General features: G+C 42.1%; 2 protein-coding genes across 2 annotated transcripts in view; one reads left to right on the forward strand and one right to left on the reverse strand.

Moving 5' to 3' along the window:
• Nucleotides 1-8,745, forward strand: part of MXI1 (MAX interactor 1, dimerization protein) — a 46,938-nt gene extending 38,193 nt beyond the window's left edge. Inside the window, exons 4-6 of the mRNA XM_027648048.1 lie at nt 4,242-4,356; nt 5,531-5,702; nt 6,866-8,745. Coding sequence (XP_027503849.1) covers nt 4,242-4,356; nt 5,531-5,702; nt 6,866-7,029 — 451 coding nt within the window. The 3' untranslated portion in view covers nt 7,030-8,745. The remainder of the gene's footprint in view (nt 1-4,241; nt 4,357-5,530; nt 5,703-6,865) is intronic.
• Nucleotides 8,746-14,940: 6,195 nt separating this feature from the next.
• On the reverse strand, nt 14,941-24,960 carry SMNDC1 (survival motor neuron domain containing 1). Its single transcript, XM_027648116.1, has 6 exons — nt 24,846-24,960; nt 24,158-24,277; nt 20,738-20,880; nt 18,736-18,897; nt 17,423-17,576; nt 14,941-16,673 (listed from the first exon to the last, which is right to left on the reverse strand). The coding sequence occupies exons 2-6, from the start codon at nt 24,275-24,277 to the stop codon at nt 16,536-16,538; spliced, it is 717 nt and encodes a 238-aa protein (XP_027503917.1). The 5' UTR covers nt 24,846-24,960; the 3' UTR covers nt 14,941-16,535.
• Between the last annotated feature and the right edge of the window lie 46,947 nt (nt 24,961-71,907).

Here is a 71,907-nt window from a genome sequence, read left to right on the forward strand (position 1 = left end):
ATCCAGCACCTGCAATGTGCTTAGGATGCTGCTCTGAGAGCCTATTTCTGAGAGCAGAAAGGGCTCCAGCTTCTCCCATGGAGATCCCTGCAGCTACCATGCAAGGGCTTCAGCCTCCACTGAAGCTGGAATTCTCCTTCTGTCATCCTCTGTCTTCCTCAGGATCAAGGCAGTGAGAGGCAGCAGCCCTTTGCACCAAACCCACGTTGTTTCTCTGTTATATAACAATATGGGCATTTAGACTTGTTTTTCCAGATATTGGCAGATGCGTCAAATATTGGCATAATCCAGTGGTTTACATGGAAGGCCGTCTGGCTCTGTCTGGAGCCTGCACAATGCTGGTATTTTCTTTGAATACAAGAGTCTGCAGCGTTGTCAAAGCCATGTTGCAACAGAGTCCAGGTAAACAAGGGGAAAAGACCCTCATATCGTGGCCTGACCAGTAGAATTGTAGCTGCCCAGGTACAACTCCAGGACTTGATAAGAAAGCTGATGGATTTGCAGTTGCTTTCTCTCTGAAATGGTCTTTTAGCTAAGTCTTCTGTGATGGTTTTCACAGAATCACAAAATCATTTAGGTTGGAAAAGACCTTCAAGATCATTGAGTTCAGCTTTTGACCAATCAGCACCTTGTCAACCAGACCATATCCCTCAGTGCCATGTCCAGTTGTTTCTTGAATACCTGCAGGGACAGTGACTCCATCACCTCCCTGGGCTCTGGAGTTTTATTTCTGATGCACCCATCAGTGCATCAGGCCTGCCAGTTTGTGCTCTGTGGTTTAAGAACCCATCCTGGTCCACTGGGGCTGTTGGAAGTTGAGACAGGCCAGGGACTGTGATGAGGTTAGATTTTAAAAATAAAAGGTTAAGGAAGGTATTGAACAGTTTGGGAGGGGAGAGAGCTGGGGAAGCTGTTCAATTTGGTCTCTAAAGGAAAGCAACACGCTCGTGTGCCAGCACAGTTTGCAGGCTTGGTTGCTCTTCCCTATCCCAGCTACACCAGGCCAGGCAGCTCCTGGGTAGCTCCACCAGTGTCATTCCCAGCAGTGAGAGGTGGCTGCTGGGGCTGCAGGGCCTGGCAGTCCCTGCCTGGCCTGCTGCTCTATGGCAGTAGAAAGGCCTGCACATTGCCCTCTGTTAGGCTGGGGTTAGAGACATGAATGCACTCACATTTGCAGTGGTGTCACAACTCAGTGTGGCTCAACTCTGAGTGCACAACAGGGAAAATCCAGCACAGAAGTAATTGCTTTGGTCAAACCTCTTACAAAACTTCCTCGACTCGGCCAGCACCACCTGCCCCTGCAGTGTGCTTGCAGCCCAAGCTGTGCTGTGTGCCATCATGAGCTTATCAGCTCACGCCACTCCCAGTGTCGCAGGCAGGTGTCCCCTCCCGATGCCTGGTGTGCCGGCAGAGGCCATCACCACTGCTGCAGGCCACACAGCCTTTGACAACTGGCCAGCAGAGCCACTGTCAGGAGTGGCTTCTCTGAAAACCATCTGTGTGAGCCTGGGCCAATCTTCTGGGTGCTGCAGAAGGGTCCAGGACTGGAGGAATGTCCCCTTTGGGGCCACAAGTGCTGGGGAAGTAACCCTGCCAGCTTTTCTAGTGTCCTCATGAGAAAGACCCTCTTACTGCTTTGCCCTCTCTCTGGCCTTGTCAGGGCCTTGTCAGAGAGCTGTAACTGTCTTCAATCCACCATGGTCCTGGGGCACAATGGGAAATGTTTCAAGTGTCCAGGGTTTTATTTCATGGCTGGACCTTTGCATATAACTTTCATGTGCTTAACATGGTTGATCTTGTTGAGTCTGCACTTAACCCAGCTCTGACATGGCAGATCAGTGCCATACTTTTAATCACTCTCTCAGCAATCCAGCCAGCTTGCTCCTGCCCAAAGCTGATCACGGGTTCCAGGAATTGCAGTTCCTGGTGCAACACCTTCCTCATTCCTGGTAAAACCTCCAATGCTGAGACTCTGCCCAAAGCTCATGCTATAGATGTGTTGTCCATTTCTCTGTGAATTCAGGAGTGGACTGTGGTACCTTTGCCACTGGTTAGATTTTGATTCCCCAAGCTGTTAGTTTTCTGTTACACAAATAATTCGCTTTTCACCATGGAGCTGCCCTTGCCCAGTAGGGCAGGAGGTGTCTGTCTGTGGTCCCTACCTGTAGCAAGTGCTGTGTAGCAGTCCCTTCTTAGGTAGAGCCCCCCAATCTGTGCACACATTTTGAGTTCTGTTTGAGCTGTGTTTTTGACTTGGGCCGATCCAGAGGTGGAGTGTGTGGCTGGAGCTCATACTTGTGCAGTGAAGAGACACGTGCTGCTCTGTGCTGCAGCTTGGTGGCTGTGCTCTGACAGCTCTGACTCCGTGACTGTGGACGTTCAGGAAGTCTGTGTCATATCCAAAAATGGGTTCAAAACCCAGAATGTCTTTGACCACAAGATCCTGCTCCCCTTCCTTTCTCTAGTTGCAAGAAGTCAGTGTCCAGGGATGACATGAGCTATAGTGCCAGTGTGAACCAGCAATGCTTTTTCATTGCTTGCCCTGTGGTCATCATGGGACACAGAGCAAACACCTGTAGCGGGTGCACACAACTCCTTATCAAGCTCTACCTTGAAAATCAGCTTCCAGGTAGAAAAAAATCCCCCCATGTCAGTCATATGGGTTTAATGACAGTGGGGTTTGCCCTAGAGCAAACTGAGAAGTAAAAGATGAGACTGAGGTGATTACTGGTTTTTCAGTTTGATTTTTTGGATTATGATTTCCTTTTCCCCACCCCTCCATTTGTTAATGTTTAATGGAAAACACGTGTTCTTCAAGGCACTTGCTGGTCATATGCAGTCCTGTGACTGTTATTGAGACAGAATGATAGACCCTTCCTAAAGAGATTTATAGTAGAAACCGTGAGGAGCTCACATCTACAGCACGGCCAGTGAACACTCCCCTGCACTGACAGTTCATCAGTAAAACCCCTGACCCTTCCACCTTTAATCATCCTTGCTTGTCACTGACATAATTGCCTGATTAGGACTCCTCTCCCCCACCCCTTTCAAACTGGGCGCAATAGTGCATTTGAAAAACAAATGGAAATGAACTGTCCATGCTCTTTTTCTTCTTTCTTTTTTTTTCCCCTTCCCCTGCATTGAGATGGATCAGGCTAAGATTCGGTTTCTTTGTGCATGAGCAGGCGCTGGGATAGGCTTTCAGGACTCTTTTGCACTGGTGTTTCTTGCATGTGAATGGTAAAGCTGATGTCATTGTGTTATTGATTGGGATGACAACTTTGGACATAAATCATTAATGTCTGGGAAAGAGAGAGAGAGGGGAAAAAAACAACACACACTCGATAGTTTTCCATAAATCTGCTGTTCATTCCTGCATACGTTATACAGAAGAGGAGACAGGAACAGTTTTCCTGTGCAGCCCATGGATGATGTGCTTTGCCACTGCTTCCTGAACCGTTTTCCCTAGAACGTGTTGCTGTTTCTTCAGGCAGTGGCTCATATCACCAGTGACACTGTCATGCTGGAACCTGTCTTTGTAGACGTGAGTCAAGGTCGGAAGACTGCCCAGAGCAAGGTCTTGGGTTCTCTCATTCCCACCAACATTGCACCCCTAGCAGCATTTCAGTTCTGGGCCCAGGAAGGAGTAAGAGTGCAGTTCTTGGGAAGTACCGTCTCTCTAGCTCCTTTAAATGCCAGCAGGGATTGTTTCAGTGTTTTGAGCTGGTCATTTTTCTCACTGATGATCTTAATTTTATGCAAAAAACCAGTGTTTAGATGAGTTTGGATCAGTGTTGAGATTAGCATATGTCCCCAAGCCAGCAACGAACAAGTGTGCAGGGGGTAGCAGTCATTCAAAAACCACTTTCGCAGAAGTTCTTCTCAGCAAAACTGACAGCAGATTGCTCAGAGAGAGGAAACCCATGAGGTACTTGCACTGGTTGCCTGTGTGCCTTTGCCCTGCACAAAGTTCATCCAGATGAGTCAGATTATCAGTCCAGACAGCAAGAAAATAAACAGTGTCTGTCAGAGGTGAGCAATAATGCAAGTAATGATGAGCAGCTGGTGTTTGAAGTGTAAATAGTTTAGTGGCAGTCTGTCCTGGTGGCTGTGGGGTGGGGAATCTTGTGATGTGTGGAAAGAGGAAAATGTAAAAACTGCCTTACAGTGGGGCAGTAGAGAAGGAGATGGCATTCCCTTGCTGGAGGCATGGCTCTGACCCTGCTCTTGTCCCCTTGCAGCCGAGCTCACCTCCGCCTGTGTCTAGAACGCTTGAAAGTTCTGATACCACTCGGACCAGACTGCACCAGGCACACCACGCTTGGGCTGCTCAACAAAGCCAAAGCACATATCAAGGTAAGAGCTGCTTTTCCCAGCTGCTTTCAGCGTGGGCTCTTGGGAAGTGCAATTCAGTTGCTCACCCTTGCTGCCTCTGTTGAAGGGAGACTAACACCTTTTAAAAATAAATTAAAAAAAAAAAAGAGCAAGCAAGCCTTGCCCTCTTAGTTAATTGCTTATCATAGCTACAATTCCACATTGTTGGAAGAGTCCATAATGAACTCCGTTAACTACGGAAATGATAGATTTGTAGAGCAGGAGTGTCGTTCTGTATTGTAATCATTTGTTGACAGCTTCATCTCTTTAAAGAAAAACATACCTATTATTAAATGACTGCATTTTTAATGGGAAATGGAGCTTTTTTCCTGGTGTGCTACTGAGTTTCCACTGCCGAAGCATTAGCACAAACCACAAGAGTGTGAGACAGGGTTGGCTTGCTGGAGCTTCTTGTGTGAACCTGACAGCCAGCCCAGTGCTCTTCTGCCTTCACTTTTGGCAAAGTGAAATGTGAAAAGAAAATGGAGCATTGTCGGTATCTGGGAGAGGCTGAAATACTTGGTTGCAGGTCAGGATATTGGGAGGGAAGATTGGTGATGAAGGAGCAAAAGCGCTGCCAAAGGGACAGTTACCCTGAAATGACTCCTTATGCAATGTGCTTGTCGTAGGAAACAAAGAACAGTGCCCTGGTAGATTTCCCAGCTGTGATCAAAGAAATCTGTAGTAGGTTATGTAAATCACTTACTGAATAGAAAACTGTCTCTGAGAAATCCTACTAAACCATGCAGTAAGGAACAGAGAGCTCCCAGGGCACGTTTTTATGTTGGAGCAGATCATAACAAACCCTGGAGTCGTTTGGTTCAGGGAGTTGAGGCCCCTTCGTGGGCAGATGCGGTAATGCAGGTGTCTGATCCCGTGTGGAATGACCCACAAACTGCTGCAATTCACATCGTTTCCCCTGGAGAGGCTAGTCCTCCGAGTCTCTTTGTACTAATGGCTATGATTTATCAGGACTTGAGAGGTGGGAAGATGTGGGGAGATGTCATTGTGCTTGGAGACTGCGAGGCAGTTGGATTCAGCTTAAATCCTTCTGGGACCTGGGAAGGTCTAAGCAAGGCAGGTGGAAGGGCAGTGATGGTGGGAGGGAGGGGGAAGAGGATGAAACTAATTATTCAGTCATATTTGATCATGTCAGAAACTTGAAGAGGCTGAGAGGAGAAGCCAACACCAGCTTGAGAACCTGGAACGAGAACAAAGATTCCTAAAGAGAAGACTGGAACAACTACAGGGTCCTCAGGAGATAGAGCGAATACGAATGGACAGCATTGGATCTACCATTTCCTCGGATCACTCGGACTCGGAGCGAGGTGGGTGTTGGCTGAACTGGCATGGAATCCCCAGGACTCTATGGAGTGAGAGCATGAGATTCATCCATTTCTGGTCTCTCAGCTACCCCCTTCTTATGGCATTTGATATTTAGGTTGCTCACACACATGCACACATACACACACACGTGTATATGGAGAGTTTAGTATTTTTGCATGAGTTCTAAGTCTGGAGGAATTGTTGCTGTCAACTTGAGCTGATTTCTGTGGCATCGAAAATGATGGTTAAGTTGAAACACTCATTGTGTTTTTTGGTCTACTGAATCTCTTGGCAACACAAAAAGGAAAATGTAAGAAGGTATTAATGGCACTGGAATGGATGCTTTACACACCTTCCCGCTTACCTTTTTTCCCCCCAAGCTTCTCATAGAGTTCATCTCCTCAGATAAAACTGGCTAGAGATGATCTGAATGGCTAAATAAATTGTGATAACTGTCTTTTTTAAAATATCTCTTCTGTGGAGAGAACATTAGGGAGAGTAGATGGTTGGATATTTACTGACAGACCCAAAGATGCTGTATAGTTTGGGTGTGAGTCTGTAGCTTAAAAAAAATGCTTTGGAAAATTCCAAAACAATATGGGAACCAAGATACCTGGTTAACTAGATCTTTGTTTTTCAAGTCATTCTTAGAAACAAGGTTCCAAAGTCCGCTCAGCATTTATGAGAGTAACCCAGATTCCCGTGGTAATGCATTGCAGTACCCTATAGGAGTGGTCCTGGCTTTGGCAATATAATGTCAAGCAAGTAGCATGTTTGGGGGTAACTTCATGCTCCATTTTCTCTGTTGCCTTAGACTTTATCTATTTCTTCTTGTTTCCAGTACTGGGGTCGTAGAGGTACAAAGAAAGAGGTAGTGGAACAAGTTCAGTGTGGGGAGTGGCTCACGTACCGCTCATAGTGTTGCCTGCATGTGGAGGAGTCAAACCCCTTTGCCAAATCCCTGTGAAAGCTCCAGTCTGGTATCAAGTCTTTTTATAAATCACGTCCACAGCCCATTTCATTCCAGGGAGAACACTGAAAGTCTTTTTGCCAGATGGCTGCTTCATTCCGTGTGCTGGGGGAGTCCCTGCAGCTCTCTGGCTGGAAGGGAGCAGTGGGGTGTGTGGTGCTCACCTGTGTGTATTTCTCTCATTTTCCTTTCCAGAAGAGATTGAAGTGGACGTTGAAAGCACAGAGTTCTCCCATGGAGAAGTGGACAATATCAGCACAACCAGCATCAGTGACATTGATGATCACAGCAGCTTGCAGAGTATTGGGAGTGACGAGGGTTACTCCAGCGCCAGTGTCAAGCTCTCGTTTGCTTCCTAGAACCAAGTGAGACAACAGTGCAGGGCAAATGATTTCACTGGGGTGATCTGACTGGGTCGGAGATGCCAGTATCCTCTTTCAGAAATGACATATTGACAGCTAGTCCTGGAGAGACCTGTATATAAAGCTTTTTTGGTAAAGGAAGCCTCCCCAGAAACCCATATTTGTTCATTTGGTCATGTTACCAATCCCAATTTGTGCTGGCAAAAAGTTAGACCAAACACTAGTCCCTTTGAAGTCAATGAAATACATTTGTTTCTGTGGGACCTGGATCTAGACCTTAGTGATGAAACACTTTGCTTTGAATTTATTTGAAAGAGGATACTAGAGACTCATCCCTCTCTTTCTGTCATGAGATCTGAGAAATGTCAAAATTTCTTACATTGCATTCAGGTTGAACAACCTAATTTAGGCCCTTCTGAGGAGCTTTTGTGGTCCTAAAAGGACTGTATCCTACAGTTTATCACAATCTAATGCTGTCATAATGTACTAGGAAATCTAAGAAGGCTTAGCCTAGGAATAACAGTGAAGATGATGATTAAGGTCTCATTCTGTGCCCAGGGGGAGAGGGGCAGTAAAGAGAGATGTTCAGGGGAGAAGACCATTCAACTCAGCTTTCTGTTGGACATCATTTAAAAAGTGAGTACCTCTGATGCGTGGCTAAAGCAGGAGGTGCACACTTGTAATCTACCAGCACACAGTGGGCTGTGGTGCCTCGGGCTGTGGCACCGACAGCAGGTCTCCCGGTAGATGTGTGTTCATACACAGCCAGCTGAGGGCAGAGCGAAACCAGCACACACGAGAGGTGACACACCAGAAAGTCATGCCCAGATACTGAGCCACTATGACCTTTTTATTTGAAGCGATTTTTTGATAAACATTTGTAAATGTGTTGGGAGGGAAAACACCCCAAGTCTGATGCGTCTTTTTAGAGCTTGTCCATATGAAACCTTAGATGTCTTTTATATGAATTTATGCCATGAAAAGATCTCTGTTTTGATGAAGCACTTGACCCAATGAAATGCAAAGATGCTTTTTTTGCCATGCACACAATGGATGAAGGCTGTGCTAGCTGGAAGAGGCCAGGTTTGGTGGGGGTTTCTTCAGTTTTCTTTTTAGAATCATTCCCTTTGCTGACTTTTGAAGTTCCAGTCCAGTAGTTAACCTAGTTAAGCTCAGCACGTCTCTCATGTTAATGTAACGTTTTGACTGCACGTCCTGTTCCCAAGGGCCTTGCCATCCTATCTGTGCAGGTGCTGTTAAGAGCTGTTATAGCGAATGTTTTCTAATTTTCTCCGAGACAAGCATTCTAACCTGCACTTTGAGGGCTTTGCTTTTTTATTTTTTGTCTTTTTAATGGCCAGGATTATTTTGTTTTCCAAGTTTTAAAAACCTTAATAGAGTCTTCACCTATGGCATTGTTTGAAACTTTGTATATCCTTAAGTAATTTAACTACCCCTCATTACTAAGAAAAAAAAAAGAGGAAAAAATGCTTTATAAAATTCATAACTTATTGCTGATTTGAATGGGTTGTTAATTTCAGTCCTTTAGATTTTATTTTATTGTTTTAGGTAGGGTTGGGCAAAAAGAAGTAAAATAAAATAAAAAATAAAGACAACCATATTTAGCAGTGCAGTGGAATTGTGTTTAAATGTTAGCATATGGTCCCCATTAAAGTAGCACTTTAACGCCATTAAACATTTCTGTATCTGAAATGAGTTGTGTTCTTCCATCTTGGTCATTCGTATCCCTTTAGCCGAGTGTTTGTTCTTCTTGTGCCCTTCGATCCTGCAGTGAGAAGATCCTGAGTGAGTCTGCTGTAGACTTTTGCACTGTGATAAGTTGCCTGTGTTTAAATATTCTGATGTTTCCCCCACTCTCCTCCAAAATTTGTCATCCCCCGTAAGAGGTACAACACACGTGCTTGAGTAGAGAAATAACCTTTCCATGAATGTAGTGAATGATTTCTGTTCTGTTTGGGGTTTTTTGAATTAATTTGCTTACCAAGTCTATGTCAGGTTGCAGTTGTTAAATGTGTTTTCACTTGTGTGTAGGTAATCCAGTGGCTCGGTCCATATGTTGTTCTTCTGGGAGATTACCTGTCAGGAGCAGGAGTCTGCCACAGAGAGAATTGAGCTCTGGGTTAACAAATGGATCCCGAGGGCTTTCAAAGAAGAAATGCTGCTTGGATTTATGTTTGGGGTTCATATAATGTCTGGATGACACAAGATTTGGGACAGTGATGAAAAGTGGGAAACTTTAGCTCTAGCAAGGCCTTATTGATTTATTCATTATTATTCTCCTTGGTAGTGTTGCCCACTGGCAGCCCTGGTGCTGAGCATTTGAATACCAGTGGGATTTATTTATTGACGAACCTTTTTCTGTAGCTGTCCCAGCGCCTCCTCCTTCCTGTTATTCCTATTTGTTTTAAATGCCCCTTTGGGAAAGAGGCTGAGAAATACTGAAGTTCAAGGGGTGGAGAATGGGCATGTTCTCCTTGTTGGTATAAAACAGTGACGTGTCTGTGGTTGGAATAAATGTGTTTGAAATGTTTGCTTGAATGCTTCAGGGCCAATTTGGTATCTTCTACCTTTTCTAGTGTTGTGGGCTTAAAAGGGTCTTGATAGCAAGTACAAGTGGGGAAAATGTCACAGGAGATGAGCTTCCATCACCAGCCAGTGGCAGTGATCCAGACAGGAGGCTTAAAAATGCTCTGGAGTCATCCCTGATGTGGCAAGTCAAAGTAGTCTTGTGTGCCAGATCTGGTTTAAGAACCCATCACTTTTCAAAGTGCCATCAAAGCTTCTACCACTCACCCTGAAATCTTGGATAACAGAGTATCGAGAAGTGCAGATCCAAACCCTTGAGGGTCAAGTCTGTCTTACCCTTTGGAAGTGAGATGGTCTCTCACATTACTGACCTCGTGAGAGAGATTCAGTAGAGCAAGTCTTTCCCCAGAAAAGTGCTCTCAGCAGCTTACTGCTTTGCCCAAACTCTGTCCTTGAGTTTTTTTCATTCACCTCAAAAGACAGACACTGAAAGCTTGTTGCCATTTGGGTTCCCAGCTTTAGTACTGTTTAATGCAGAGCTCTGTGGGATTTGTGCTGCTTCCGAGGCCTCATTTTACTCCTTTGCAAAGAAGTAAGGAGAAGGCAAACCCTTCACTCCCAGTCTTCTGAGTGGCCCTAGGTTCTGCCCACCACATTAATTCTAGTGTCATCCAGAATAGCACTCATTCACCACATCATATTTGGACATGAAATCACATTTTCCTTTTATCTTTGCAAAATTCTGTGAGGGCCTTTTATGGTTTACTTTGTGGCTGCTGTTGTTTTTCTGATTTAGTTTTGTGTTTGTATGATAACAGAAACCCTAAATCTATTCTTTGTTTAATTTTGCAGTAATATGGGGATTTTTCCTGTAAAAAGCAGAATTGGATGCCCTTTCCTGAGGCAACTTCCCCACGCAGCAGGCACACATGCAGGCGCACGCACAGCTCCCTCGCAAGCTCATTCTGTCAAGTCTTCCCTCTGTAAATTAGATCCCCGGTGGGTCCCTGTGCTACAGACAAACCCATTAAAAAGACCATCCAGCATTTTCCTTCTTTTGACACAAGTGTATTACGGAATGTCATCTCGTGTCTGCAGACAAGGTGGAGATGACTATCTGGCTGCATTTGTCACGGTTCTCCTGTGGTGAGTTGTCACTTGAAGGTCATTTTAATGTCCATTCCATTAGTGGCATGTCAGTGACGAAGGTGGTCTCAGATCTGGCTGTCTCAAGAAATCTGTAGGTCAATAGAAAGGGGGTTAACTACACAGACTTATCATTTTCCAGGTTTTGTGATTGTGTTTTCCTTTTGTCAGTTTGTTTGCTACCATCTGTTTTTGGCCTGTGAGCTCCAGCCTCCTGCTTTTCTGCTCTTTGTTCTCTTTTGCTTGCTGTTCCCTGTTCGTTGTCTGCGTTGCCCTGTTGAAGTGGATGAAACATTTGGCTTCAATGGAAGTGGGATCTGTTGTGTTTACTAAATGGAGATAGTAGTTCTTTTTTCCCCCCCCAGTATCATAAGCTTTTCTTGTGGCATATTTTCTGATACCAACCATACATCATTGGAAAGAGAAATTGGAGTGACTTCCTGTAAGAGAATGTTAAAAGCCAGGACTTCATTCTGAGGTTAGGGAGGTGATAATAATGAAAAAGCCTGCAATACCAGAATAAAGTCTGATTTTTTTTTGCTGGAACTTTGTCCCTGGGACAGATTCTCTGGTGAATGATAAATTCTGTGACCTGATAGTGACCAAAACTCCTCTGCATCAGCAGTGCAATCTCTGAATTGTCCTGTGGGACCCTCAGGGAAGAGGAGCATGTCCTTCTGCCTCTCTGTTCCCCAGTCTGCACAAAATACCTCGAAAATACTGACGCGCTGTCAAATTTGCTTGAAATGTACCAGCAGATCTGAGTGATGTTTGGGAGGATGAACACGAGAGCAGTGTTTGCACAAAATGTTTTCCTTTGGGGTGGCCTGTTATAGAAAGGCGAGTTACTCAGTTGGGGATACATCAGCACTGGCCCCTGCTTCTCTGCTTGTTTCCTCCTGCAAACAGGACTGATCCTTTTCATAGTTAGGCACAGAAAGGAATAGGGAGTCTATGGGCGTTGGTACTATGGCTGTGCTACTAAATGTGTACCATAGAGGGGTTCTTTTTTGGGTTGTTGCTAAAACTAAAGTTGTCTCACAAGGAGAGATGCCTGTGTTGAGGTCCCTTCAAAAATGGCATAGACTGGAAGTTGCTGAGCAGCACAGAGAGGATGGATGTGTCTTACGAGGTGTGACATGAGTTAGAATCACTCTGTGCCACTGGCCTGGCTGGTGCAGGTCAAGGGTGTGAAATGCCACATCTAGAAAGATCTTCAACATTAACCATGCTGTAAGAGCCATGGGTAATAATTTTTTTTTTATCACACTGGAAAAAACACAGCCCTTTAGTTTGTACTATCCCAGTGAGGCCCAGAGCAAGCTGGTGGGGTGAGCTGGGTGGTTTGGCCTTTAACAGGTCATTCATCATCTTGGCTTGCAGTCTGCTGTGCTGCAGACACTTGATGAAGCTTTATTTTAATACAGCAAGGATACAGCTTCAGCAAGGATTAATTTTGATCTTGAGGGATGTTGCAGCAAAGTAAAATAAGCCATGAAGGAATTTAAAGCATTTTATGGTGGTTTTAACATGGTGGTTGCTGGTCAGAATGTCATACTAGCCCACGACTTGGACTGCCAGTACACTCGCTAGTGCTCAGTTCAGCTAAGGGTAGGAAATTCTTTCCATTTAATCCCCTTTCAAAAATACATCTCAATTAATTGGTTTGGATCTCCTGGAAGGCTTGATGGGGAAATACAAAAGCTCTTTCCTATCCCGGAGTGCTGGACTACTGTACAAAATAGCATTCACGGCCCAGGAAATACCAGGTTCAGCAGGTCAGTCAGACAGGTAAGGTGTAAAATGTAGCATTGCTCATATTCCTCATGGAGAATGTCTCTTGGGGAGCAACATCACCTTTCAGTCTAAGTGAGACCCAGACACTTTCAGTCAGCACCCACTGTGGCAGTCACTGCAAGGTGAGTTCGAGTAGAAAGGTAATTGCTTTCAAAAAAGAAACAATGTGAGTGCTTTCGTAATTGCTTTCAAAAAAGAAACAATGTGAGTGCTTTCGTGTAGCAGAGCATTCAGCTCAAGACCTGACTCAGGTTGCAGATTAACAGGTGCTGGCTCAGGTATGTGGTGTGGATGTTCACCATCATCCCAATGTAAATGTCCCTCCTTATTTTGCCACCTAAGTGAAGCTTTTCAGAGCACAGATAAAGATTAGACAAATTACAGTGCAAAGAGCAGCACCAGCTGCCAGGCAGTGATCCTTCTCCTGGGCCTGGCCCAGGAATGCGTTCTATAACCTCACACACTGTGTAACTGTTGCAGTGCAGTGGTTGTGTGGTGGTGGTTTCCCAAGACCCTGCCCCAGAGCTGATGCAGGCGAGTGGAAAGTCAAGGGGAAGCAGAGAAGTTTGTATCGGTTTCGCCTTGTGAACATCTCCAGTACTGAATTGCAGTGTTCTCAATTAAAGTGCTCCTCTGAATTTATAAACCTCCGAGACCAAGCATCCACATAAATAAGTGACACAATGCTCACTGATGTCAGGGAAGGCAAAAGATAAGTGGATTGCCAGGACCACGAGAATTTCAAGTTGCTATTCTTAAGATTTCTAAATACCAAAACTGACTGGAGACATCCCAGATCAGTGAATCAGGTTTATACTGGTTTCATTTCCTGGTTTCAATTGCACAGGATTGAGGTGTACTAGTTAAACCATTTCCTGTAGGAACTTAAGAGAGGAAACGTAGCCCAGATTGTCATTTTGCACAGTACCCTTATCTGAAAGGCTCAGTCTGTGTTCTCTGACAAGGATCTTTTCCATGTCTATGCACTCTTTACTCTTGCTTTCCCTCTGTCATTTCAGTGTTTCCAAGTACTGTCTGCTTGTAGTAGGATTTGCTGGCACTGGGGTAGGTACTTCATGTGCAGAGGCCCAGAAATCAACAAAGAGCATGAGTTCTGAAAAGTCAGGCTTCTTACTGAGTAGACCAGTTAATAAAACTGGGAAATAAATTGTAAAAAAACCCCAAACCAAAACACGAGAAGCCACACATTCTGGGTCACTTCAGCATTCATAATATAAGCAACTCTGTGTTTTGGCAGTTACCAGCATTGCCATTCAATTTTTTTCTACGTGAATTTCTCAAGCCACTTTACTAAAACTGTTCCAAAACCAGTCTTCACACAAACTGGCCCCATCCTACAGATGAGGCAAGAGCATCAAAAAAACTGAAGTGGTATAAGGAACAGCTGTGTGACCAATGCAGCAGTTTTGGTGGTGCTTTTTTATTTGTACAAGTTGTTTTCAAGCTGTTCTTTCTTCATATAGAGCACAGCAGCCACAGTAGTGGTCTCCCTGTGTCCCTTATTCCAGGTAAGGTGTTCCAGTAAAAAGTATCAAAACCTTTCTTTCAGCACTTCTTTGCAGTGCCCAACAGAAGAGTTACAGCAAAGTTCAGGAGGCAAAGCAGTTTGTAAGAGAGGTGACAGTTACTCAAAGCAAAGGTATAAGTTGCACTAAATTTTTTGAAAGGTTCAGTTAAAACCAAGTCCATGAGAGCAGCTAGTCCTAACTAAGGCTGGACTGTTCCTTACCATAAGGAAGGTTCACACACCTATTGCATTCTGTTGACTCACTGTATTTCTCTTCAGGACTCGTGAGGAAATAAATAGTCCTGGGATGGTCTATTTATTGTATCTATTACATTAGAAGATAAGCAGATGTAGTACATGTCAGGTATGGATTAAGCCTGTTTTTCCAAAGACTACTTTCTAGTGAACGAACAGGTGGAGTTAAGGTTCAAGATTGCTTCCTGAAAGCTCCAGTTCTGCCTACTTTGGCATGTTTCAGTTCTAACTCCAAGATGCTCCTGTTGGATAAGTGAAAGGGATGCTGTATCACAGCTATCTGTGAAAGACAACAGGTGACCTTCCTCAACAGTGAGCTTGTCAGAGTGGCACAACTGTCACCTATTTAATGCCACTGCTGGGACATGTCTCTGTAGCTGCAGCACAGACTCCATTTATAAAAAGCAGAAGTAAGGTTATTTCACTCTTCAGAGGTTTTCTTATGCAAAAGAAAATTTAACCCCCCTGCTACCAGTGAAGATGAGGAATTAAGCAATATCTGCTTAATCCTGCAGTGAGTGTGCAGTACTTGTGACCCACTTCTGAGTATTACATTCTGCCCAGCAGATTCTACCCCGTCCTGATGATTTGTTGTCATCATCCCCCCCATGTATACTTCCACTACATCAAATATATCCAGCAGATTTTAAACACTTTATTTAATAAAAGTTAAACATACAAAACTGAAATTAACACACTTTGTATTCATAAAAATCACCCTCTCCCATTATAGGGAGAGCCTTTTTCTATGTATGGATTCTAAACTACCAGTTGTAGAGTTTAGCTTGAGTTGTGACTCAGGTAACTGATGGACATTTCCACCAATCAGTGCATCAACAATTGCTGACGTGACCTGATCTAGTTAACAAATTACAAAATGAGCTACATTAACATAATATACAGGGAAATAATGGTCCGAATCAATGGACAAGACACACCTTGTATTTAATGGGGGAAATAGCTGATGTACTCTTGTCCGTTAACTCAGCCCTAGATTTTACAAAAATAATATCTACATTGTATACAGGGCTACCCATTAAGTTCTTTAAACACGTTACAGGTTCAGAGGTGGCACCACTACCGTAAGTGCAAGACAAGTAACAGAGGAAAGCAAATCACAGAGAGAATACAAGAAAGCAAGAGCTTTTACACGTGGATTCCTGGATAAGATTGAAGGGGCTCAGCAGCACTGTAATACAGCTGAAGTTACAATGGACACTAGGGCCAGTCAGTTATTTAAGGACAGAAACTCCAGACTAACCTTTACTCACTCACAACTAATTAAGTGGGATCTAGGCATTCCTATCTGCTGTGCCACAGGTCTCCTCGACTGCATGGAAGAGGCCCAGGCCCAGGCTGTCACTGTTATGTCCCAGGTCTGTGACTGTACCATCAAACCTACAAGATCTACAGGAGGGGAGAGGACAGCTCCTTTCCAAGCACAGCTGGTTCCACTCTCCAACTCCGATCCTTGGAGAGGGGGAGGATTTTTAAGTACATTTCCTTGTCCTATGGTTTTCTGGTTACATTTCACTAACTTCCTATTAAAATTTGATGAGTATTTAAAAAATGAACAAAAAACCCCCCCAACCAACAAGAAACAGCATCTCCTCTGCTCTACTTCAAGCACAGGAAATTCAGACTGGAATTAAATTAAATTGTTTCTAGCACTTAAGTCATCATTAGTAATAAAGATCCTATCAGCCCTGTTCTGCCCTCATTTACAGCGGTACAAATCGATCTTCAGTGGATTTGTAAGGGAGGTATTTGAACTTCCTTAGCAATTCCATGTGACATACAAGCTCTCTCCCAGAGCTGCTGCAGCTCTGTAAATGCTGAGCGTGTCACAGACAGCACCATGACTACAGAGACCAGGGAGGCTGTTAAGGTGCCATTGTTATACCATCACTTTTCTTACAGGGGGAAAAAAAAAATCCTTCACTACTGGTATGAATGAAAGATTCCAGAGATCAAAGCTGCAGACAAATACTGCTTTGAGAGTAACAGGCAAGAGCAGTTAATGAAAGTGTTTACCTGCTACAAAAGGTTTAATGGTTGGGGGGGTCAAATCAATAGCTGGAGATTTAAGGCTCATAAGCTGAAGCCAAAGTGATGGTGACAGAATGGACTACTCACTATGTGCCAACAAATAATTTACTTTTAGAAAAATATAATGATAAAAAGATAAGTGTAAAGCCCTGCAGAGATGAAGTTCCACCTTTTTCACCTGTTACTGAGGCATCAAATGCCTGACATTATATTTAGAGGTATCTTGATACTGTGTCATGGGTTTGTCTGCAATTCCACATGTTCCAACTCCAACTTTGCCAGTTACACTCTCAGGGGAAGCAAAAATACTCCTCTTTACCTGCAAATAAAACAGAAAACACCATTTTTGAATAACAATTAGGTGGATTTTACAAGAAACAGGCAATCATTACCATTGGAAGTTCTACATTCTCAAGTTCCTCCCCTACAGACAGGCACAGTTTCTAAAGGCTGGCTCATCCCTGACACACCAGCATGTGAGGCAACAGAGCTGGGAATCTCCTGGCACCCTTTAAGTACTGGATGTGATTGCAGTACTCAGGACCTTGGGTCAATAAATAAAATGAATAAAACTGACGTCTCATAGGGTGATTTCTAATAATGGTTCATAAAGAAGACTAAAGTTTTACCACTGTGTCTGGCAGCTCTTGGTCAAGCCATGAGAGAAACAGAGTAAGACCTGAAAACATCCTCACTGTCTTTTCTGCACCTGCTGTACCAGGGCAGCTCCTTAGCCCTGTGTCTGCTGGGTCAAACAGAGCAAGAAGCCAGGCTTGGAGGTGAAGGGGAGCCCTCAGGTTCTAAGCTCCAACAAACACCACCTGGCAGCAGACAGTGAGCCCAGCTCTCTAAGTGCAAGCTCAGTCTCTTAGGCACAGCACTCCTCCAAAATCATCCAGTAAAAAGCCAGGCCTTTTAAGTGTACAAAATACCGAACTGCACACCTCAGAATCCCAAAGACAAACCCCACTTTACATCCCTTTATAAACCATTTCCTCCTTTCTCCCAAAGTACTGCACAGAAGTCTATGCCCTGTTTTTATTCACATACTGACAAAAGCAAACCAACCTGGCCTTTTTTGTTTTTAGAATAGGCTCTGTTGTTAAACTGTTGCCACTTGACTTTCTGGTCCTCCCGTTCCTGTTCAAGTTCTTTAATTCTTTGAGCTTTTTTCAAAGCTTTCTTCTTTTTATACTCTCGTTGCTGGGCTATCATCTCTTTTCTGAAGAAAAGGAAAAAAAAAAAGCAAACCCACATTTCAAGTGTGTTCCTTTTCCTGTAATAAACTAAACCCCCTGTAAAACAGACATACACAACAGTTTTTCAGAAGTAAATGACATAAAACAAAGGTTGTAAATATTCTCCACTTCTGGAAGAAAAAAAAAAACCAAACCAAAACCCCCAACCAAATCTTCCCATGGATAAGCATTACTTTGCTTATTTATATATTTGGCATAAGAACCATCACCACCACCTGATAAGCCCATGTCAAATGCAGCAGCCAATAGGATCGGGTGCAATTGATTTCTGAAACTGAAAAGGGACCTATCAACACTCCTTCATTTCAGAAGAATTTTGGGTTTGGAAAATTTAAATAGCCCACTGGAGTGGAAAGCCCAAAATTTTCTGGAGATCTGCAAGACTCCCATGCTACTAAGTATTGGACAGGGCTGGAAGGGAAAGAACAAAGATTAGGTTACTTCAGTGAAGATAAGGAAGTTAAGGAGTCAATCTGTGCCACAATGCAGTGTCCCTCTGAAAAACCATTTAGGGAAGGGATCATTGGATATAACAAACTCTGAAATTGTACCATCTTTTCTTGTCCAACATAAAAATACTAAAAAATGTTCTCAGCCCTTAAAATTACCTTTCTGTGTAAGACACAGAGGGATACCAAGTAACATCCCCAGTGATGGGGAGAACACAGCTATCCTAACACAGGGATGGGGCAGAAGTCCTTCTTACTGCTAAGCTTATTTGTTAGTCAAACCATAGCTCTGGGAACAGCCTGCACTGGATCTGGGCTGAAATTCTCCATTTTCAATTAAAAAGTACTAACTTTTTTTTTTTTAAATCTACAACTCACAAACCCGGTAACTTCAGATATCATAATCTGAGTACAAACAAAGTCTGTCATGTTATCTTGCCAGGACAGATAACATCTGATACCAGCCACATTAACCTACCAAACATTACATTCTAAATTAATTTAAGCTCCTTTTTCAAGCAAAAGGTATTCAAGAGATGTAAATTAAAAAAGGAAAAAAAACCCAACTTCTATTTCATTAACGGATTTTTATAGTTGAGGAGGAAAAATACCCAAAACCCAACAAAAATGACGCAAAAAGCAACATTCAGACTTCTATTTGTGTATTACTTACTTGGACATGGGTTTGTTGCCACTGTCCTCTTTTGCTTTTCTTCCCTCTTCCACAGGCTTGAGGTTGAACAGAGGTGTAACTTCAGCATTGCCATATCCAGCAAATGTGACTGCAGCTGTTCCATTCTCCTCATCTATTTCTTCAATCTCAGCTTCATAACACCTGTAAAGATATCATGGCTGTAAGCATGTGAGTAAAGCTTTAATACTCAGCCCTTCAACACCTACACTGTCAGCCAGCTAATGCCCCTAAACTGAAAAACTTGCAGATACCAGCCTTGATTTTCAGGGACACTACACAAACCAAACCAAGAGTTGTTTCCTTAAGGACAAAGGGGCAGAAGAGCAAAGACTGGAATCTGCTGTATTTGACCTTTAGTTTTAAGGAGCAATGGCCTCACTGTTATCAAGACCAATGATTAATGCTGGGGCCAATCTAATCAGATATCCTGACTTGGTTTTAGTTCTGGCAGGTCATGGAATAAAAAAAAAAAAAAAAAAGGTGCATTCACAGAACACAGTTTTCATGGAATTCACTGAGGAGTTTTAGAAAATGTCAGCTCACAAGCACAAAGCTTTGGTTCCATTTTTCTCCATATGAAAAAGAATTAAGAAAAACTGAAGCTTTCAAAACATTCAACACTTCAAACCCCAAACTTTTTCTTATTGATTTAAAATAGCAATTTTGAAATTTTTACAGAAATTAGTCCATTTCATATTTGTGTATGAAAGACTTTGCTCAAACTGACCTCAAAATGGGAAAAGATGAAAAAAAAGTGACATTTCCGAAAACAGATGTCTAAATTTAGAGGAAAAAGGATGCATCAAGAGCAAACAGAGGAATAAAATGAAATATTTCATAAACATTATTCCAATTAACATTTACAAATTTCTTGGGTGTTTTCAGTGGGACAATGTCTTGAGTTGAGCCAGGTGAAAATACATGAAAACCCAGAGTCTGGTTAGCTCTTCATGAAACACTGTTCCCTTACGAAATGCTGCAACAGAAGCAGCACTTTTTCAAAAAGGCAATACAATTAATTCCAATAAGATTCACTTCAGTGGACACTGGCACATTCTTCCCCAACCTCTGATTCTCTAACCTGGTGATGAGAGCAAGAAGAATAACCCAATGCTGACCTAAGACTACAAGATTCAATTTTTAAGTCCTAACACAAAAACATTTTACTCAATAATCTGTGACAGAAGAACTGTTCACTTTTAGGTTAGTTTCCTACCTAAGATTTCAACAGCTATACCAAAATCTCTATGTGGTTACTACATTGTTAATAGAACCACATTTGTTGAACAATAGAGCTTCTCTCTAAGTGGTAATGATTGCAATGTTGCTCCTGCATAAATAGTAATTTAAAAAAAGCTGCAACAGTTAAACATTTTGCAGTATGGAAAGTAATTTCAGACTGTTTATTTCAAAAATTATGGAGTCAGAATGGTCTGCTTGGGTTCCCAGAACTTCACAGGCTAATATAACAGGAGACCAAATCCAAAAGGTTGATAAATGCTACAGTTACATTACACAGCTAGTAATTTCATCATCAAACCCAGCATTTACAATTAAAATTAATTTCCAGTTAGAGGCACAAACTGAGATATAGCAAGGATTTTACTTCATAGCCATCAGTGACATACACGTGAATGCAATGATGAATTATGAACTACATATCCCGAAACATTTACAAAAGACTGCCCTGACAGATAAATTCATTAAATTTGTCTTTATTACATTAGCGAATGGTAATTTACCAAAGCTACCCTACTTTTATAAGGTTAGTGACAAACAGGGCATTTCTAGATGCATTCACCACATCTCTTTGCTATCTATCTAAAACACTGACCTTTAATAAAGACAGTACAAGAATATCTAATGCCATATTTATTTCTTTCTTTTTGCTTTTAGTCACCCTAGGGTCAGTTCAAACTGAATGAAAATCTCTTACCATTGAACTATTTCATGTAACTGTTAGAGAAGTTTCTACACTTACTGTCCATCCTCACTCCATATGGCCATACACCTATCCCCAACCTTCCATGAGTGGCTGGGCAGGGCAGAAGCAGAACTGTCAGAACTTGCAAGAGTTTCCGAAGGTTGTGTTGAAAGGAGATCTTTGGTTAACTCTATGACTTCCTAGAAAAGACAAAAAAACCCCCACAAAGAATAATTTTTCCAACTCCTTTTACCACACTTATTTTTACCCCAAGCTTACTGGTTTAGGATTGGGATTTTTTTACATTACTGTACTAAATTCACAGCTTACATAAAGTGGACTAGTTTTGTTTTTTAATAGTTTAATTAAAATCATTCATTGCAAGTGTAGATAAAAAGATTATGGCCCTCACTGTATTGCAGTAAAGCTGCCTAGGCCCTCCTCAAATTTTCAAAAGGTAGCCCATTATTTTTATAGCATTTCTTTCCTTGGCTGAACTGCAGCACCAGGAGCCAGGGTGGCAGAGCACCTTCCAAGACTGCCACACAGTAAAGCCTCTCATTCAGAAAGCATTCAAATTACTCATTCAAAGGCAGGAGCATTCAAAAGCCCCTCCCAACTTCCTGCCAATATTACATTCAGGAGAAAGTAATCACAACCTCTCTCACTACTGTTAAAAGTCAAAGGAGCCAGCATCTAAGAGGCCATTTAAACTTCAAGTGTAAAGCAAAGAAACTCTGCAGGCCTTAAATAAGGAAACTTTAGTTCTTTGAGTACCTCAGCATGAACCATTGTCACTCTGCTAACAAACAATAAATATTTTAATCAGGGGAGGGTTACAAATAAACAGGGCTCAAACTGAAAGCCTGAACTTTTCCTCTCAGTTTCACACCTTAGTTCAGCTATGTGGTACTAAGACTAGCTAAGGAAAATGCAGTAAAGCTGTTTTTCATTCCTTCAGAACCTAAAGAATCGTAAGCACGTCCCAAATAAGTTAATACAATACAAACTTACATGCATTTTTATCTGATAAACCATACAAGTAGCATGAATGGTCTATCAGTTCGTTTCTGTGGCAGCTGTTAATGTCCTGATTTCCAACAACTTTCTAACAAAAATTTTGCTCTTTGCTTTAGAGGAGCTGCTAATTCATGACTGCACCAGTGAGCACAATCAGTAGCAACTGAGAGCACAGAATCACACAATTACTTCTACTACCGTGGTCTCAATTTTCCATAACACTACAGCTGAAGAGCAATAGATTTTGATTGCCAAGTTACCCAATTTGAGAACATAAAGCATTAGAGTAATTTTTCTTCCCAGGTGCAAATTCCCAAACTATCCTCAACATGACAGCTGTATTCTGCAAATCCAAGAGGTGCTATGCTTTGAGACAGGTATCTATCTCAGCAGGTCAAATACATCACATCAGGCACAAGCTACACCTGAAAGCTACTGCAACTACCAGTTAACACCAAACTGTTGACTTATTCTTGCCACACTCAGAGATGGCTTATTGTAGAACTTGGATATGAATAGTTTCGGACAAGTCTACCAAGGATCCTTTGAATTCAATAAAGTCGCTTGCACACCAGCCTATAAAATACCAAACTTTAGGTAAAAATCTTCATCCCATACCCATGTATCATAATGCTCAGCTCACAAGACACAGACTAATTTTATTGCAAGCCATGAGACGTTTCTAAAGTCTTTAAGAGACCAGATCATTCCAAGAAAATTTCTGAGCAGGACTTGGACTACCACAGCAGCTCAGTACAGCCAAACGGGTTGAACAACCTGGCTTGGTGCCACGTCCCCATGACATGAAGGTCTGACCCACAGAAAACACCAGGTACAGTCTGCCAAGATTCTTCCTGACCAACTGGTCTTTACAAAGCCAGAGAAAGCTCTACACTGCAGCACACAGCACCCACAGATCTCATCTTCAGTTACAGAAGAAGACAGCTGCCATCAACCCTACTTGATACAAAAGGTTAAGTTTGGTTCTTGGGTGCATAGACAGCGTCCTAGAAACGCTTCAACAAAACAAAAAGTGAAAACCTAGGTACTTATAACAACTTCTTCTAATATTTAATCTTGTTACTCAATAATAAGCTAAGTATACAAGATGCATTACTATTCGTAATAGAAAAGAAGTTTCAATTACATAGTAATCATCTTTTCAAACAGACAAAAAGCTGTTTAGTTGGGACACTGAAGCATTGAATCATTCTTACAATTGTTTGTTTAGTTGGCACATATCAAGTCTGCAAAACATTATGTCATTTTCAAGGTGGAACATATGGATAGCAAACCTTTTGGGGACGAAAGTGTAAAGATCTTCCCCATTCTGTGCAGAAAGCTTTTATTAAAAAGTTTGCAAGTTGTCCTTTCACATCAATGATCTCTGCATATCAAAGCCGAGGTCGTGTTGGTATCGGAAATATCATCCCATATGGGTTTTGCTGTGCATTTTAAAAATATAAAAATATACACATGCTTTTAACAGTGTACAACAGAGCACATTCAGATGATCTATCAAGTGCCTTGTGGGCACAAAGCCTTTGCAATTTAAAAGGAATTCTAAAGATCACTGATTTGAGGCACTACTTGTGTTTTTGGCTGAAGCACCGTTTTTACTGCTGTTATTTCCATACAGAGCAGTGGTCACTGGATCTTGCACTGAGTAGTTTTATATATTTTTACACCTAATGGCTAAAGCAATCCACAACAGAAATGAAGCAGCATCTTGCACTCTCAGGATGAATTTTAACAGCACTGCTAGGATTCTTCATGTCAATGTGTCTTTATATGCACAAGCATCTAAAAGACCACATGATATTAGGCTGCTGGCCTTCCTGTCACCAAACAATACCCCAAGGTCCTGAAATGGTTTTTAGCTGTTAAGAACATGCTATGGTCTCGTGGCAAATGACAAACACAACTCTTTTCCTTTCTTATATAAAAACCTTTACACAATCGAGGCTCAGATGCACAAGAAATACAGAACTACTCTCCAAAGCTTTTAATGTTGCAAATGCATTTAACAAGTAAGCAGGTTCTGGATCAAGTTTTTTGAGAAGTCAAAAATAAATAGAAAGGCATCATGTGAAGCCCAACCATCAGCCTTCAGCATTAGCAAAAGCAACAAAAAATAATGACTTTGACAAATGCTTCAGGAAAAAAAATTTTAAACCAAGACACAGCACTGGCATATCTTTCACCACTCTGGCTAAAGGTTTTAGTAGAAGAGTTTGCTGTACAAATGAGTACTTTTTTTTAACTCATCCAAAAGGACAAGTTTAAAATAGGCCACGCTTTACGGTTTTTCAAACCAACCTACCATTACTGTATCAAATTATGTGAAGAGAAAGTAACAAACCCACCGAGTACATATTTTTGTAACAGTACCAATACTTAGGAAAGATGAAACAACTGCTAAAGACCCTCAAATTTCACCTACCCTCGGGTTCTCACCTGTAAGTCCTTCTTCAGTTTCAGCAAATCCTCATTGTCGGCATTCCCAGATAAGGCAGCCTCGACTTGCTGGAGCTGAGCTTTGTAGCTGGCCAACTGCTTGGCAAGGTCTTCCGACATCTGCAAGGAACACACAAACACACACACACACACAAAACCCTCATCAGAACAATATCCGTACTGCTTTTTAGACACGGCGTGTGCGGTGAGCGAGGCGAAAACAACAAACACCGTGAAAAGGTGCTACTAAAATATTAAATAATAAAATAAACGGCTGTTCCTGAGCGACTTCTGATAAAGCCAACGCTCCAACACGTGCGTGTGCGGGGCACACGCGAAGGTTACAGCGGGTGAGCTGCGGGGGCTTCACCGAACCTCAACCCCCCGGGCCCTTGGAACACGAATGCGGGTCTCCGGCAGAGCCCCGCGCATGGCCCGTGTCCCCTCGGCTGCCGCACGCCGAGAGCTTCGGCGTCGAAACCCTCTGCGGCAGCAGGGACCGGCCCCTCCCGGCCCCTCGCGGGACGGAGCGGCCGCTCGGGGCGGGAGCGGAGCCGGGCCTAGGGAGGCCCCGCGCCGGCGGGTAGGCCCAGGACAGGCGCAGGCCGGGCCCGGCCGGGCCCAGTCTCGCTCAGAGCGGGCAGGGCCGCGCTGGGCGGTGCCGGCGGTCTCAGCCGGGCGGTCTCACCTCGGCGGTGCGAGGGTTCCCCGGGCCGGGGGCGCCGCTCCGGGTCCCGTCGGGCCGTGGCCGCTTCGCTGCGGCTCCTTCCGCCGGGGCCGAGGGGGGGCGGGGCCTCGCGCCGGCGCGCGCCGGCGCTCGCGAGAGCGGCCCCGCAGGTCACGTGGGGCCGCCGGCCGCGCCAGAGCGTCACGCGGAGCGCGGGGTCACGTGGCGAGGCGGCCCCACCCACCACCGCGTGACGGGGCGGGGCCGCGCCTGAGGGGGCGGGGCTGGGAGCGGGGTCGGGATCGGGATCGGAGTTGGAGTCACACGGATACCCGGGCCCGGCCAGCCCCGTGTGAGAACGGGGCGGCGGCGGCGGCGGCGGTAGCAGAAGCAGTAGTAGCTCCTGCTCCTCCTCAGGCAAATGGCGCCGCTGCGGCTCCGCGGGACGGGGTCAGAGCTGCACTGAGGCGGCTGTGCCCTGGCAGGACTGACGGCAGCAGCGTCACGGAATCACGGAATCGGGTTGGAAAAGACTTCTGGGGTTATCGAGTCCAGTCTGTGGCCGAATACCACCTTGGCACCACGTGCCGCGTCCAGTCTTTCCTTAAACACCTCCAGGGACGGTGACTCCACCGCCTCCCTGGGCAGCCCATTCCAATGCCTAATCACCCTTTCTGTAAAGAAATACCTCCTAATGTCCGATCTAGACCTCCCCTGGCACAGCTTCAAACTTCTCGGGGGCAAGGCACGGTTCTCTTCAAGTGTCCAAGGCCAGGCTGGTCGGGGATCTGACCAACCTGGTCTAATGGCAGGTGTGTCTGTCCATGGCAAGGAGTTGGAATGAGAAGATTTTTGAAGTTCCCATCCAAACTGTTCGGTGACTCTTTGCTCACAGAGGAACCATGTTAGATTTGTTCTGTCTGAGCACATGCTGCTGGAGGGGACCGTAGGTCCCTGAGCCTGCCTGCACCCCATGGGTTCACTTGCTCACATCTTCATTTGTGTCGGTATCAAACACAGCAACATTCTCTGTCTGCTTACACGATAGTTAGAACCATGCAAAGCTTCATACCAAACCATTTAGGAGAGAGTAAGTCTCGGTATTTGGTCCTACAACAGGAGAGGAAAGGGGAGGGAAAGCTCAGTGGCTTCTTCAAGCCTGTCACAGGAAGAAAAGTGTATTTCTGGTGGAAATCCAGTAATCGACTTGGCTGTGAGTCCATGAGCCAGAGGAATTAGGCAGGTACCCAGAAAGTGTCTTAGTATTATTAGCAAGAGGATCTGTGTCTCCTGCAAACATCCCATCTCTCATGGTCACAGTGCTGCACAGGAAGGTGACTACACTTGGACTCATTGGGTTTGTTTACATACTATGGGGGAAATACATCTACTGTGTCCTCAGAGGATATCCTGACCTGGAATAAAACACACTTTTGTATCTTGGTATATGATTTGGTAATTAAAATACAGAAACTACTGGACACTGTTCAGAGACTGATTGATGAGATCAAGCGTAACAATGAAAATAGCAACATGTTTTTAGTATTTTCATTAGTATATCATAATAAACTAGAAATAGGTTAGAAAACATTTTCTGATAAGACTTTGTGGACAGATCAGCGACTGTAGAAATACATACAAATTTATTGATACAGAGCAATCCTAATGACTTTGAGTGTACATAGTGAGTTAGTAGAGCCAATTTCAACTTCACATTTCAGAACATGAAATCCAGGCTATATCTGCAGGATTGAAGTGACAGAGAGGGACTGAGGAGACATATAGTGTCTGGGTATCTCCAAAGGGAGATACTTACCTGGAGCAAAAGGGAGAACCCTTCTGTGGTTGTACCAACAGGAGCATAATACGATATTTTACTTCAATAAAAGCTCTGGCGAGAGTTAATATTGAAACAATATATGTGGGTCTACAGTCTGGAGTTTCATGGGGTCTGGAGACTTCTAAAAAGAGCAACCAACATTATTTGGTGGTTGGAGAGAACATTCTTCACTTAATAGCTGAGATGCTCAATCTGTTTAGCTCATAAAGGAAGACCAGGAGCTGATTTGACTTCATCATATATCTAATTGGAAAGAAAAACGGTATGAAGCACTCAGAAAAAAAAAAATATTGCAACACCTAGCTGACTAAAAGCTGCAGATATAATTACCTTTAAGACTTTTTATTTTTATTTTTTTTAATTATCCTCCTGGTTTCTACAGCTCAGGATAGTGTCTCTTTGGACACTGTTTCAACACATGCTGTCATTCAAATTCATGCTGTAATGCAAACTCATGCTGCTATGTATAGGAAGACAAGCCAGATCTTAAAACCACTGATCTTTAACTCTTATAAACTGAAAATTCCCATTAGTTACATCCTTAAAACTGGATTTATCTTCACCCAAAAGTAGAGGGGTTTTTTTCTAAATTTGACTAGACAAGTTCTTTTATACTATATTGAGGGAAAACAGTGTAGGCAGGATGTCTTCCTGCTATCTTACAGATTAGACTTTCTAAAAAATAAGTTTTACAGTTCATTAAATGGTTGGTGCTTGGAGGGATACATTCATAGTAGCACACTGGCACTATTTAAAAAAAATACATGTCCAGTTGTTGTCAAGATTTTGTTCTTTCTGTGTTTGTTATGTGATCAAAACAAGTCCAGGTATGTTTGTGTCGTATCTGAATGTTTCTAACTGCATCCAGTACTTTCATCTTATCCAGAAGCAGCAGAGTAGCCACCAGAACTGCATCTCTTCAAAAATCATTACTTTTTATGAGATGTTTATGCATTGTAGTGTAGTATTACAGAGTATTCATTAAATTGAGCCACATTATTTACAGGCTATAAAGTCATAATGCAGTAATATAATTATTAAAAGTGATTGATGCCATGTTACTGGAATGTTTATCTCACATTTTATCATACATGATACAGAGACCTTTGGTGTAGTTTATTGCCAAATGAAGGCATGTCAATTTAAGACAGTAATTAATCACAAATGCTGCAGAATTTGTTTCCCTAATTTAGCAACAGAAAGAAAAGGCAACTGAATTGGCTTTTACCATTAACATTGAGCATTAACATTGAGGCTTTCAGCTGTGATTCCTAGTGGGAAGCTGTCTGGTTGAGCAAGCACGTCACTGTACTTACGGAACAACCGGAGGAACTGGTGTAACCGGAGAATTTCTGGCCCTGCTGGTGCTGTAGGGTAGCAGATAGCGTGATCTGCGATAGTAGTGAACGGACAGCTGGTTGGGAAGGGGAGGTTTCCAGTAACTGGGATAGTTGGGCAAGCCTTGGCTTTCAGAAAGGGGTTGCCTGAGTTTAAGGCAAACTTCCACAGTTGGATGAGACCCTGGCGCATCCTGCAGCCGCGCTTGGCTTGAGCAGGAGGTGGCAGTGGTGCTGCACAAGACGTCTGCATCGCCAGCCGTGTTTAACTCGCTACTCGAGATACTGAACTCTGCTGTAGGTCCACAATTATGTCTCTTTTTTTACAGTCTGCTGCGTGATTCTTATAGCTAGAGCTAATGGAAACACTTATAGGAAGTTATTCTTGAAGAGTCTTTTGAAACAAGTATGTGCTATGGTGAATAAGTACACTTAAACCCGCAATATCTGCATTCCTTAATGTCAAATCCTGAAGCAGCTCAGGGTCAAAGATCGGAGTGCTCAGCAGCAACGAACGCTGTGAAGACGTTATTATATCCAAATGGTTTTTAAAGTCCTGATTTTCAACCTTGTATTTATGGATTGTTGTGCTCAGCACAGGGACCTAGTAACTAGCAAAAAAATGGGCTTCTGCAAACAAACCAGTCTGTCCTCAGGACAGAAATTGCGATCCTAGTCTAGTCCAGAAAGGAGACACTGGATCTTTCTAGGCATTTCTGGTAGGCTGCCTGCCCAGCAGGCACTGCCCTGTCAGTGGGGCAGTATCTCAGGCTTGACAGATATTGGTGTATTAATTTGGATCAAACCATGAAGAAAACAGTGCATTAATATTTCAGTTTTTAGGGTTGTTTTCCTGAAAATATAGGGATTTTTTTTGTTCAGTTGTCCTGTGCCTCTAAGCAAAATTTGCTTTATTTTAATTAATCTTTCTTTTTTTACCATTTGTCATTATAAGCAGAGCAATCCATAGGTTACATAGATGTTCCACTTGTTACATAGATACTACAATTGTGCAGTATTTCCCATTATGAGGCATTTTGTTACTGTTGTCCCTGCAAAATTTATTTCCATAGGCTGACCTTTTTTTTTCTGCACTGGCTGTTTGGCACTTATAAAATCAAGTTATAGAAAGAAATGTTGCTTGGCAAGGCCCTTGATGAAAGTATACAGCTATGCTGTTGAGAGTTTCAAGTGCCATTTGTTTTAAAGCACAAGCTCAAAACTTCTTATGGAAGTTCTGCATGTTTCAAGGCTTCGCTTTTTGCTGTTCTACTCTCCTGAAGTTGGGCCTAATTGTAAGGTTTTGCAATACCTGCTTACACAGAAGTTTCTGTGAAAGTGAAGTCAGTTAGGTGAGCATGTGTGCGTTCCTGAACATAATTTGACCGTCTAAGCCCTGAAAGTCATCACAGATTGTGGTGCTGAGCAAAGAAAGCAACAGCTCAAACATCATCTGTGCTCTGAGTGACTGCAGGAATTACAGCCCATCGGTGAAAAAGGCATGGTGACTAAAACTGAGGAGGAAAAGTGACTCAGGACTGATGAGGAATAAGAGCCAGGGTGGGGCAGCATGGGGATAAGGAGAAAATGTCAGGAGTAAGAAGAATGGACTGAAAGCCTGTGTCCTTTAGGACATCATCCACTTCAGAAGCGTCTGAGGCTCTCGGATTTCCATTCCCCTACAACTGACAGCTTGTGAGAATGCCAGTTTTTGTGAGAAATGACAACCTGCCAGTGTGATCCTTTACTGGCACAAGCAGCAGGTCTGTGTGATGGGTCTTGATCAGACCTACACAACCATCTGACACAGCCTGTCAGATGGCGTTTTCAGCTTAACGTGAGCCTCTGGTTGGGAGCAATGTTCCAAATCAAGGTGCGACTTCTTCCTCCAAGGTGTTCTGCCATTGGCATCAGGGAGCGTGTCAGCACTGGGGCCTGAGGACTGCACAAGAAGGCAACTGGAGATACTGGTCCTTCTTGGGGTGCCAGGAAGTGTGCTGCTGAGACTTCTTATGTCCAGAAGGGATTTGAATGACAGGAAAGCTGAGAAGATGAGGGAAGTTGGGAAAGTAGGGAGCAAGGGCCATTGCAGTGGGTGAGGAGCCTGGGAGGATTAGGAGAGGAGCTGAAGCAGCAAGCCAGCAGTGTGGGAGGTTTGGGAAGCAGGAACCTGAGGTTAATATGGGAACAGTGTGGGGGTATTTTGTGTTTGTGTGTGGGAAGGAACATGGGAAGTAAGGAAAAAGGCTGTGATGGATTGTGGGGTTGCTGTGGGGGTGAGGAGACCTAAGTCCTGTGTAGTGATAGTAGACAGAAGGAAGAGTATTGTATGAGCATGGAGAGGGAAGCTCAGAATGAGCACATGAAAGGAGAGGGAAGGGGATATTAGGTGCAGGCAGTGCACAGTGATGACTGTGTATGTTTTCCTCAGGACAGGGTTTCTGCCAGCCCTGTGCCACACACTGGCTGGGGTTGTGGCAGCTGCTCAGCCACCCACAGAGAGCTGGGTGGCCACTCAATGCTGTGGAGCTGCTCTGCTGTGTCCCACAGCTGCAGCTCAGTGCTGGCAGTCAGCCTTTGGTGGTCCACCCCCACGGGAGCTGCACTCTCCTGGTCTAAGCACTGTCCAGAACAGGGGATTTACAGTAACCAAGGATGGGTAGCTAAAAATAGGCTGTTGTTTGTGGGTCCTGTGTTGCTGTTTGCTGAATTTTAAGGAAAAGTGAGCTGAAAGGAGAAGAAAGTTTTGCAAGAGGGGTACTGAATAGCCCTGTAAAGATCTAGGTTTATTCTTCTGTGTAGAATCATCTACGTAGTGTGAGTGATGTAGATCTGTGTATGGAAAAAAAGAAAGCTCAGAGTGTAAACTCAAGAGCTAATTGCCCCATGGGACTTGTAGCTGAAAGCTGACCACAAAAAGCTCTGATTCAGCTGGAGGTAATTTTGCAGCCACAGGGGCATGGTTAGATTGCCTTTAGGAACTGTCATACATTCCTAGGTTTTGAAAGTTCAGGGCATCTTGGCTTGAGACAGCTACCACTCCTCACCAGTGTTACTTAGGCCATATGAGTAATTTTTGAGGGTGGTCAAAAATAGGAAGAAAATATTTCAGACAATGTTGCTTATTTATAAAGTGGGTTTGATTATTTGCTGCCTCTTCTGAATTTAACAACATCAAAGCTTTAATTGGTTACTCAGACACCCTTGGACCTTAGTATCTCCGTTTCTTTGCCCTCCCACAGAGTAAGGGATAATAAAGCTACCTTATGTTGTAGAAATAAATACTTAAAAAATAGTGCCACATAGTACTGATGAAGATCAAATGAAAACCAGTAAGAAAATGAAGAATCCTCTCTCTAAAATAGAATTTTAGGAACCCATGGCAAATAGTGAGTTCTGCTGGCATACTGGAGATTGTGAACAACTGGCGTCAGAGCAATATCAAGGACTATTGAAGTCTGACTTTGTTATGCCACATTCCACTTCCATCTTGTGAATATAGAAGTGGCCCACAGTTACCATTTTTATTTCTGAACTATGATAAATTTATTTTTGCTAACTACATGTACCTTTTAAAAGGTTAACTATGCTATAGTAGCTGCAGAGTTCATATACATCAATGTACTCACTTTACCAATAGAAACAATGTGTATAATTTGCATAAAATGCAAAATATACACATCACTGTTCCAAACCTTTCCATCCTTCCTTCTACTGACAGACTTCAGACACATTTTCCTGAAGCGAGATAATTTCTGGAGTATGCATGTAGCAGTGAGAGATGGCATTCACCCCTCCTGTTGCATGAACAGACTTGTTAAACGTTCCTTCTACATCATGTTAGTCACCACTTGAGCAGTGAGACTGCTTTCATGTGGTTTTGCATCCTGTTCCTGGCAATCAGAGTGTTTTGTAATCACAGAATGTTGTCTTATGTCCTACAGCTGATCCACTGCTTCGGGAAACTGGAAGTCCTTCTACAGATGTTTCCTCTGAAAATGAAACTGAAATGTCTCTTACAGAAATTGTCTTGCATGTCATTGCAGCCATCTCCAGATGAAGTCAGATTGGATCCTTGGCCAGCAAATGGCACTTTGCAGAGGCTACTAATAAAAGAAGAGTATATTAGATAGGCACTTAAAACTATCTTTATCAATGTTTCTATTTCTATGTCACTTGAAGGAAAGAACTGTGGAGCTATATTTCTTTAAATGCTAAGTTTCATGAAAAAATGTTGAGGTATCCATCTTAACAGGAAACCAGGATAATGGGTTGCCAAGGGCACAGTAAGATATTAGAGAACTGAAAAAATAAAAATATTTGGATTCTTGATCACACAGAGATATCAACACCATGTTTGGACTCTGGCATAATTTTTACTCAATGTGTATCACCTAAAAACCTATGGGAGGTTTTTGGTTGGGTTTTGGGTTTTTTTTCAGTTTTTCCTTTAAATTTTTTAGCACTTCTGTCTTGCACTGCCTAAGTGCAGTGCTATCGACACCCTTTGCTTACAAAGGAGAAAAGCTTTAATTGATATGTTATGCTGTTTCAGATGCTGGATTTTTTTCCCACAAGGATTTTGATTACCTGTGCTATGCTTCCTATATAAGAAGGTTTCAGTTCTTCAGTGTAGTTATAGATCCAAAGTTTTAGATCTGCAGGAGCATTTAGCACTTAACTTAGTACTCTGTTGACTCAGGGATAGGTGATGGAATCACCTGCAATTATAGGGATGTTTGTCCTCATCTTGGTCAATCCTATTCACGTAATTTGGTGAGAGAGTGAAATAGGCTGTTCAATAATATTCGAGCTTGTACTGTTACCAGCAGAGAAAGCTTAAAACAAAAAGTGACCAATGTCAGTGGGAACAAGGTGATATTTTTTGTCATTGACCATTATAATGGGTATTATTTATACTATTGCAGTATCTTTTGAATGAGGCAACAAACCTGTAATAACACAAATTATTGAGATGCAGGGTGCTTTTCTCTGAGATTTTAGTTTCATGACAAGTCAGTAATGTACTGAACTTTCCCAGGAGAGGTGCAGGCAACACCATGTGTAGACAAACACCCGTTCTTTCTGTGTTCAGCAAAAGGATTTGATTTAGTGGAGTTTTTAATTGAATGTGGAAAGGGTGGACAGCTACCCAGTAAAGTGCAGTTGAGGGCTGAGCCTTCAGTTTGAAGGCCTGGTGGGTTTTCATATTTGCTTTTTGTTTTTAGCATTGGTTGCAAAATTCTCTTGGGATTTGTCAGTCAAGCAAATAAACATGAAAGCCTAAATGTAGATCCAAGCTACTGCAAGGAGTGTTGATCAGTGGATTTTTTCTAGACCCAGATGTCTTATGTATCTGACCTTTTTTCCTTTTTCTGTCTTTCCTCCCACACCTGATGAAACTATTTAGCTTTGAAATGTTGGAAGGCCACATACCTGAGGTGGCAGTGGGCTTGTCTAAACATCATTTTCTGGTATTAGTTTTATAGATCCAGATATGACTAATAAGGAAGTTTCTTCATTCAATGTTCATGGATGACCAATTTTTGCTAGTGTGAGGAACAAAGCTGGTATGAGGAGGTCATGTTGCCCAGGGAGCAATTCAAATCTCCGGAGTGAGTCATGACACTGATGTCTTCAGCCACAGGAAGGAAAACATGGTAGCAAAACTCACACATAGGGTTTTTTTCTTCTGCCTTTTTTCTGAGATATTTCCAAGCAGGCTTATTTCACCAACATTCATGATGTTAATATATCCAGATTTAGGGCGTTCATTTGGGCTCTCCACCTCCCTTTTATTGTAATAGAATGAAGATGGTTACTGCCTGGTAAATCAGAATAGTGAGCATAGGAAATACCCTCTGCATATCTCCAGAGGAGCTTTTGTAGTACACTTCTCCTTTTTTTTAGTTGCTTTGGGAATTTGATTATACATTGCAGCAGCAGAGAAAATAGAGGGGTTTGTGGTGTTGAATTATGTTTTTCTTCCAATCCTTGTGTTTCCTTTGGATGTAGAGAGGAGGGACAACATAGCACAATTACCATATCAAATTATTGCACATCTTAAAATCATATTGATAACATTAATGGGTCTAAAGGCAGTAAATGCACCCCGAGATGTGATGTACATCAACAGGCCTGCTCTGTATCAGAAAATTCTCTGCAGCAGAGTTGCTATGTACGTGGAGCACTCCACACTCTCCTTCCCAGGATCACTGCTGAAATTGGAAGGGCAGGATATTTGCAATTGACAAAGCTTTTAGTGGCATCTTCAATTAAGTCAGTAGATCTCTCCTAATTCCATTTCCTGCTGCACTAAAAACTCCCTAACAGTAGACGATGATGCTTTTCAAACTATGAAACCGTATCAAAAATTTAATCTAGATAATATGTAAAACCAATAACAGAATCAAAGTTCAATAAAATCTAGACATGGTTTCAGACTAATGTAAAACAAGGCAAAATTAGGCTGTGATGTAATTTTAAGGCTAACCTTGAGAGAGCTCTTGTCAGGAACTGTGGTGCAGAGTGGTTGAAATATTAGATCAGCTATGTTAATATTTTTTTTTTTCAGTGAAACCAATTGGGAAATAATCTTTCTTTTCTTTTTGGCATCTGTATAGATTTGAGCAGGGAAACACTACTGGTTTTGAAACTCTAAATTACTATGGACTACTGCTGTCATTGGTTGTATTATTAATACAAGTGATTTTAGTACAGAGTGTTTGATAGGTATTGATTCACTTCTTTTTTGGAACTAGTCAAGCTTTCAGGTAATGTATTTACATTTACATGATATTAAAGAACTCTGTATTAAAGACCACTTAAGAAGCTTCTACAACAATTTGTTGATTAGAGAAATTGTTGAAAGTGAGGAGGAAAATTTTGCCGTAAGTAGATGTCAGTATCCTTAGCATAGAAACAGGAAGAGAGGAAGGAGAATACAGAATAATAGAAGGAAGGAAACTAGGCATGCTTTAACCTACAGGTGAGAGTTAACAATTTGTGTTCTGCTGCAGGAAGAAATGCAAAACTGAGTCAATGTATAGCACATACCACATGGACATGCTAAACTAAATAAAATATATATTCACCTCAAGAGATAGAATAGTCTTGGGAAGCTGGTTATTTTCATTAGACAAATTGACCTCTGTGTTTGTCTTCAAAGCTGTAAACAATGTAAGCCAGCATAGAGCAGCTTCACCATGATTTGCTTTTGTGATTGTAAGTCTGTTTAGGGGCTGTTCCTGTAATAACATAGCTTTTAAGTGCAGTTTTAATAATTTTTACTTACAATTTTCTCTTTCTCATTAAGATAGACTTTCTTAATAAACCGAAGAGGAAAATTCTAGTGTGTCTGTAGTTCACTTGGCTGGGGACAGGTCTTTGAGATGTTACAAGGTGTAGACATCCCTTGGACAGAATGTGAACAGCCTGTTGGGAAAGCAGCACTGTTCAGACAGGTAGCATGAGGATGTGGGCACCAGTGGAAGGGCACTCCATGTCCAAATAGTGCCATGTTTAACATGTATAAAAGCTGGATGTAAGGTGTGGAAATGCTGGGTGCTTTAAGGTTTCAAAGGCTGGCTATGCTTTTAAGCCGTTTAGGAATCCTACGTTTCTTGTTTCACACAGTTGCTCAAGTGAGCAGGTTTGATCTTTTGCTTCATGTGATCCTCTCAAAACAGAGGACATGCAGCTAACTCATGCATGCACCCATGTTCAGACTTTGCTCAAGCTTGGGAGGAAAGGCAACTGAGATAAGATACCTCGTGTTTGTTTGGTGAATCCATTGTGGGCAGTTATTTACAACTCTCATGGAAGAGCCACGCTTTGCTAGATCAGATATTTCAGGCAGAGGATTTTTAGGGATTACATGGAGAGGGTGACTTAAAACCTGTAGGCCTGTGGTATCAATAGGGGTTTTATTCTGCCAGGGATTTGCAGTTTAACCCTGGGCAATGTTATTTACCTCTTGTCCTTGCTCCCCATCTGCAGAGTGGGAATACCACGGGTAGAAGTGAACACGCACAGAAGTACCACCAGTCGCTCATGCTGCTCTGCTGGAGCATGTGATGAAAGGAGGGTGTTTGGTCGCTCATCTAAGTCACTGAGTTTACCCATTGTCACTTAAAATAGCGTCAAGCCGGCGTGACGCATGCTGTGCTCTGGTGAGGCCCACATAACATATGTTGGTGCACAGGCTGTGAGCCCTCCGTTCCTCCTCCCGAGCACGGCCGGCACACATCGCCTTCCTTCTTGCGTGCTCTCAGTCTGACCCTCGTGTTCGAGGGTGTGGTGACGTGGAGGAGATGACGGAGCCAAGAGCTTCCAAAGCGCACAACTTCAGAGAGCTTCGGCTCACAGGAGAAATGAATATACATCAGGTATATCTGCAGCTGCAAATGAAACCTTGGGACACTTCCTCAGCCGTGACTAATCCTGCGCGCACTGTGACTCAGCTACTGAAGCATTTATCAGGAGAGCTCCCAGAGCACTCAGTTATAAACCAATAAATAAAAATATCTTGTTTTCTGTAACAAACACAGTCACTGAGTCTAATTGCATTGCCTGTTCTTACCTCTTCAAAAATAAGGCACCCAAATGTTTACAGCCATGCAAGAGATGAAACATCATTTATAGTAAATACACCATTTGTGTTAAAATTGTGTTTATCTCTTGATTTCCAAGTTCAAAATCTTAAAACTCTGAAACCTTATTGACTCAAAATTACTTTGTAAAAATGTGCTTTTGGTCTGCTTTGTGGTTTATGAGCTGCATGATGACGAAAGCAGATGTAATTCACCAGGTTTGCATCATCGGTAAGCTGTGTATATTGGCTGAAGACAGTTAAAAGAGACTGAACTTAAAGTAGATACATTATTCATAGTTTGTTTACCCCACAGTAAAAAAACGTGAAACATTCCAGGCTGAATCCAAACTTGATATCTTATTTATTTTAAAACAGGAACCAAGGCATGCAGAGCCTATCACAAATTTCTGCAAAGCTGTTAGACTTATTTTGCTTTTCCATATTTCATTGTGGTTTTGTTGGCTTTTTGCCTGAGTCAACATCTCAAATAACAAGTGCAAATTTTATTTCTCCCTCCTTTCAACTCAGGTTGTGGCATTTACTGCAAATTAGTATTTAAGGCTACATCTTGTACTTTGGGATTGTTTTGTGTCTATAAACTTCAGCAGTCCCAAGATCTTTGTGAACAAAATGTAGCAACCTCTGCTCCAGATGGACATACAGGGTATATTGCTATTGGTGCAGGGGCTCTGATCTAAAAGAGGATGGTTTTTTACAACTCTTAAACTACTAAGATGTGGCATTGTCACCTCTCTTGTCAACCGATGTTGCCAAACAGGTTTTCTGTTTAACTTTGTATCCCACTTGAGTCCAGAATAATTTCTTCATATTCATTCTTTCATGAGAAACTTTTCTTCTTTAAATACAATCAATGTCTTCAGAAATTGAGCATTTCCAATAATTTACTTATATGGTTGGTTCACTATCCTATGGCTGGCTTTGAAGAGTCTGTTTAAGAGAACCTTAAAAGTAAATATGCCCCAAATATCCCATTTTCTTGCTATTTGAAATCAGGAATAGACAGTCAGCTGAGTACAAAGGTTATGTTTGACCTTTGATTGCTGCTCTAAAAACAGTATTTCACATATTCTGCATTTTTCCTGATTCTTTAGTTATGAGCAGTGTGACTGGATAGAAACAACTTCATTTTATACAGGAATAAAATTGGTTGCTGTGAAAATATAATTACTTATAAAAGTCTCAGTTGTGCTTCTCACTTTTGTTGGAGACACTGAATCAAGCTATTGGGCACAGTGAGATTAGCTGATCCTGGAAAACAAAACACCTCAGGGTGTCTGTTCATCATTTAGAATACATAACTTTAGGTCACATGGATGATTCCAGCTGGAATATGCAGTAGGTAAAATCTTACAGTGAGAGGCTTTTGCTAAGTGTGAAATGGGCAAATCCCAGCCCGCATCTCAGTGGGCAGAAATGTGTGTGCAAAAACTGCATCAGTTTTGACAGATCACGTTATGGACAACAATAGTTCAGGGACCAAAGCACTGGCAGATTGAGTTACACCAAGGCTGTTCCTATGGCATAATAGGTGCATAGGTATAATAAACCTCTCTGTGTTTCCTTAAATTAGCCTAATTCTGTCTAGCAAAAGTACTCAGTTTCATAGCTGAGATGATGCAGACTTGTTCTTGATGTAGATTTGTGTCATCAGTTAAGTACCTACATGCTTGGCACAAGAATGACCTGACAAATTAGAAATACACCTGCCAATGCATTTTAACGGCATTGAAACATCTCACTGTACAAAGCTGACACACATTCAGTCAATTTAGTGTGTTTCAAAGCCAACAAAATGCAATTGCAGGTTCTGTCTTCTTTTCCTGCCAAGGAACCCAGCTGGGTGGGTTTTGGAAGATGGTACTTTGGCGCCTCAGGGTCCTATCTAGAGTCTGCCAATCATGCAGTCACCTTACTTGTCGATTCTTGTACCCCCATCCCTCGACAGCAGTTACAGTATTCACAGCTCCCCACTTTTCAGCTGTAGTTTGTTACAGGATAGATAAGGTGGCAGATTTAACTCAAAGTAAAATTCCTTTCTATAGTAAAGAGATTAGCAGACACTTGAAAATTAACACTTTTATTAGCATGAGAGAAATAAAAATGCCCTCTTTTTTTCCTTTAGAACATCATGCTATACTTGCTGTTTGCTTTTTGAATAGTGTATCATACACTAATGGCACCTGCCAAATACTAAGCAGGCGTTTTGAGTTATTTGTGTCATCATTCCCAATGGAAAAAATGGAAGAGGCTTGGGTGAGAGCATACAAGGCAATCTTCATAGAGCAGCCTGTCCCTTTGCAAAGCAGCTGTGAGTTTAATGGGAATATAAATGAAAAGTGGCTGATAATTAGGCTGCTGGATGTTTTAGCATTATTATTGTTAATTTCTAAAAATCAATTAGGTAATCAAGAGACTTCTATGGAGAAGCATGTATTTTTGGGTTTTAATATCTTAAGCAGGGTTCCAGCTGGGTGAAATGATAAGTTACAGCTCCTGGTAGGAACTTGGTATCAGAAGGGCTTTAAGGGTCCCAGAGAGCTGAAAGGAAAGAAACCGTGATGGGCAAGATGAATTTTCCCTTTGCTCCCTCCACTCCCCAAATCCAATCGTGCAATACTTACATGATTTATTATGGATGTGATTTATATACTTTTTATAGTGGGCATGAGAGTAGGTATGAAACTTGATTTCTGTCCTGATTCAGTCTTATTTGTGCTTGGAGACAGGCTGTGGCACAGTGCTAGTTTCTCTTGGCCTTCCCCATTTATCCAGGCAGCCTGTGCTGTCTTTCCCCGACTACTCTCTAGACTGCAGAACAGCATTCCAGATCATGCTTTGCTTCCCATAACCTCCCTCCAAATCCCTTAGCCTTTTCTAGTGTTCACAATTAAACCCTAACAAAGAGTTGCCTGGGAAAACAGTTGTGTGTTACAGCTGAGTGCTGTGCCAGGTCAGCAAGTTTGTGCGTGGCTGCCTGCGTCTCCTTCCTGTGCCAGCACAACAGGCGTTCTCTTTTCCTCGACTGTGAAATACAGAGGTGGCCGAGTGTGCTTAGCACTGTGGGGTTTCGATTAGGGCAGGGAGATGGCATTTTGCTGCAGCAAAATTGAGAGTGTTTGAGGGCAACAGAAGGGATCTGCCTCTCACGGTGTGCTTGGGAGGAGCAGTACCTCAGTAACTTTGGTGGGGTTTTTTTGCTCTTTGGGATGCAGCAATAGCATCTTGGAGTGCTAGATCAGGGAAACTGCTTCTACAGCGTTGCCTGAGATGAAAGACAGTGTGTAAAACCAGACTGATTCTTTGAGATTTGCCCTGCTTCAGCTGTGAATGTGGCTCATGCGCACAGGAATCTCCCTAATGATAGATCTGACTTGGCATGTGAATTTGGCACTGAGTGACAGCTCTATATCAAGCACTTCCCAGATGGTGAGCTCTTGTAAAGCTTTGCTCTTGTTCCTCTCAAACCTAGTTATTAGGATCTTTTGTATCCTCACAGGATCAGGCGTGAGAGCAAGTGCTGACTGACAGCAAGGTGAAGGGCAGAAGCAGCAGGATGGCTTCACAAGTGGAGGAAAAGCAGGCTGATTCTTACTGTCTTTCTCGGATATGTGCCAGTACTTGCCATCAAAAGCAGGATCCTGGTGTGGTTGGTCACAGTTTGTTGTGGCTGAAGCAGAGATGCTGACACGAAGAGAGTCATCCTCATGAGTGGGAGAGAGGGAGAGAGTGGTGTGGTGGCAGAGTAGATCATGATGAAAAGTGGAAGAAAGAGAAGCTGGGGGAGTCATTAGTGGAGTAACAGAGAGGTTAGGAAAAAAATGAAGGGACACCAAGGCCAAAGATGTGACAAATCTACCTAAAGCTTGATCTGTCAGCAGCCTGTTATGGTCGGACAGTAGCAGCACATCCATTTGAAGCTGAATATTGCCTCAGTCATTATTTTCATAACCCTCTTTCTACTCTAATACTGCAAATTATGCAAATATACCAGGTGCATGCTGGGTGCAGGATACTGCTCAGAATCCCTTATGAGCATGCAAGGCTAATAGGCAGCTTTTGTCCGAAGCGCGGCTCTTCTGTGTGACTCAGAGTGCTGGCTGCTGTTGGAAAATCCAGCAGAGTCTGGGACCTGCCAAGCTGTTTTGTTTCTCTGACACACTACCTAAGAGCTAATGTAATGTAGTGGGTTCTTCACACTCTGGAAGTGATATAGAAATGTTCCCAGGTGAATAGCTAATCACCTTCTAGATCTCATGCTGCCTGCCTTGATGTGGCAGAGAAGAGTGTTGGTGCAAGGATGGTGATCCGGGAGATAACACCTTAGCTCTGCCACAGATTCTCTTTGGCAAGCCATGACAACTTGTTCAACCAGTTGTACAATGGGATCATTCTTTACTGCAGTGGTTTTCTCTCCATCGATGGTTAATTATTATCCCTAAGAGCATAACAAAACCATAACACCTCAGATGTTACTTGCTGGTGGCACGGCAGATGCTGTTACTGATGTGGTAATTGGCATGACATGTAGGGGTGGTGCTAGGTCACTAAAATTAGAAAGAACTGACTGCTCAGCCTAAAGTACAAACATAGCTATTACGTGACTTGCTTGATTTTAGCTTTTAACTAACAGTTGTCCCATCAGAGTAAGTGAGGATAATGCACAGCAGATGAAGAGCAGTGATTTTAGTGAACTCTCAGCGCAGGTGACTCGTGTTGTTTTATTTGCTTTTTTCTTAGTTTAATTTATTGCAGAAGACCAGCTGCTATCCCAAAACATATGCCAGGGAAAGAAACATGAAAGTGCAATGGTACAAAAGTCTTCCTTTCGGATTGTTTCAAAAAGTTTGCCCACAAACAGGAATTCCTGCTGCTTTAGTTTAAAGAGTTGACTTTTCCTCTACCTTCAAACTGATTCACTCTCACTGCTGATGAGAGGCATTCAGTATTCAGCTCCTCCATTTTTTCTGTTTCTCTGTTCTCAGTGAGTAACTCCAGTGTTTCTTTGGTTAATTAAAGTTTACTGCAGGAGGAGCAGGAGTGGGTTGAGAACACTGATGAAGAGATGACTAACAAAGTAATCGGCATGTGATTAAAGTGTGGGCTGACAGGCATAGATTAGCCCTCCCTGGACTCTGCTTTTATCTTAGCTCCATGTTTTGAAATAATTCTGTGTAATAATGTATAGAATTTCTATCCCATCTAGCTTATCGCATTAGAGCAAACTAGACAAAATGACTCAATTTCAAAAGGCTCTGATTCAGCTTGGGCTGCAGCCACTCATTGCAAATGTGAAGTTAAGGTGACTGACTCCTCTTTTATTTCTTTCAAATTCTTTCCCTGTAGGAAGTATAAGGAGGAGAGAGTTGGTCAGAGTGGAAAGTTGAGGTGGCATTATAAAGCCTCATGAGATGCATTGGTGACAATCATCTCAAAACACTTCATGAAAATCTTGTCACAAAACACTTTGTGAAAATCACATCACAAAACACCTTGTGAACTGGCAGCAGCTGAAGACTGGGGTAGATGTGGAGGTTTGAGGTTTGAGTTGTGGATAAATCACAAAGAGAAAAGTGAAACTTCTCCCAGAGAGAGACATGTCACATGCATTTGCAGAGAAATTTGTTTGCTCCCTGTGGTGACTTTTACAGATTTTTTAGCAAAAAACCCCCATGGTTTTAATTTTTTTTTTTCTTTTTTAAATGAGAAGTCTTGTTGGATTACTGACAGCTACCTGATGCAAGAGGACAGAAAGACTTGCTTTAAACACACTTCCTCTTGCTACTCATATCCTTTTCAACCTCTCTAATTCTAGTATCCCGTGAGTCTAGCACTGAGGCATTGCCTTTGCTGCTGTGCAGGTAACCAAATAGTTATTTGAGAGAGGCACTGACATGCAGAGAGAATAGTTCCTCCTCCCCGAATTCCTCCATCTGCTCTTCTGGCCACAGTGAGGGCTCTTTGGACACTAGAAGAGTCAGCATACAAGCTGAAGGTAGTAGAGGATATGGCAGGGAAAGGAAAGAGAAATCCTGTGAAGAAGTGATGTCCATGGCACACCAGCGACACAGAGGCTTCTTCAGCAGTGGCTGCCATGAAATGCAGGGCTGAGGGACTCATCCCATTGGAGAGCACAAACAGCACCATCTAAGTCACCTGAGCAGCTGCTGCTGGCAGCACTCTCCAGGAATTATAGTAGTCATGTCCAAGAAAAGGAATTTATATCACCGAATAAGTTATTAATGGATGATTCGTGGAATCTTAGACTAAGGAAAGAGAAAGAAGGTGAAAAAAAACAAAACAAAAAAAAAACAAAAAAGAAAAACGAGGAAAACCCAGGTTCCTGGAGAGTTCACTAAAGTTTTAGTGTGTCGTTTTTCTCTGCACATAGTTCACAGTAGCCCAGCACTGCCTGTGCCCAGGAGCTTTCTTTGAGAAGGTTCAAAGTTACCACTTACAGCTGCTGGGGATGTCGGGGAACCAGCAGGAGACTGTCAGTGCACTGCCATCATATGCACAGCTCTTGTCAAGGAATGGATAGTACATCCGAATAACTCATTCCTGATCATTGCTTAAGACAGCTGTGACAATCTGCATTTATTTGCCTAATTGAGTGTGTATCAAACTAGTCTTAACAAATTGGTAATTTTTTCTTCTTCTTGCAGGGTGGAATTGGTTTACCTCTTTGATTTTAAAATGTTCTTTTGAAGGCATTCATTTGTCATCTACTTAAAGCTGTCAAATGAATGTTTGTTTTAGAAGAACTTGCAAGTTAAAATAGTGTCTTAATCAGGTTTCTTGGCACAGCATTTAAGGATACTCTCTTTAAAGGCAAACCAAAAAACCCAGGGATGCATTCTTTACACTGTAAACTGAAAAAATTAGATGTTATATGCCATAATGAAGCTTGGGTAAGCTTGCACATTACCTGAACAATGTCTACAATTTCCTAAGTTAGCTGTTGTCTCTATACAGAAAAACAAAGTGAGTCCCAAAATCACAAGGTCTACAAGTCATTCTTGAGATAGAAATGATTCTTCAGGTTCACAAGGCAGCTAACAATAATTTTATGAGTGTTGTGTTCAATTCAGTGTGAAGCTCTTGAAAGTGGTGCGACTGCCACCCCAGCTTCCCGTTTCTTCTGTTTCAATTCTTATTCATTTAAAGATGAGACTTAAGGGAAACAACTAGAAAAACCAGTTGTTAAGCACTATGTTGCTCTTCTAGAATAGAACAGTTCAAGTAGAAAGGGACCTTTCAAGGACATCTAGTCCAACCCCTATATTTCTTTATCTTGATAGAAATTGGAGCCTGAATGTGAGCAACAGACTAGTGTGGGAGGGTATTTGGACTGGCTCCATTCACCCTTTTCCTTGACCAGGCACGGGGAGTAAGCAAGTCTTAAAGGTTTAAAGTAAGGGGGTGTTATGTGCTGTTGATTGTAAGTTTGAATGAATCTCTCTAAATGACTGTGGAATTGGTTAGACTGTTTGAATTGATTTGTTGATGGAGGGTTTTTTCCCCTAAGCTGATTTCAAGACCATTAGTGGCACTCTTATTTTGATCTGGAAGCCGGATAAGTGTTTAAAAAAACAAAAGATGGTGAGATAGGAAACACTTCCTAAAGCAGAGTTTGAATTACAGCTTTAAAGATTTCGAAAATTACCTTTAAAAAAATAAAATAATCAAACAACTTCCTAGACAAAACAGATCATTTAGTTGTGGTTTTGCTTTTTACAGCAATGTTGCTGAAGTCATGTTGACCAGCTTTCATGCCAGGTTCCCCATGATGCTAGCACAGCAAAAAATACCTTTTTTTTTTTTTTAGTCTGGATGAAAAAACATCCAGTACATCCAGTCTGCTTGACAGTGTGGGTGTCCAAACAGTTATGCCAGCTCTAGTGGGAATGATGTAGGATCTGGACTACTACTAAGGAAATTCTTGGGGAACCACATTCACATTTCGAACCAGTAACTCTCCACTGTAATGGTCCTGGGTCTGGCCATCCTGATGAGTGACTAATTGGCCTTCTTGGAACAAGGAAGAGAAGCAGCTCCTGGCATGTGGTTACCAATTGGCAACTTGAGATAGACAGGTGATGTGAGTTCCCTATCTGTCTAGGTTTTTGTATGGCATCAGAGCACAAAACCACCAACTAAAGGTTTCTGACCTGCCAGGAGATTTCTGTGGTCTCTGGAAATTGCAAGATGACTGGGGGCTTAGCAAGTAGCTAGATTGAGTTTTATTTGTTAGTCTAGCAGCTTAATGCTCAGTTGTAATATCTTGTATTTCTTCAGTCCTGGCTCTATGGTCAGTGTTGTTTTGCTTAATGGCAGTAAACACAAAATAACTGTTGGTCTCTGCATGTTACACTACACTGTGGTAAAATCCGTTGAGAGAGAACTGTGGCTATCACCAATGATATCACCAAGGGAGACTATGAAACTGCTCATAAGGACAAACAAAGAGCTGAAACTTGTTTTCAAACTTCCCCTTTACTTGTCCTGAGTGAGGGGATGGGGGAGGAAGGACCTGCTTTTTGCAGATGGTAGAATGATTCACCAGTTAATGGGATCTTAGTGCCTGGCAAGAAAAGATGTCATTAGCTGTGCTGGATGTCTGTGTGATACGCACATTTGGTCCAACGTATAGCACTTCTGTGAGCTCGCTCAGCCTGCTGCTCTCCCGGCGAGTTCCTCTCCTACTCCTCTGCTTACGCACATCAAACGTTGCTTTTGATAAATTCTGATTTATGGGAAATTAACTTCTTAATGGAATGGTGCTCTCATCTGCTAGGATGACAAAATGCTACTCTTTGCTTATTAATAGTGGCTGAAGAAGAAAAGTGCTGGTTAGTCAGTGATGAGATACACAATTGGGTTGCATTTTTTAGTTTAAATCCTCTTCATTTTAAATACATGATAATGTGAGACATTATTATGGCAACTATTGTGGTCAGAATTTCTTGAAGTGAGTTAGAAAATGCTGGTTTTGTTAGTAGCTTCAATATTCATTAGCCTTTCACAACTAACTAACTTTCAGGCTTCAAGAGTTCCAGGAATACTTGCGCAATGGGGATTATTTCTAAATCTTTCACACTAAAACCAATGTGCAGTTGTCAGACATTATAGTATTCAACAGTGGCTTTTCCCATGATCACAGTTCATGGCATAGGCTTCCACCTTACTCATGGGAAGTTACACAAAGGGGTAAAATAGGTTTTAACCTTTGAATGAACCAGGCTGTCACAGAAGGTAGGTTTTGTTTTCAGGTTGCAGCTTGGTTACTGCCAAAGAAGATAATTTAGTTTTTCTATTACAACACATAGACTACACAATTTTAAAATTCTTGATATTTTTAAGAGGAGCAATATGGTTAAAAAAAAAAAAAGAAGGAAAAAAAGAAAGGCTGTTCTGTTTTTAATAGGGAAAGGCTTAAGTTCTTCAGCTGGAGAGCTCGGTTTGTCTGCGTCAGTGAGCTGATGACTCTGTGTTGTGATACTAATGTAGGTCTGACTCTGGATTGGAAGCCTAAATTTATATAACTGAAAAACTGGGTATAGTTATGTTGAGAGAAGTGAGTAATTTTTGTTTTCTTATGCATAGCCAAATTTAAAAGCTTTTCTCCTTCTGCATTATATTTCCTCCCTCTTCTGCTCTTGCATATTTGTTTTGACATGCTACCTCAGAAATAACTGATCCTCTCTTTTTCATAGTAAAGAGTTGTGGTTTTTTCTGAAAATCTGAGGATTTATCTGCACAATATTCTGTGATAATTTGATGTTTTAATATTTAATATTAATTTATTATTTTAGAAAAATAGTACCTCCTTCTGTTTAACTTCTTTTACTTGAGAGGCAAATATTTGAAAAAAGTAAATCACAGCAGTCCTGCCTTTGTTCTTAGTTAATAATTGTTCAAAAATTACTATTGTCTTTAAAACTTGTCTATCCTAATCTAAATAAACTTTCAGTGGCATGTAGATCCTTTCTTCGGAATTGTTTTAAATGATAAGAGCAAGGATATGACTAATTACCTTCATAGTGGAATTATACAGAGGTAAGATTTGCTTTCTGTGGCCAGCCAACTTACCGGCTTTGGGTGTGCATTATTCCAGGGAAAGCAGTGTGATTCATAATGGAGGAGAAAACAAAGTGGTGGAAATTATAACAGGTGTTGAACAATAGCCGTTTGTAAGGTGCCACTGTCATATCTCAAAGGTTTTTAAAGCTGGTGTTTGAATTCCAGCTGTCTGCTACCAGTGATAACGTATTTGAAGATCATATTATGTATCCCATAGGGAAAAATTTGCTGAGAAGGTCTCCCTGTAGTGAATGCTGAGATTTGGATGTGCCACTCTACTGTATGTGCTCTTTTGCAGTTGGTGTACAGCAGGCAACACTGTGCTGGCAAGGGACGTGTTTTCTTGCAAAAGAGGTATTCTGTACTAAAAAACCAACCCTGCTACATTCCAGACTCTCATGCTGCAGTGTGCAGCCAGTACAGCCTCTGAAAACCTCTCCACCTGATGCCAAAGACATCCACAGTTCCCAGCTGTCTAGCACAGATAAAGCTAGACAGAGATTTCACTGACACTGCCATTCAATGGTCTGGAGTAAATATTTCTTTAATTCTGTTCTGGAGAATGTTTACACAGAAGTGGAAGGAAGGTAAGCTTTTGGGTTAAACAAAAATGGGTCTAGTAAATTATCTTCCAAGAAAGCACCTCTATGCTGTCTAGGCTATGAGGCTGACAGTGATAGCATGGCATAACTGATAAGATGGCATAATAAATAACTTTGCCTCATAGGAGAGTGCCTTATTAGGGAAAAACATTGTATTTCTTTAGCTGAATTGTACTGGCAAGATTACAAAAAGAATGTATCAACAAATAAGTGACTTTGTAAAAAGCTTTTTTTTGCTATAAAGTACTAAAGAATAGTGTACAAGCACCATCAAATTCTTGCAGGACTATAGAGATACAACATCACTTTACACACAGTTTAATGGACTGAAACAGGGAGTAATGGGTTTGAGGTAGATGGAAGTGGAAAGGGGGGCTCTAGGTCTTGGTTGTCTTTTGGAATTAGCTGCCTCTACCAGCAGTGTGCCTGGAATGTGCCTGGGACTGTCCTGGCTTGCCTGCACAGGTTTTTTTTTGACTCACTTTATCCTCTGACAACAAGTGAAAGGGACAGATACACGAATGCTAGCTTAGCAAAGTGGGGAGCAGTTAGCACATGCCCAGAGGAGCCATCAGCCCAGGATATCAGCTTGGAGGCTCTGGCCAGAGATGAGAGAAATGTCCACCTGAATTCAGACTTCAGTTCTTTTCCCACCCTGGTTTTGCCTGAGATAACTGGTCACCATAACTGGTACCTTCTGAGACCAGCTATGCAAAGCTTGGCACAAACTGTGGCCAGATCCTCCTGAAGCACAGCATCCTGTCATTTATTTGCTCCTGACTTTCTCAGTTACGTTTCTACATCAGGTGTTTTGTGGGGTGGGGGAAAAACTGTGAATTTGCTGCAGTGCTGTGTAATATATGTTGTATATTTGTTATACACAATAAAAAAAAAAAAAAGAAAAAAAAAAGAAAAAGAAAAACCAGAAAAGAAAAGAAAAGGAAAAAAAGAAAATCAACTCACCCAACATTGGAATGTGAACAATTCTCTCCTATTACACAGAAGCAGTCACCTCAGGAGCTGGTTATGTGTAATGCACCAGTCATAAAGCAGTGGGAGTATGTTAAAAATCAAGAAATGGAGAGGAAGGGGGGCTGGGAGGTAGTCTTGGAAATGAGTAGTTCTCTCCCACTCAGCAAGACAGTTCCATTATCTGAATCAGTATAAAAATACCCACCCACCCCAAGGAATGCACTAAGTCACTCCCTCCATGCCAGATATCTCTGATTGAGAGTAACCGCTTGCTTTTGAGAGCCTGGAGTGGATCTCTGTGGAGTGCTTGAGTAGGAGGTGAAAAATCAGTAGCTAATGTGATGGCTTCTGGTTTTGTTTTATTTATTCTGAAACTGTTTTTCAAGCCCAAACAGCAGCGTGCCAGGGAAGGTGTCTCTGCTTGGAATTCATTATAGTTATTATCAGTAGCAACATGCCTTTGGCTAATTACGCTTGGTTTGTGAGTGACAGCCTTTGATTGGACAGTATTGCTCTCCCCTCCTGGGGAGGGAGATACTTTTCAGGTCATAGATTAAGTCATTGCTAGATGAAAATTTCATGGTATGTTATGGCAGTACATGCTTGAACTAAAGACTGCCACTGCTTAACTCTCTCTAGCTGGTTTTTTCACAAGTCTGTTGGAAATGGGAGACAGGGCACAGATCCTGCATCTCAATTATTGCCAGTTTATAGCAGCATAAATTTGGCACTTCAAGCTCTAATAGGACTTGGATATAGAGTTCAATCACTAGAGTTCAGTGACTTCTCTGGACAATCTGTGGACATTTGGGTACAATTTCAAGACATTTACGAGCTCTTAAGAAAAGGGTGGCTGTCGATACTAATTAAAACATCCCCTTTTGTCATGCAGTCTGCTGGACAATGTTTCTGACAAGTGTTGCTGCAGACCCTACCCACCTTTGACACTGAGTGTGGAGCATCATTCAAAGACCCAGCTGCTCATTCATTAGCAGCTTTTGGTCCCCTGGTCTTTGCTGAGGCGAGTGCTTTGGAAATGACTTGAGGAATGTGCAATTCCCGTAGTGTTTTGTGTTTGCTATTTGAACTGAGGTGCTTAACGAATGCACGCAGCATTTTGCTGACGGGCTTTAAATACCATCTGCAGCCCTTAATGAGCACAATGTCCCTCTGCTTGCCCTGACGTTTTTTGTATCTCTCAGTTTGCATTACTGCTGATGTGGAACAATGATGCAGATAGCCTGCTATCAGTATTACTCTCTATATTAACAATGAAGCTCACCCTTGGCTCTGCGGAATGGCGGGACTCTCCCTACTCGTTGCAACACATGACATGAAAGCATTTTTTATGAATCTGATTTGAAATGCAGCAGCTCTTGTTCTAATCTGAAATTATTGCTTCCCTTTGCCAAGGGGAAACCTAGTGCTGCTTAAATAACTAAAAAATGACACATTTCTAATGAAGTAAGAAGATACTGCTTGTTTAGAAACAACTCTAAGATCTCTACCTAAAATCATAGCCCCCTGAGTGTAAGGATCACAGCAGTTGTCAGTGGTGTAATGATCAAAACAGCAGTGACTGGATTGTCCCTGCATTCCTCAAATGAAACAGAGAGTGGGATCTGAGCAATGATGAGAAGTATTAGCAATAGACATCCCACAAACAGAGATGTCCCTGAATTGCTGTGGGGAAATGTCTCAACTCTGGCATTTAGAAAAGGCTGGGTTTCTCCAATAGAGGGGAGGTGATGCCCTGAGGTCAGTTGTGTCTCTTCAGCAGCTCAATCACTCTTAAACTTCCTCTTCTGGGCATCTCATTTGTTAGAGACAAACCAGCTGTTCTGAAAAGTCAAAGGAGAGACAAATCTTTCTTCCTGGAGGGTATATGAGTTACACAGAGGCGAGAGAGGAAGGAAGGCTAGGGAAACAACTGGTCTCTTCATTGCTTTTCTTTATTTCTGTTTTCAATAGGGTTATAAATGTCACTTCCCTCCTAATGTATCTGGAGGTTGAAGTGCTTCTGCTAATTGAAAGGTTCACGTGGTTCTAGCAAACTGTAGGTTTTCTTTGTGCAGTTTTCCATTTCCCTTCTTGAAGGAATCATCTAAAGGTAGGATAGGTAGGTGTGTGTATCCTTTCCTTATTAGAATGCTTGGTTTTGAACGCCTCCTGGTTTGGTTTTGTTGTTGTTGTTGTTTGTTTGTTTGTTTTGGGTTTTATAAAGATAATTTAAAATAATCCAGTGACCTTTATGGTGCCTGTAACAAGCAGGGGTCTGCTTCATATAGAGTTTTTATTTTCCTTCTCCCTCCCTAATTATATCTCACTAGCTGGTAGTTCTAGGACAAAAAATTAATGAATGGATGCATTCTTTCCTGCCTTTCGTAGAAGGTTCCTCGAGTTGACGTGTACTGCGTAGGAGTAAATTGGCTTTGTGTTTGCCCTTGGACTGTTTTGTAAGTAAACCAGGGAATTCAGCTCATAGAGATGTCAGTCAGTTTTTGGTTTCTTTTGCTTGCACAAAATTCACTTAACTTACTTTACAGAAATATTTATGAAGCTTTAATTACTATTTTCTTGTGTAGCTTGAAGTATTCCAGTGAGCAGAGCCCTGTATGCAAAGGTTTAAACAGCTGAGGCAAATGATACTACACGTGCTTTTAGAAAAGCATTTGCAAAATGCTTTGTGAAACTATGAACTTTGCTTCCTACACACACCTACATGTGATGCATCATGCACTGTCTGCCTAATGAACTCTGAGGTGGACTGGAGCAGAGCTGTTTCTTTAGAGATGTGCTACAGAAATAGGGGCAGTAAAAGTGGAGTTTTCTGTCTCTGTCAGGTGCTGGCTTACATGAATGCTTTGTCTACCTCATTCTATTTGCTGTAGGAGAATCTTTTGTTTAGTTTCAACTTCAGCATGGTAGACAGCAGAGTTTGCCACCAGCTCATGTACACGATATAAGTGGGTAAATAGATGAGGGAGAGGAAACTGAAACATCTGTAGGCAATACAGGTAAAAATACATCTGAAGCAACATCAACCTCACAGCCTCTCGCCTCCTGTGTTTGCAGTGTACATTGTTGGCCACAGATAATCATGCCTTGTCTGCTAGGCTGGTATCTCCATTTGAGTAACATTTTTATTAAAAAGTGAAGTCCTGTATGAGGGCCACACGAAGCCTTTGGAACTGGCTAAGGCAGAACAGTACAGTCCATGTTGTGTCCCCTTTTATGCATTGACCATGCCTTTGCAGCAACACACCTGAATATGGAGAGTGGCTGACACTGGGTATAGATTTCACACCCAAATTCAGTGGTAGTTATACTTCCAAAACGTGCAGACAGTTTGCACATGGAGACTTTGTCACATGCTAATGCTCTCGTATCCGGGCATGCTTGCACGTGCTGATGAATGAAATTCCTCTACAGTCTCTCTTTTATCAGAGGCATGATTTATAGTTTCTAGCCACCCACGGTCATAGAGGAAGCTGGGAACAGAGTCTGACTCTCAGTTGACTTAACCACAGAACCATCCGTCCATGTGTTGAGTGGGTTTGGAAAAGCGCAGAAGGGTTGACCTGCTGTTTCTCCTGAAGATCAGTATTTCTTTTCTCACCCAAAAGTCAGAGGTGGGGAAAAGAATTCAAAAATATAACTGAAATCTACCAATCCAAAAATTGTGAAGTCAGTTTTCCAAGGCTGATTTACTCTCTCGATACTAATCTGCTTTACAAATGACACAGTTTCAGGCTTTTGGTAGAATTTTTCTGTTTATCTCATCTGCATATAATCTGTTGCTTCTTGTAGAGGAAATACACACAGTTATATCATTCTGATATGGGTCAGATTTTTCTGTCCTGTCAGACTGCAGTTTCTTTTACACTGAAACTTTTTGTGGTTCATTACCCCTGCAAAATTACTAATTTATACGTACATTTAGTGTCTTAAGTTAATTGATAATTATGCTCGTGTTCAGTGTCAACCATGTTTTCCAGCTGTCTCTGCTAGATCAACAGCTTTGTAAAAACAACTGGGCTACTTCAGCGGGGTCAGAGTAGTTGAGTAATACTTGCTATATCCTATTAATCCCTATCATTTCATCAATGCTTTATAATCTCCCTCATGATGAAATGAAAGAATTTTGCTAACAGCACTAATAAGTTAATAGGACTTGGACTATGGCCCATTTTTAAGAATTTTAACCAATCATTTGGTGAAATTAAGGTATAATTTAGGTTACAGAATGACTTTTAATGTGCTCAGCTGTGATTTCTGATTTTTAAAATGGTTCTTGTGCAAATAATCGTTTCTTTTAATTTCTTTGAAAATTGGGGATAAACTGATTAATATTCTGAAAGCATAGGAGAAAAAAGAAAAAGAGAGTTCAGCTGAACCATTTGGAAGGTGGCATGGCTCTGTACCTTGGTTTGCCAGACATGAGTTGTTTTGGGTCTTTGGGCAAATTATCTGATCCCTCAGCTGAACCCCATGGTTCAGTCGGCTCTGTGGTGGGGATGATGTGATGGCTTCCTACCTCAACAGTTTTGTGGTAATAAATACCTTAAGGATTGCGAGGTGGCAGAGCTGGGTTAGTGTTGCATGAGTACTCTTAAAAGTAGAAATGAGGGCACAGTGGTAGCGTTGAGTTTTTAGCAGTAGGATTTTTTTCTCTCTTCGCCACTGTTCCAACTTCACCTCAGCACAAACAGAGGTGGAAAAACTTAAGTGCTAGCTGAGTGTCAGGAACTGAGCAGCAGACAGGCTAGTGGGATATCAGTCACATCAACCTCTCTAGGTAAATTATATAAGTGATATTATTAAGGACAGGTTTTTTTCCTTTGTTCCCCTCCTCTCCTTCCCCCTTTGCCCCCCTCAGTGTAGTCTCAGTTTTCAATTGTGACCTACAGTGCAAATTAAAAGTAAGCCTATTCCTTTTCCCTTTATTCTTTCCCACTTGTGCAGGAAAATCCTGGAAATATTGAATCTGATGGAGCTTTTCTGTCCAGTGAATATTTACAGGGAGATCAGAGACCTAGTTCTACATTGATCACTGGTCTCTTGAATATCTGTGCCAATGCTTGGTGTAATGGGCAAGCTGTTTCTGCAGAGAGCCTTTGGTTCCAGCCCTGGTGGAATAATTCCCTTTTTTCTCTGTCCTTCTTTCTAAATCTTTACAAACACAATGCCAGTTGTCATTACTGGAGACCAGTGAAAAGGACTCTTGTGTTTCCGGCTCTGCAGAAGAGCCCTGGGCACCCCATGTTGCCAAATTTTAATAGATGCAGACCAGAGGCCACAATCAGTAGCAGAAACTCCCATGAGGTGAATCAAGCAGCAATTTGAACTTGTGTTGTTGCATGGCTCCTGCAGCTACCTGGAAGATGGATGTACTCTGTAGCCTGCAAAATGGCTAAAGGACAAACAGGGATGCCAAGGGAAGGGAGCAGAGGAGTCTCTGCTAGAGATGTTTTGAAGAAGGATCACATCTAGAAGGGTCTTGCCCAGCACAGCCCACACCAGCTACAGACATGTAGTTCCAGGAGGAGGAAAAAAAAGATTCTCTGCAGTATAGATTTTGTTATATGTATATATTTTTTTATCTAGCAAAGAATACTGCAGTGTTCCTTCACCCAGTGCAGGTTTTCTGACCATCTCACCATCATGTTCTGTTTTAACTTCATATAAAAGATAGTCATATTTGGAGTGGAATTGTCACTAAAGCCTCACTGAAATTACTCTAATTTGTTTGTGTAAACAGATGGTCTGTGTGTCTTTAATTACACTTCAGGCAATCAGTCTCTGAAAGTAAAAATATGTGGTTTGCTGCAGCATGGGCTGCAAGGAGGAGGAACAGATGTGTAGAAAGGCTTTTTACTACGGCTTCATTTCATGCTGCTGGTGGAAATTATCAGAGGAAAGTGTAGTTTTATTAACACGTAGGTTGTAACAAAAAGTATTATCTAGGACCGGTGGCTGGCTGAAGAGAGGTTTACAAAATACAAAATCTTTAACTGCACAGCTCTCTGGTTCAAATCTAGCCCAGGGTGTTTGCTGAATACTGTTGGATGTGGATTTTACATTGCAGTAGCAATGAGTGGCCCTACCCAGGACAAGGACACAAGGTATTAAGCACAACAAGAGTGTAGTCAACAGTACTCCTGTTTTTAAAAAGACTACAACCTTAATACTTAGTGTGAAGCAAAAACAAAAAAAAACCCCAACCGAAATAACAACTAACCAACCAAACCCCAAAAAACCCAAAATATTGGTTCAGGGACCCAAATGCTGGTTTTGGCCTCATGAAGATAGTCTCCTTTAGGCTTCCCTTATTCTTGCAGCTCCTCTGTGCAGCTCAGAGGATGCTTCTTGTGATTCTCCTATTCCCCATGGCCAACGGTCCATGTAATTAATTGATATCCTTACAGCATGCTGGGTCTGCAAAGTGAGCCATCTTCTTCTCTTGGCAGTGGTTCTCATGGCTGAACACTTGCACCCACCCTCTGACTTTCCTGCTCTTTCTCAGCAGGTCCATTCAGGCATTATCTGGGCTGACCTGAAAGGCCGTGCTGGTTTTCCTCACCTTGGGGAGTCCCCTGGCTTCAATGCCAAGTGCAGTGATCAGGTCAGCAGTTTAGCTGTATGGTGTTTAATCAACTGACAATCTCGCCTTTGGCAACTGTAATCAGTGGTCTGGAGTGGCAAAAGCTGCAAACTTTTCCAAGTACAGATGACATAATTTCAGCAGAGGTATATATTTACAAGTAGGGAAACTAGAAAGTGGTTGCAGCTCCCATGTCTCTGGGACTTCCAGTTCTACGATTGCCTGTGTGTTACAGTCCCTTCAGCATCTATGCTTTCATCCATTTTAAATTTTTATTCCAGATTATTTTCTGCTAGGGGTCTTCTGAGAGTGTAGAAGGTGGAAGCTGTTGCCCTTTATTTCTTATTATACTGGTAAATGTAAAGACTATCTTTAGATTGTTCCCCTCCTTTACACCACTAGTTCAGCAAATCCCTAAAACAGGGAAGCAGTCCAATATAATGGGACAAACAGATGGAGAAACAGCATCCATGATATCTACAGTAGTATAGTATTTCTTGCCTCTTCCTCTTGTCTGGAATCTACCATGTCTGGCAGATGCTGTTAAAGACAGGTTGCTAAAGTCAATGAATTTCAGATCTAATTCAAAATACAGGGGTTTCCCTGTGCATTTCGTTTGTTGTTTTTCATTTTTGCTTATTTATTTTATGGGTTTGTTCCGTCCATTGTTTATCAAAAGAAAAGAACATACAATTCAAGGCAGGTTCAATAATGAAAATACATCAATATCAAATCCAAACAATATTGTAAAGCTCAAACTGAGGCTTCTCCATATGGTATGTTGATATTGCCAGCCAAAAACACAACATGCAACTTCCAGAGCTGGGTTCGGTGAACTTTGAAATCTGTACAAAAATAACTGGCGACAGCTTTTCTCAATGCAAAATCCTTTCTACTCTCTCCCAGAAAGAGCTGTTCCCCTGCCGGTTTTCAGCACCTCCTCCTCCCCGTCTGCTCGTTCCTTCCTCCCTCTGTTCTGCTTTTTCTCACGTTTGTGTGAATATCCTCCATCCCCAGTTTTTCTGACGGAGAGAGGATGCATCGGAGCTCTCTGCCCATCTTGCTTTGCAGAGACGTTACATCATCTGCTGCTGAGCAAAGCTGATTCCCTGCAGCTTTCCCTTTTCCAAACATGGTCCCTCTTGGATCTGTCCAGTTATCTGGATGTATGAATCAGTAGTGTTGACCGGTTTGCAGAGGCTGCTGGTTTCCTTTACCTCAGATTTCCAAAACAGTAAGCAGCTCCCCAGACCTGGAGCAAATGTGTAGCTGAAACCTCCGCCCAGCTCAAGCTGAGGAAAGTGTAGCTGTGGGCTGATGCTCACCAACCATGAGCTGTGTGAGGCAGGAGGTCAAAAGATTTCCCCTGTCACAGATCTGTTCTCATGGGCTCTGTATCCTGTGTGAGAGTGGATTAGATTGCTGGTCTTTGCTGTTGTCCCTAGCTTTGGGAGCCTTCCACTGCTGTAGTTCACAGGAAGAGCCAAATGTGATGTTAGTGTGCAATGATTTACCTTCTCAGTGTTGTAGGCCACTGAGAAATGGGGCTGATGACTTTCAGCCTTCTTTGTAGGTCACCATGATTTTACTTGATTTTTATCAGGAATTGTTCTAATATTACATCTGGATATTAGAGATGTTAATATTACGTTCAGGGTATCTTTCACAGATACAATTTCCAGGAGAACTGTGAAAGACCTCTCCATCAGATATGGTGGTGGGAGCACCATGGGAGTGGTGATCAGAGCCTGAAGTACTTGTTGCAGTAAAGTGAGAAATCAGGGAGCAGAGTGCTGAGCTGGGAGCAGTGCTAATAACTGCACAGGCCACTGCTGATGGCAGTGAGATGAGGCCATAAGGTGATTGCAGGACAACAGTAGGTGACAACATAAAATGTTGTTTTCCTGTTGCTATTTCCTGGGCAGGCTACCTGTATTCAGATTGCTGTTGCCAAGGATTTGATTTATCTCTTTTCTGTTTCCCTAAATAATGCCTTTTTTATCACATCCGCCTCTCTCACTACTCATTTGGTCTGTTAAGTACCACCTGTTATCCACTCCCCTGTCTCACATGAAGAAACTTTCTGTGACAGTGCATTCCTCTTCCTTAAGGCAGAACATATTGGGTTAGACTGGTTTCTGGTAATGCCACACAAGTACGGGTGTTCATGGGATTTCTGCCAAAACCCGTGAAGATACGAAGGGCAATGACTGGCACAATAGGTTCAGTCAAACATCTCAGTGTAGCTATTTGTTGTGTTCTTTGCTTAGGTCAATTGCCCTTAAATCCTCCAGCTCTGAGGGGGTTAAGCTACCCTTGGTGATTGTCACAGGAGGGCTCAAGGGCCAGAGGTGGTGTGTGTCATACATTTGTGCCTGGTCTGTGCTGGTGGGACTGTACCCTGGACATGTGTGGTACGAGCCTTCTGCCAACAGGCGCAGTTAAACGGTAGTAGAGGTCCCTACAACAGTAGGACTTATTCCTGATATATGAGTACCTTTTTAAAGTTTATGTTTTATAGACATTTCATAGAGAAATGGCTCATCTTTAACCTCTAGTTACACAAGTGCAAAAATGTGCGTGGAACAGCACCGAGTGGGAATGTAGCAAATTAACAAATGGTGATTAAGGACATCCAGTTAAAGAAAGGTTGTTATCTTGAGTGAGCAGAGGTTTCTTCCTGTGTTGGTGGGAATTCTGATGAAAAATGTGTCATCATGGAGTAACCAGCTGATGTGAGATCAGGAGGAAAGTCCTTTATTTTCTACCACTTCTCTCTTTCGAACTGTATCTGTCCATCAGTGTGGAAGGGAAAATGCGTCATAACGCTGTAAGGCATGAATTAAAAATGGTAGGAGAGATAATAGTGGACATCACAGAGATGAGTCAACACTGAAAGAGGTGAATGAACAATATGAACACCAGAAGATGTTCTGAATGGCCAAAAAAAGGATATATTTTTACACTAGGGAAAGAGTCTAAAGTATCAGGGATGAAAAAGTAGGTTGAAATGAAACTTCGAACAAGACATATTCACTCAAGTAGTTAGAGACCTTAATCAACTACAAAGTAAGAAGTAGAAAAATGTTAAGTTAGAAAATCACTTCATAAAGAGACAAAAAGGAGAAGGTTTGCTTGTTTCCAAATATGATATTTTTGGTGTCTCAACAGACATTGTAGACCCATTTCTATGAAAGCAAGAGTAGCAGTGTCACATTGTGTTAATTATTTATAATTTTATGGACACTTCAAATGAGTATTTCTGTGGGAAAAACAGTTTTAAATAGATGCCCAAGTTTCTTTATTAAGTTACCAATGTACTGGAGCTGCAGTACTGTAGAATCCATGGAAACTTGACTGTAATTTTACCCATTATTGTCATTAATAATGCTACAGAAGAGCTTTGTTTTGGCTCATCATAGCCAGGTGTTGGTGCAGGAGTTTGTGAGCAATTCTGTAGTTTTGAAGTACATCTTGATGGTACTGCTAAGCAATTTGTTTGTATTCTATTTCTTTCTTTCTTTCTGTCCTTTTTGGTTTTCATTTGTTTCTTTCTTTCAGGATGTCAGTATCATTGTGGTACTAAGACTGAAGGAACTAGGAGTTTCTCAGCAAAAGGCCTAATAAGAAAACTGAAGTACCTTAAACCAGTATTATATCATGACCTATGTTATGCGGGGGGGTGGTGGTGTATATATATATATATATATTTAACCTTGGTTGCACCACAGGGTATAAAGCACCCAAGGATGCTGAGGAGCCAAGAAAGAAATGGAGAGTCATGGCACTAAATTACATGAGTCAGTCAAGGGAAGGGGTTAAAAGCTGTGGATAGTAGCATTGTTTTCATTTTGATGCCTCAAAATGTGGGTAGCTTTATGGGTACAAATTAAGAGAACTTTTTAGGCCATCATAACTGAATAGTACTATTCAAAATAAGAGTCGGGAAGGAAATGAAAGGAAGGGAAGAGTCCAGCTCTGACCTTGTTCAGGGGAGAGAGTGGATTCAGGATTAGCATAAAGTGGAGAAAATGAAGGTTGTAACTAGTAAGTGTTGCCTGTCTCCTTGACTGGTCTGGGAGGATTCTCCACTGAACTGTGGCAGTGCCTCTACTGTCAACACAGGAAATGCCCTGGTTGGGACTGAGGTCCTCTCTTCTCCCTGCTTACTGACACTGCTGGAAACTTTCCCAAATAAAGGCAAGACTTCAAGTTTTTGGACTGAAGGGTTCCTATGATTTGCTTTTAAAACCCTTTCTGGTTTTGAGTATTACAGTTGTCCCCACCTGCACTCTTCTCAAGAAAAAGAAGAGGGTGGGAAAACAGTTAGAATGATGCAAACTTGATTGGAATGTATTTGGTTTAATATCTCAAGCTCTTCAATCATGTTACCTTGCTTCATGCTATGTTAGTCTCTGTCAGGGTAGTTACTGATGTGACAGAAAAGAAACTGTGAAAGGATGCTCAGTGGAGCTGACGTGATGGAAATGTGAATCTGTTGCTGCATACCCACTGCTCACGGGCGTTATGGCAGAATCTGGAAATACATCCATCCACAGAGCTTTATGTGTCCATTTTTAAGAGTAGAGCATCAAATTATCTTCTTGAGACACAAAAGGAGCTTGGACGAGAGTGGACTTGGGGATGATTGGACTCCAAGACTGGCATCCTAAGATGTACAAGCCTCCAGCCTTAGCTGTAGAGAGGCTGTTCTTGCCCAGAAAATTTTCATAGCAGGTGTAGGCCAAGGACAGCTAATAGTTGGTCACAGGCTGAATTAATTGAATCCACTTGGCACCTGCATGATTTTAAGAAATGCATGTGTTCAAATTCATATCATCATTAAAAAGGCTTCTCCTGACTGACTGCTGTCCAACTGGAAAGGCTTGCATTTTGTCTAAGGTGGCTGCTTTAAAGCCACTTTGTGGGTACTGCCTGTTCAGAGAACAAGGCTATCTCTGCAATCAGATGGGGAAACCTAAATAAAACAAAGTACCCAAGGAATTTCTCCACTTACACTGCTGGTTTTTTATTGCCCCATTGTGTCTGCAGCAACAAGTGTTTATTCATGTGTTTCATTTTTTTTATAGGATGCTCTGGGTCTTACTTGTTACCATGGACATCTACGGAAAATACCTTCTTTGTTGGCACTTGCTGTGATTCCCTCATAAAAGAATAAGTGATAAGTAGCAGTGGTGAAATAAGCCATAAAACCTGAAACTCTGCTCTTAGTCTGGAAGCAGCGTCTCTGTTCAGATATAGAAGCATGGGAGCACAAGAAGCTGTTACTTTAAGCTTTTTCTGTTAAATGCATCTGTGTGGTTTGTTAAAGATTTAGGTGTATAATTATTGTTATGTTGAATGTTTGTTGTAGATGTAAATCTTTTACGGACTACTAAGAAAACAGTTTTGTCTGTTGCATGCAAATTCCACTCTGTCATCTAGGAATGTCTATAGGGAACATATTTCCTGTGCAGTGTCTTGGCCCTTGAGGAGCGTGCTGGGCTCTTCTGGTGCCAAGCTGGAAACTTAAATATTTATCTTCTATCCTGAGCAAAAAGGATTAAAAAATACTTAGAAGCTGATAAAGGCAAGATATGAGAGGTTTCATGACGACCAATGTTGACAAAAGACAATACAAGTTGATTTCAGAGGATTAAAAACCTGGGCGGAACCAACACGGAGTTTGGCTTGAATAGGCTCTTAACTCTGAGAAGAAAATAATCCAAAATTCATATTGGAAAAAGATAAATCTGAAAAAATGTTAATTGCTAAAGAAAGCCAGAAGGGACAGGGATATTAAGCTGGCAGTGGTAAGCAAAAGCAGAAAAATAATGTCATATTGGAAAGCGTTTGAAAGAGTGGTAGGTCTTGGTCTTGATGGAGGGAAAAAGTTGAGCCTAGAGCCAACAAACTCATGGTCACTACCTTCCTTAGCCACTACCTGAGACAACTCAGACAGACTTACGTGGGCCAAAATTAATGACAGGTCAATACAAAACATTACATTGCTTTAATTATCCACAGTAAATGGAATGTTAGCAGAATAAACCACCCCATAGAGACTTTCCTGGAGTGTAGGGAGATTATCTGTGCCCAGACTAGTTCCTTTATAGCTAACTAAACAAAATAAAAGAAATAAGCACGAAGAGTTTGTTCTTATTTATTTGAAACTTACTTATTTAAGAAAGGATGATGACAACATATCTTAACATCACCTGTAGTTATTTTTGAATACACTGAGCAGTCATTTTTTGGTTTTGCCAAAAGCTAGGTTTTCCTTTAGATTCTTTAGGTTTGGGGGGGGTCTGAAGGGAGGAACATAGGTCTTCATATTTCCTTCCCCTTTCCAATCCTTCAGTGACATTGTGGGCCTGTGCGTGGGAAGCAGTTTCCAATTTTGTTCCTGCAATCAGCTGTGGTTGCAGTGAAAGCCCTCAGGAGATCTGGCTACCTACTGCCATTAGGCAGATAATTAACAATTATTATTTGTGACTTTAGTAATTTATATATGCAGAAGAACATAGTTGCAAGTGAGGGTTTCTGGGACCCTTGGAAAAATGTGACCCCAAAATTGTTAGCATTTATAATTTTCATTCATAAAAGATATTTGAAGTGAATCTGAAGTCAGGAATGAAGATCTAAAATTAGTTCATTGGGCCAATTAAACTTGTTGGTCCCTTGCAGGATGATTAAAGGTACTCTCCAGGAGGAGAAAGGAAATTGCATGTTACTGAGGACAGGAAAGAAGTGGCCCTGAAGTTTTTTTGAGAGGCTCAATCAAGAACACAGCTTCAGTCAAGGATAATGAATAAAAAGCACTTCACACAATTACAGCTACCCCTGTATCACGCTGGGGACATTGTGATCACTGTAGTGGCATCCTTTTGTTCAGGAGAGGCTCCTTCCACCACTATGCACAGCCTCAGTCACCTTCTGATGCCTTGATTTCAGCCGGGTGGGTGGATGAGTAGCATGTGGAGTCATTCCACCTCCAGCTGTGTGGTGGAAAAAGCCTCCTCTTGCACGTGTGTGTTTCTTCTGTGTTGGTGCTGCTTTGTAGGTTTATCCTGAAAATTGACCCTAGCTCCCGGTGCTACAACCACTCTGACCAGGAGCCCTCGTGCCAGTGCACACACACTTTTAGCATGTATGTTCTTGTCCATCTGGTGAGGCAGATTAGAGCCCAAGCTGCATTTTAAGCTGAGCTCTGACCTTTCCACACTGCAGGAAGTCTGTAGATTAAGTCAGGGGAAAAGAGCTCAGTTGTGGTAATGTTCCAGCGTGGTCGTACCAGTTACTGGGCATGGGTTTTCCTCAAGCAGTTCTTTTCTGTTTAAGTGAGCATTTTATCCAGGAGGATTTCAAGAACTTTGCATATTGGTTTGGGATTTTGGAATAGCTCACAGTCGAGCTGCAAGTGTGGAGCACGAGAAGGTCCTGGGCTCTGATTGAACTGTAATTACAGTGTACATAAAATAGAGTTGGACCATCATGGACATTTGAAATTACTCCCTGTGTTATCCATCAGATACACACCTATTTCCCTCTGAGGTGCTCTGGGCAAATGTAGATGTTCTTGGGCCTATAAGAGGCTTTCTCCATGTGCCTGTGAGGACCAAACCCTTCAGTGGTTCCTGGATTAGCTTCTTCAAGAAAGAGTGTGGTGCCTCAAGTCTGTGTTCATATGGTTGTGAGGCTGGAGACACCAGGACTGCCTGGACAACCTCTGTCCAGATAGACACTGTCCCAGGAAAAAAGCTTCCATAGTAAAGCCTCCTGTATTTCTGTAACTACTTGAGCACCTTTCAGGACACCAGGAGAAGCTTTCATGGGACCATTTGTTATCCCATAACTGATGTGACATCCAGAACTACATGTTGTGTCCAGGCCTTCTGCCTTAATTTAAAGCAACTGTCCAAGCTGCCCCTCAGTCCTTCAAAAGTTTTGTGGCAGCACCATACCCAGTCTCACAGAACAGCTGTTTTGGGAACAACTGTAGCAAAAAGGCTGGGAAACAAAGAATGAGGCTCTTGGAATCTTCTCCAGAGAATGTGAAGAAAATCTTTATCTTCAACAATTCACATGCCTGCTTTTTCCTCATTCTTTGTTTCACAAATTGTTTTCTATTTACAGCCAGCACATTTTAATGCCTTCTCCCTCCCCCCAGCCTACTGGGCTCCTATTTTCTCCTCCTGACAATGTTACCATATGGTTCTATTATTCAGAGATTCCTCAATATGTATTACAACAGTCCTGAAAAATAATTAGGTGCTACTGTGGTGTAAAAACACAACTGTGATCAACGGCTTCCTCTGGAAATTATGGGATGAAATGTCCCAAGACACTTTTCTGTCTTTCTGCTTTCTTCTGGCCCTTTTGTGTCTCTCCCTGCCCCTGAAAATCTATTATAATAAAGGGGAAAAAGTCTGTGTGAACAGCTATTTTCATTTTCTTTCTTAAAAACACTGCACAGTGTGATTGGTGGGTTTTTTTGAGCCGTGACTAGGGGAAGAAATCTCTGGGGAGAAAAAGGTATATATTTAGACTCTGTACATTTAGAATAGAACTTAATTCTATGGTGATAACCAATGATTTACACCCTTTAATCCGAAAGTCCTCCTGTGCCCTGTGGGGAATATAACATATGTCCAGCAAATTGGTAACCATATGCTCCAGTGAACACATGCTCCCTCAGCCCTTCTCCTGCTTCATTCCATTGATAGTTCCCTGCTAAAGAACTCTGGTCTCACAATTTATTTTGCCTTCATTGAAGTGTTGGTCAAGGGAAGGGTTATTTCCAGATTCCTTCTAGTATTGCAAGTTCTGTGTTTTTTGAAAGGTTTTGGGCAGTGTTTTTTGCTCGAGAATTTCACAAGTGAATTGATGAGTCAAAGTTTTCTTAGCTCCTGATGAGGGAGTCAGGCATATCTCCTACACAACTTTTCTCCCAAGTGTGTGTGGGGAAAAACAAATTAAAATCAAGGTTATCAAAAACAAGTTTCACAGCAGGTTTTCAAAACTGATTTGTTCCTAAACCCTCTGTTTCGCCCCGTCATTATATCAGCCCTCTGGTGCTGCTGCTGAAACTGCAAAGATGTACTATTTGTAATGAAATAATCCTTCTTTGTCTACTTGGCAGGTGATAAAAGGGAAAGAAAAAGGACACCAATACATATTTTTCCCTCTTTGTGGTCACTTTTAAACAGAAATGCTTTCCAAGAGCAGGAGCTGTGGCTGGAAGATAAAACTAGTTCATGCAAAGGGGGACCAAGTATGTTAGCCTGCAGCTACCCTCCTCCAACAGGACAGATTATCCCAGATAAGCAACAGCAGGGTAATGTTCAACAAATTAGCTTGACTGATGAACCCTGAACTCTTCAGTATTAATGCCTGCTAAGTTAAGCAGGCCCAGACTTTATTATGAGGACTTATCCTCAGAGGCCAATACAATATAACCTATTTTTTCTTACAGATGTCATATAGGAGGGGCTCTGGGTATTGTCCAAAGACTTTTACAGATGGATTTTTTTTTTCTAACCTGAACAAGCCAATGTACTGACAACAACTGGAGGTGAGGGGCTGTAGTGATGCTGTGTGTTGGTGTATCCTCTGCTAAGCTCTTTGCACAAAGACAGACTTTGTTCTATGTTTGAACCGTGTTGAGGAGCCTGGCACGGCTCAGCCCACGACCAGTCTCTAGGCAGCAGCCAGGTGCTATTTGATCATTTTGTGGAGGTTTTCTCAGAGGGACGTAAAAAAGCGTAAATCTTCCAGACTATCCTAGCAGTGGAGTCAGCCTTCTGCCACACAAGGGCCCCACTGCAAAGTACAATTTGTGGACTGTGATGGATGGCTGGGTTGTCACAGAAGTGCAGAGGTAGGTGTGCTGTGGTGACAGAAGCTTTCTGGGGTGTGAAAGGTGAGAAGCCCCTATTCTGCTTGAGGAGGCAGCCTCGTGTTTAGCACCAGCTTGTATCACAGCAGAGGGCAGCAGTGAAGGGAAGTAGTATGGGCAGTCAGTGCGATGCCACCAGCCAGACATGATGGGAGAACCTGGATCGATGGGTACCTGTCACTGGGGTTGGTGGGCTGAGACATCCAAGGGGACACCACTAGGCATCTAAAGTCTGGAGCAGAGCTTTGCTTTATTGCCTTTTAACGTGCTAAAGAATTGTTTCACAGTTAAAGTGTTTAAGGGATTTGGGAGGTGAGGTGTGGGAGAAAATTACTCACTTCTCTGACTCTTTGTTTCCTCTTTTATCCTTTCATTTGTGGGCATTTCTTTAATCCATAGATAAAAACCATGGCTAAAAAGGAAAAACACACCTTAAATATTTACTGATACATGTTTGAAAACCATCTGGAGTGAGTGGAGTAACTGGTGTCAGATGTGAACACTCCTGGGATGTCAGCAAAGGGATGGGAAAAGTTGGTGCTCTGGTTTTATGGCTTGTCTCTGGGCTCCAAGTCCTTCTGAGGTAGAAGAACAAAGATCAGCTTTTTCTTTCCAGCATCTGCTGGAAGGGGCCTTAGAGATACTGTTCCCATGACAGAGAGAATATTTGTCCTGTCACAATGTCAAATTCTTTTCCCTTCCTCTTCCCAATTTGGTGTGTTGCTTGCATATCTCCTTCCCCAGGGTACTTGCTTGGTTTCAGTTGCCCAAGGGGCAGATTGGGAGACAAGAAATCAAGATTTGTATTCTTGCCTCTGCCAGAATATTCTTGTGACCTTGGGCAAACTTATTTCCGTGCAAGACTGAAATAATCTTTTATATAATGAAAGCAGTCATTCTCTATTTCAGAGCAGTATTAGGAAGTTGGTTCCCATTTCTAGGATTGAGACCTGAACTGAATTTGCTTAGACTGGTTAGGGGAATCTGAGGTTGAGACTTGGGTTCAATCTGTTCAGTTCATTTTTGAGATTCTTCTGGGGAAGCTGCTCAAGCTGAATAATCTTCCCAGAAGATAGGCTAAAATATCTATGTTTATTCTGGAGGAGTAACACCAATAGTGTATATGTATCTATATATATAGATAGACATAAATATTCTCCAGAAATGTGTAGACTTCAGTGGGAAAGCTATTTTTGTTACAGAAAAGGCTCAAAAAGAAAATATCCCTGGAAAGCTGTGCTGTGTTCATTGAATATTGCTGTGTGTCTTTGCTTCTCATCTGCTAGCTGGAAAGAAGTGCCAAACAAAAGCCTTTTTGTCATGAAAATCACCCACCAACCTCTGCCAGCTGTCACTCAGAGAAACAATAAGTTTGAGAGCCAGATGTGCCACCCACCAAAAACGAGTATGTGAGATTGGGTTAAAGGATAGAGAAAGAAATTTGCTCTCATAATAGTCCACCACAACAGTGCAAAAGCAGCTCTGCCAGCACTGCTCCTCTCTCCCATCAAGGGAGTTGATGGGACCATCTGGCTTTCTCTGGGTTCAAGTTTTCATGGGCACAGTTCCCATCAACACCACAAAACGGAAATAATTTGTTCCCAGACCTGATTGCAACACAAGTTGTAATTGAGTCCTTGACTGTTACAGGCTAGATTGGGCCATAGGCTAATTTAGGATGAACCAAGAATATAGATGGGAACAAATATGACAGAGGAATGTCATATGTTGAAAGTAAATCTGGCCACAGCTCATAAATGAAAATTTGAAATTGAAAATCCCCAGGCAAGCACAAAGGGGTTTTATGAGACTGTTCTTGTTCGCATGATGCAATCTCAAGGTTTAATGCCACCAGGAGTAATAACTTTTCACCACTTCCTTTCTCCTTCTTGATGTCAGCTGGTGCTTTTGGGAACTGAGGAGTCTCTGATGACACTGTACCTATGTGTGTCCCACAGCAGCTTCAAATATGGGAGCTGAAACAATGGCAAGTGCACTGGATTGAGTTAAAGGTGCAGTTGAAAGGGATCATCCAAGAAAGCAGCTGGTTGCTTTAGGTGTATCCTGGAATCAGTGGAACAACATCATTAGATACTGATGCTGCAGTTCTTTGAGACCAACTTCAGGCTAGTCAAACCAGTCATCTGCTCAGCAAGCCCAAAATTACAGTGCCATGTGCTTAGTTTGCCTGAATGGACAAGCAAAGGGAGTAACCACAGTGACAGTCAGTTACTGCACTGGAGCAGGTTTAACAGAGTAGAGCATTGCCAGTGGCTTTTCAGCATTTACTGGAACAGTGGTAATTTTGAAGCAGGAAAAATATTTTGCAATAGAATTAATTCCCTTTTTACCCTCAGGGAAATATGTACACTATAATAATGTTATAGCTATTATGTAATGCAGGGATACTTTTGTCTCTGGTGGCTGGCATACATTGAGCTCAGGACTCCCGTTATCCAGCAATTTCCAAATACTTTGTTTAGCATGTCAAATCACTGGCCTCCCTACAAGGTGCTCATCTGCCCCAGCCTGGTGTACTGTTGTAGGTGTCAGGGGGATGTGTGGGTTGCTTTTGTTTTGTTTTTAACCAGGAGAGTTGCAAAGCATCTTGTGACTATGCTGCTGTTCTAGTATGAGAAATTTTGTTATTCAACACAACTTATTCCCTTCCTGCTCTGCAAACTGTGCCTCTCTTCAGGGTGCAGATGGGACTCTGCCAGGAGCACTGGGGGACCGGTCAATGCAAAGTATGATCACCTGTGTTGGGGTGCCCTGGGTACTTTTTGGGATTCTTAATCATAACAGCATTCAGTTGTACTTTCACCATACATAACCAGGGAAGATAAAATCCCCTTCTTAAGGACTGCATTTAGAAGCCACATATGTGGAATACAGCTTTAACTGCATCATCTTTGTTTTTCGTTCCATTACCCATAGATATCAGATATATTCAATTCCTCCCCTACTTTCCAAAAATATTGATCAAAACAGTTCTATGAGGCTGAGCTGGCCATTGACCAAAAATATTACATAAGAGCTGTACAGCTACTGAAAAAAACAGCAGAGCATCTCCATCAAGCCCATAACAAGCTACAGATTTATATTTCCTCCCTCTCTCCCTCCACAACTTCCCTCTGCCTCAAGAGAAATTTCTCGATATTTCCCAGTGATGGAGCAATAACATACTGCTCCTTACAAAGCCAAAAAACTGCTTGACTATAGCACAAAAAGCTGCAAACCAGCCTTTCAAAAGATGATAATAATGCTTTAGTGCAGCTACATACAGGACAAAAATTGTTTGAGGGAAGCAAGATGCCAGAATTAGAAATTCAATGCCGTTAAAACAGCATGCATTTCCTGTCACTGTGAAGTTATTATATAGAAAAGGCTGCTGCCAGGCCAACTCTTCTGTGTCTCTCTTTGCTAAATAGAGAGAATCTACCCAAATAACAGCTCTTCTCTGCATAAGCTCAGTGATCTTAATAACTTGTAAATAACCGTCTGTAACAGACTTGCCCTGACATAGCTTACATGTAAACAAGTGCCTCCCGAATAAAATCCTGCCTGGTTCATGGTGTGACACCAAATCACTCCTTCATTTGCCATGTTGCTACTTCAAATGGTGATTTGGGCAGGCTGGTAACTAAATGGGTGACCAGGAAAGATTCCCAGGCTTTGTTGGTGTTACAGACCAGATTGACTCAATATTCCTGGCAAAATCAGGGATACAGCATGTCTCCTTCTCCTCCAATGTCATGAACTTGCACCACTCTCAGAATCAACCCCTTTTGTGTTCCCATTCTCCTGATTTAGAAACAGAAATTATCTGCTGTGGTTCGGATTTGAATCATGCTTTTAGAAAGAAGTTCTTTTTGTTTATCCTGGTGCTGAGCTCAGTAACTTCTGGTTTTGTTTCATTTTTTTTCCTTTTTTTTTTTTAAAGCAATCCTCAGAAATACATCCTTGTTTTTCTTTTGAAAATCCAGAGAGGAGTCCAGCTCTACCGAGCTAAGGAAGCACAAGTGATGTAAGAGTGACACAAAAAGATCTGCAATTCAGTTGTCACCTTCTTTGTGCCTATTGAAGCAGCTGTATCAAAGTTCATGTAACATCAGGGAGGATGTAAGGTTTTATCAGAATTTAGGTCTGAAAAAAATAGAAATACTGAGTCCTGTAAGTGATTTCTTCACCAAATTCTGACCTGGAGAGAGGCCTGGACTGCAGCTTTGAACGTTTTGCTTTTCCAGTGTTTGTGAAAGCACAGATTCCAAACTGCACAAAAATCCTTTCAAATGAGAATGAAAAATACTGACAAATCAAAAGGCCTAATTCTTAAATGTGTAATGGGTTATAACCCACATAAGTAATATCGTGCCATTGCTTTCTGCCAGTCCAATGAGTCTTCTGGATGGGGTGAGTCGGACAACGGGTGAAAGTTGAACTGTTACCTTGTTACCTCTCTGGAGAGAGGTTTGGAAAAAGCAGTCTCGTGCACATGCTGCAGTGAGGAAAGTTTGGCCCTAGGGACAAGCAAAGCTGGCCATTTCTAGTCACTCTCCCATGACTTGGCAGCTGGGAGCTGCATTTCCACACTGCCAGGATCTGCCTGTGCCCTTTGCACTGACTGGGATCTGTGCTATGGGACCAGGGGGGAAATGTCTGAATGACTCCCAAGCCTCTGCTGGGAGATACCATCCCGTCAGGATTGAGATATTTGCTAAAAGGACCCCCAACACTCAACTGATGCCTAAACTGCTGGATGGGAAATCCCACAGGTAGTCTTCCAAGAGCAGTTTCTGGAGACCAGAATGGTGACCCAAGGTGGGCTGACATTTTTTTCACAAGTACAGAACACTGATGTGTTTGTTTGATGTCACTCTGGTGAGTGGAATTGAGGTATCATTCCCATGTTCTCTAAAATTAGGCATTCACAAACCATAATCTCAGAAGCTCATTACGGGGATGTTCGGTGCTTCACATCACCCCAGCTTTACAGAACTGTGTGCACAGATTACCACCGTAGTGTTTGCAGGGAAAACCTGCTGTCACAAAGCTTTTTCCACTAAAATGTAATGGCCTGTACCCACAAGAGGCCAAAAGGTACTGTGCAGTGCACTGAATGGCATATTCTAGTGTATGTTTTTATATATATTTAATTATTCCCTAGATACTGTTGGCTCTGTTACTTTAAGTAAACCATTCTACCTTGGAATTTATTTTTATTTATATCATGTCAATGCTGGGGATCCTCAGTATACACAAAGCATGTTGGTTTGCAATTGATGAAGCAAGTATCTATTTTGATTATTCTGTCTGATGGAGGCAGAATGAACTTTCAGTAAAAAAGGTCAGCATTCAGACCTGTTACCTTACAGGTGGTACTGTTACTTTGCTACTGCAGTTCAGTTTCTGATTTCCTCTACGTCAGCTTCTGTTTCACATGGAAGTTCACCACTGAGGTGAACGTGCCCAGTGTGGATGCTGAGCACGTACTCTAACTAGCTGTTGCAAATTAAATGATTTCTCTAGAGTGCTTGGAGTGTGGATTTATGATTTAGGTTTGCACTGTGCCAAAAGCAGCAGTCTTGTCCTCCCCTGAACATCTGGCTACATCTTCCTGCCACTTCCCTTGTGGTGCTTGGGATGGGGAGAAGGATTAGTTACTGCCTTTCCTAAGGCTTTTCCTTTTCAGGATTTTGGTTTTCAACTGAATCAGCACTCCGATCTGGCACTACACTAACCCTGTGATGACCAATACTCATAAGAGAGCTGATGGCAATGTATGGCATGGAGGAAGCAGAATCAGAGTGGCTTAAAGTAATGACGTAAACAAATCCTTTAAGGAAAGTTGCTGGTCTGTGTTAGCACTGATTCTCCTTCCACCCATGTCACAGCCATCCCACTTCACTAGATTGCCTACTTGGAGTTGTTTGCAAATTCTTCCCTCTTGCTAAGGTCCAGCTTTGGTGTAGGTCAAATCACATTATGAAGCTGAATGGAGACTCCAGTTTTCATCTAATTAGACCTATCTGGAGATTTACACTGTACCCTCACTCTGAGGTTTCACTTCTTACGTCTCATTCAAAGGAACTACAAAACCTGAAACAAAAGTTAGTTGAAGCCACAATAGTTCCCTTGCTATCTTTATGGGTTTGGTAGCAAAGGCATAGAAACTGAGTCTCTGGGTAGTGCTGAACTTCATGATCCACTTACTATGAGAAGCCTTTAGCAAACTTACTGAGCCAAGGTGTAGGTTGGGCCCAGAGCTGGCAGTGCGACCGTGGGTGTTGGGTTCGGTGGTGAGAGGTTTTTGTTTTTCGGGATAACTTGTGCACTGGGGTTCGCTCTTCACGCTGTGTTTCTAAGGCACATTGGCTAGATGGCGCTGGGACACACTTGTGTCCTGGTAGGCGTGGGGCTGGCTTAGGATCAAGTCAAAGAATTGTTTTAGGGTGAAAAACCTCAATTGACACTGCTCTGTAGTGCAACCATAACTTCATGAGCATCCCATGTGGGGATGGAGGGGCAATCTCTGCTATTAGATTTGGGACAAGGTACTTGTGAGGTGTGTGATCACTCAAGGTGTCTGTTGAGCTGGGGTAGGGGTCTGTCAGCATGTCTGCACAGGATGTCCCTTACAGGGTCACCTGGTGGGAATGGCTGTGCTTCTTTTCTGCGTGACAAATTCCAGTGACAGTAGGCAATATATCTTTAGTGAGACTGAGGTTTTCTTTGAAAAACGGGGAGGCATGATTCAGAGGAATTAGTAGACTTACCTCATTCCTGATGTCCAGGCTGTCTCGTAAGCAAAGTTCGTAAACTGAAAGTAGAAATGGGAAATGTTTCTTCTGTGGCTGCTTTTATGAGAAGAACGCTTTTAAGGTTTTCTCATCAACTGAAGGTATACGAAGCTGTAATAACTGTGTTGAGAAAACACTTCACCTCTGTTCCAAGGGTGTTAAAAGGTTGTTTTAAACATGTACGTTTTGTCTGACCTTTGATTGTCTGATGAAAGTCCCAGTGCCATGTGGCAGTTGAGCTCCAGCACACGTTATCTATACTCGTTTCAGCCACTCAGAGAGTCCCTGTGTAGTTTCTGAGTGCTCCAATTGGTCTCCTCCGTCAGACAGCATCAT

This window comes from Corapipo altera, unplaced genomic scaffold (genome assembly GCF_003945725.1).
Source record: "Corapipo altera isolate COAL_440 unplaced genomic scaffold, ASM394572v1 56, whole genome shotgun sequence".
NCBI classification, from domain to species: Eukaryota; Metazoa; Chordata; class Aves; order Passeriformes; family Pipridae; genus Corapipo; species Corapipo altera.

Bases quoted from the DNA above. Each gene is read 5' to 3' on its own strand.
- SMNDC1 (XM_027648116.1), bottom strand. From the start codon at position 24,277: ATGTCGGAAGACCTTGCCAAGCAGTTGGCCAGCTACAAAGCTCAGCTC. The intron at 17,577-18,735 runs GTAAGTAATACA...CCTTTTCTTCAG, and splicing joins GGCAACAAACCCATGTCCAA to AAAAGAGATGATAGCCCAGC. The intron at 16,674-17,422 runs GTTGGTTTGCTT...TTTTATTTGCAG, and splicing joins CTAAAAACAAAAAAGGCCAG to GTAAAGAGGAGTATTTTTGC.